At 40.1% G+C, this 71,118-nt stretch overlaps 6 protein-coding genes, 2 long non-coding RNA genes and 1 pseudogene across 8 annotated transcripts; 5 read left to right on the top strand and 4 right to left on the bottom strand.

Annotated features, from left to right (window-relative positions):
- The first annotated feature begins 292 nt into the window (after positions 1-292).
- Positions 293-2,004, top strand: LOC144703481 (delta(8)-fatty-acid desaturase pseudogene; annotated as a pseudogene).
- Positions 2,005-9,848: 7,844 nt separating this feature from the next.
- On the top strand, positions 9,849-11,302 carry LOC144703479 (putative membrane-associated kinase regulator 2). Its single transcript, XM_078575649.1, has 2 exons — positions 9,849-11,037; positions 11,108-11,302. The coding sequence occupies exons 1-2, from the start codon at positions 10,137-10,139 to the stop codon at positions 11,158-11,160; spliced, it is 954 nt and encodes a 317-aa protein (XP_078431775.1). The 5' UTR covers positions 9,849-10,136; the 3' UTR covers positions 11,161-11,302.
- Positions 11,303-11,807: 505 nt separating this feature from the next.
- LOC144703480 (uncharacterized) lies at positions 11,808-14,674 on the bottom strand. Its single transcript, XR_013581537.1, has 3 exons — positions 13,719-14,674; positions 12,382-12,411; positions 11,808-12,293 (listed from the first exon to the last, which is right to left on the bottom strand). It is a non-coding gene; the product is annotated as an uncharacterized LOC144703480 (long non-coding RNA).
- Positions 14,675-37,575: 22,901 nt separating this feature from the next.
- On the bottom strand, positions 37,576-38,590 carry LOC144703477 (late embryogenesis abundant protein At1g64065-like). The gene has a single exon (XM_078575646.1). The coding sequence runs from the start codon at positions 38,567-38,569 to the stop codon at positions 37,694-37,696; it is 876 nt and encodes a 291-aa protein (XP_078431772.1). The 5' UTR covers positions 38,570-38,590; the 3' UTR covers positions 37,576-37,693.
- A 5,163-nt stretch (positions 38,591-43,753) lies between these two features.
- Positions 43,754-47,860, top strand: LOC144703475 (protein SGT1 homolog). The gene is made up of 10 exons (XM_078575644.1): positions 43,754-43,991; positions 45,205-45,274; positions 45,477-45,601; positions 45,829-45,970; positions 46,556-46,652; positions 46,757-46,822; positions 46,924-47,062; positions 47,296-47,384; positions 47,446-47,550; positions 47,636-47,860. The coding sequence occupies exons 1-10, from the start codon at positions 43,832-43,834 to the stop codon at positions 47,741-47,743; spliced, it is 1,101 nt and encodes a 366-aa protein (XP_078431770.1). The 5' UTR covers positions 43,754-43,831; the 3' UTR covers positions 47,744-47,860.
- Positions 47,253-54,248, bottom strand: LOC144703473 (E4 SUMO-protein ligase PIAL2-like). Its single transcript, XM_078575643.1, has 18 exons — positions 53,152-54,248; positions 52,285-52,357; positions 52,149-52,214; positions 51,458-51,523; positions 51,299-51,378; positions 50,802-50,853; positions 50,615-50,680; positions 50,173-50,243; positions 50,052-50,100; positions 49,906-49,990; positions 49,716-49,817; positions 49,222-49,276; positions 48,927-48,978; positions 48,726-48,842; positions 48,103-48,654; positions 47,864-48,034; positions 47,653-47,776; positions 47,253-47,565 (listed from the first exon to the last, which is right to left on the bottom strand). Exons 1-16 carry the CDS (start codon positions 53,319-53,321, stop codon positions 47,864-47,866), a joined length of 1,827 nt encoding a protein of 608 aa, XP_078431769.1. The 5' UTR covers positions 53,322-54,248; the 3' UTR covers positions 47,253-47,565; positions 47,653-47,776.
- LOC144703478 (late embryogenesis abundant protein Lea14-A-like) lies at positions 54,243-54,938 on the top strand. The gene is made up of 2 exons (XM_078575648.1): positions 54,243-54,488; positions 54,552-54,938. The coding sequence occupies exons 1-2, from the start codon at positions 54,283-54,285 to the stop codon at positions 54,799-54,801; spliced, it is 456 nt and encodes a 151-aa protein (XP_078431774.1). The 5' UTR covers positions 54,243-54,282; the 3' UTR covers positions 54,802-54,938.
- Positions 54,785-57,767, bottom strand: LOC144703476 (serine/threonine-protein phosphatase PP1-like). The gene is made up of 4 exons (XM_078575645.1): positions 57,341-57,767; positions 55,838-56,397; positions 54,960-55,172; positions 54,785-54,885 (listed from the first exon to the last, which is right to left on the bottom strand). The coding sequence occupies exons 1-4, from the start codon at positions 57,522-57,524 to the stop codon at positions 54,871-54,873; spliced, it is 972 nt and encodes a 323-aa protein (XP_078431771.1). The 5' UTR covers positions 57,525-57,767; the 3' UTR covers positions 54,785-54,870.
- Positions 57,768-57,941: 174 nt separating this feature from the next.
- Positions 57,942-59,945, top strand: LOC144703629 (uncharacterized). The gene is made up of 3 exons (XR_013581585.1): positions 57,942-58,058; positions 59,115-59,703; positions 59,794-59,945. It is a non-coding gene; the product is annotated as an uncharacterized LOC144703629 (long non-coding RNA).
- The last annotated feature ends 11,173 nt before the right edge of the window (positions 59,946-71,118 follow it).

The following is a 71,118-nucleotide window of genomic DNA, read 5'->3' as shown; positions in this document are numbered from 1 at the left end:
TTATTCTTTATGCCTATTGGAATTCGCAAATAGGCGCTTCGCCTCAACAAGAAAAATATCTTTATGGGGTAGCGGGTAGTCCGGAGAAACATGGTAATTAGTGAGTTGTCTTGTATATATTGTATACTACGCAATTAAACACTAAAAACATAACAACTTTGTCATTCACGGAGCGTCTGTAAATTTTGATTTCTTCTCCTGAAAGAGCTGGAATATTTATATTAGAATTCAGGTAATAATTATTATCGTTTATTATCGGCACGAGTAAGCCAATCGGGATAATTTGAGAGGATCTATTTATGGGAGCATGAACCAAACCGACGACTCGCCTTCCAGGAACACGACACGTCACCCGATCAACGGGGACGCGATACTTTGCTGTCATTACAGAGATCTTCTATCGAAGACTCGCAGCGAGAAGAAAGCATATAAATTCTCAGACCATGAAGGCTACGGTGTAGAAGGTTTTCGACGCAAAGATAATTTTGCAATGGCGCCGGCGCCTAAGGAGAAGCAATTCACGTTGGAAGAACTTCGTCGCCACAACTCAAGATCAGATCTGTGGATCTCGATACAGGGCAAAGTATACGACGTCACGAGTTGGGTGAAGGATCATCCCGGGGGGGATATCCCTCTCTTGCATGTCGCAGGCCAGGATGTCACCGACGCGTTCATCGCTTGCCATCCTCGCTCGGCATGGGCTCGCCTTGACCAATTCCTCGTGGGCCGGCTCTCTGATTATCAAGTCTCTGATCTCTCCAGAGATTATCGTCGCCTGGCGGCCGAGTTCTCCAAGCAGGGCCTCTTTGAAAAGAGGGGTCACGTTGCTCTGTACACGCTGACCTCTATCGCTTTGCTCTTATTTGCCGCCGTTTTGGGGGTGCTCAAGTCCGAGAGCGTCCTGATTCATTTGCTCTCGGGGGCTCTGATCGGCGTCCTCTGGTCGCAGGCATCGTTTCTCGGGCACGACCTCGGCCATCACCCTTTCATGAAGACGCCATGGCTAAACAATCTCGCTAAGATTATTATCGCAAACTGCGTGACCGGCATCAGCATTGGGTGGTGGAAATGGACCCACAACGCGCACCACATCGCCTGCAATAGCCTTGATTTCGATCCGGATCTCCAGCTCATGCCGGTTTTCGCAGTCTCCTCCAAGCAATTCGAATCCTTGATGTCCTACTTCTATGACAGGAAGATGAATTTCGACGCCTTGGCTAGGCTGCTCGTCAGCTACCAGCACTGGACCTTCTACCCGGTAATGTTCGGCGCCCGCATCAATCTCTTCTTGCAATCCATGCTCGCGATTGTGCAGAAGAGGGTGCCGAATAGAAAACAGGAATTGCTGGGGATCGCGCTGTTCTGGTTATGGTATTCTCTCCTCGTCTCTCAGTTGCCCAACTGGGGAGAGAGGGTGATGTTCGCTTTCTGCAGCTTTGCGGTCTCCGGAATCCAACATATTCAGATATGCATGAGCCACTTCTCTTCCAACGTCTACGTTGGGCCTCCCACCGCCAACGACTGGTTTGAAATTCAGACGATGGGCACGCTCAACGTCACCTGCTCTCCTTGGATGGACTGGTTTCATGGCGGATTGCAGTTTCAGGTGGAGCACCATCTCTTCCCTCGCCTTCCTCGATGCAACTTGAGGAAAATCTCTCCGCTGGTGAGAGAGCTCTGCAAGAAGCACAAACTGAAGTACTCGACCTTATCTTTCTTGGACGCGAACGTGAGGACTATCCAAACATTAAGGGCTGCAGCGCTGCAGGCCAGGGACGTGGGCAACCCTGCGCCGCTGAACCTGGTCTGGGAGGCAGTAAACACGCATGGCTGAAGACCCAAGTTTTATACCTCTCTGTTCAATAAAATTGTCTTCCTCATTTCCATAGTATCAGGTTGTCTTTCACTCTCACATCGAGCTCGCAGAGTAGGCATGGTAAGACTGATTTTTCAGATACTTCTTCTGATTCATCTTCAATAAGATTATCTTCCTCCTTGCTTTAACACCGGGCTGTCTTTCACTCTCTTCTCAAGCTCGCACGGTAGGCATCGTAAAACTCATTTTTTCACAGATTTCTTGCGGTTACTTCTTCTGATTCATCTTCAATAAGACTGTCTTCCTCCTTTCTTTTGTATCAGGCTGTCTTTCACTCTCCTCTCAAGCTCGCATAGTGGGCATGATAAAACTCTTTTTTCAGATATTTCTTACTTCTTCTGATTCATCTTTGTCGTCGTCGACTTCGTAACCTGAACATTAAGCTGAATATTGGTTCTGTTCCTAGACCTCGCAAAATATTCCTCACCTCATTAATATTGATATAGTTTATTTAAATCGAAAGTATTTTATAACGCTACAGTTATTATTAAAAATCAGTTATTATCTGCTGTTCCGCAAAAACTTTACCTTTCTAAGTTCACACGTGGCCCGAGGTACCCACTTTCCTATTACGATTTTCCATTGTAAAATATTGTTATAAAACAGATCGGTGGTATTTTTCTTCCTCAGGTTATGGCACGCATGTGATTTTTCATTGCCCTAAATGAACAGATCAAACCTTCTCTCCGTAGCTTAACGAAAATCAAGGCGTGAAAGATATAATGCTGATATATGTAAACCATCCAAGGACATCATACGTTGTACATAAAACAATTGAACGTTACATAATAAGGTAGAAATCAATATATTGGTTATTATAGTGGTATTTACTATGAACAGAATGATCTTTTTTTCAAATCAGCGCCCATATATTTCATAACTATAAGGTAGAAAAGTAGTATAGATCCAAAATAACTATATGATTCAACAATTTAAATGTGATAAAAATGTCTGTCTGGTAATTTCCATCGAGGTGTCTTCCATAATGAATAAATTTAACTGCAAGACACAATAAATTGAAAAAGAAAGAGCCTATCGATATGTTAACAATATTTATTTCATACTTAATGCAGTTAGCCATGTACTCTTTTAATAAACATATACCTGGCTCAATGAATCTGGGTTATATTGAATGACCAGAAAAGTTCAATTCTATAAGAAAATCCTGTAATCTAGATGTTATTAGAAATTGATGTTGAGCAAACATCCTGGTAACATGAAAATAAGCATGATAATTCATGCTAAAGTCATGGATGCTAGAGCATAATTGGGCTGTTATAATGCATGGTATAGTGAATTTCAGGTAATTTCACGAAAAGCAGATAAGTTCACTATATTCTAAGGTTTCTATGAAGTAAGTCGAAAATATATTTTTCTAAAAAAATGAATTGGGAAATTTTCACCTCAAAAAGAGTTATAAATTGGAAGATAGTTAATTTTGAATTCTCAGATTTTTTCTTGAATTTATTGGATATTTTCTAAGCATTTTGAGGTCAACAAGGGGCCCATTTCCACCGGGCTGCCATGGCACGTCTGCTAGGAAGACACCATTAAGTGGTGCATACCAAAGAGTCACTGACTAGGCACACACATGGAACATAAGTGCACAGGAATGTGTGCATAAGAGAAGACAAATGGGATCATGTGTGCACAATTTAAAATCTAGGCTCTAGTTTTAGGGATAAGTTTGACTTGAATTTAGTCCAAGTAAAATTAAATTCTTTGCTTCTGGGGAGCACGCCTGTCATCATCCAGATTGCATGATCGTGATAAATGAAGAGATGAGCTTACCGAGTCACTTTTTTCATTTTGTGCTGGGAGTAGATATGGGGAGATGTGACAAAATCTGGCATGGTGGACCTCAACTCAATCACATCTGATGGTTGCAAATTCACCCGATTGGATTGTAGGCGAACAGTCAGTGGAGGATGGCGCTCCATCAGATACGGTCAAATGGCCATAAATATTTCTGAAGAAAGTCCGGAAAAAATCAAAAAATTGAAGTGGGAGTCTCTAATATCATAAAATGGAGAGCTACCGTAAAGAAGCTGCACAAAAGAGATAGATTGGACTTTTCTTATTTTGTCATTCTTTAATTAGGAGACATTATGACAAAAAGGCTTGTGAGTGACAATTTTTAGGGTTTGAGCTTCTTTCAAACGTGAGTTCCTTCCCTCTCTTTATCAATCTTTTTGTTCCCTACAACACTCCGAACTCCAATTCTAATACACGTGCTCATGTCGGTGGATTAATGCTTAGAAGCATAATTAAAGGATGTAAGACCTAGACACTTAATTAAGGTTTCCATTCCATTTCTTACCATCTTCCCACAGTTTAAATGTGCTTACATCATTTCTTATCTCTGTTATAAGCTATTAATTCTTATGAATAGGAATTAAAAACTTATACATCTTTTTCTAATTAGGGTTTTCATCTGAAATCTCTGCCTAAAGTTTATTCATGATAATCTGTACACTTCTTTCATCTTCTTTTCATTCTACGGTTAAACAAGGCCCAATAGCCATATTCTTTCTTATATCTCTCTTAGGTGATTAGTCCCACATGGGTTATTTTAAGCACCCTAATCTCACCTGCCTGGCATACATCTTAAACAGACACAATAGTGCATCATGGGTGTCCTACTTTGAGCATCTCCTCACCTCCCATAGTTTGCTTCATCACTTGATCGATGATCCTCCTATGGTCACATTTCCTACTTTTGCCTAGTGGATTTTGCTTGACTCAGCTATCTTGACATGGATGCTATAGAGCATCTAGCAAAGTATTGTCAAGCCCCTTGTACGCATAAAGCCTGCACATCAGCTATGGACAACACTAGAGTACATGTACACTTGAGAATGGACCAATATCTGTGAATATATTTGAGTCCATTCTCACTTGTAAGCAAGGGGACTCCGCTCTTTAGACTCATTTTGAGACGCTCCAACCTTTAATGCAGGAGTTAGATATCTATTAGCCCTTGACAACTAATCTGCACATGTTAGAGCATTATTATCAGGAGTTTATCACTTGCGTCCACCTAGTCGGACTTCGTCCATCTATTTTTTCTAATATCTTGCGTACCATCCTCTCGGGTAAATGGGTACTTGACCTTTATCATATATTCTCTATTTCTCTTAATATGACTATATGCACATCACACTCCTCATCGAGAACTACTCATGCCAAGTTTACAATGGCGGTCACAGATCCTTCCACATTCATAGCCGACAACTGCACTCCACCACGAGGAAAAGGAAAGAAATTGTTCCCTCCTTACATATATTGCAGTTGGCAGAATTATCATTCCAAAAAGTGTTTGAAGCAGTTCGAGAAACATAATTTTGCACAACCAACTGTTACGAATGCACCTCTTGTGCCTCCAACCTTACTAACTCTATCGAGTGTCCCACTAACAACATTCAATATCTTCTGTAGATAGGTGACACTATCTGCTGTAGATGAATCCCTTTGTCATTCAGATGGTCTCGTAGGATATTCCTCTCTAGAAACATCATCTGCTTAAGCCACGTCAGTTACGCACACTCTCCTTAAATCTTCATCATCATATTTTATAGTTGACTCATGGGTGTCCACACACATGACCAGCACATCCAACCTTCTCTCCTCATACCAATCATCACCTCCGTCCCCATCTGTTACCATTGCCAATGGTTGGACTTGTTCAATCATATGACATGTCAATACAACCGCCACTTCCCATATTCCCTTTATACAATTTCTCCGCATTCCGGGATTTCCCGCAAACCTTCTCTCCATTAATGCCATAACCACTTGCAATAGTTCTCGGTAACATGTTTTCCCTTATCTTGCATATTCAGGATCTGCATAGGAATCAGAGGATTGGTTTGGGGCGTGAGAATGGCTGGGATATCTACCAGCTGATCTCCGATGAGAACGTCTTAGGCCTTTAGGCATTTATTTCTTCATCTTCATCAAACGCATCCATTCTTTTTTTTCTAGGCCTTCCTTGTTTATAAAATTACAAAAAACATTACCTTCACTTTATTTATCTCCTTTTGTGTGATACCCAGGTCAACTAGGAAACACAACAGTTCATTATATTCACACCAAAATGACCTTCATTCATCTGCCCCATTCAACCTAGTCCATTGTGACATCTGGGGTCGCTCCCGCACTCCCTCCAATTTCGGCTTTGTTATTACAACATCTTTGTGGACAATCACTCTAAAGTGAACTAGACCTATCTCCTCCATGATCCAACTGAAGTTACCTTTACAATTATCCATTTGCTCGATGAGGTGACCACTCAGTAATCCACTACTCCGAAAGCATTACATATTGTTAATGCCTTGGAGATAGTACACACCTCAGTCTAAGCCCTTTAATCAGATCACGACAGCATCCATCAAACCTCCTGCCGACAAACCTTAAACAATGATGTCCTAAACAATTTTTTTTTACCTACTTGACATTGCTTGCACACTCCTAATCAAGATGAGCATCACTCACTATCTCTGTTCTGATGTTATCCTCGTAGCCAACTTCCTCCACAGCCATCATCCCTCTACGTCCCTCAATGACAATGTTCCACTTCATTGTCTTCATCCTCAATGCCCCCATTTCCCTTACCTCTTAAGGGTTTGGATTACTGTCTTTGTCCAAGATCAATATCTCTCTCACTCTTTAAACTCTCCCCGGGTGCCCCAAAAAAGTGGTATTTATCAGCTACTCTCATACACAAGAAGGATGTAGCATCTACTTCCCGAGTACCCGATCGTCCCTCATCTCAGCCGATGTGACATTCCATGAGGAGTCGCCCTTATTTCCTCTAGAAAGCCTAGTGGTGTTACATCTAAACCGATGTCACACCACTAGGCTTTTTTCCTCTGTTGGATGTTGTGAATTTCTCTCATTCTCTTCTTAGCTTTCCAGAATCTTACATATCGGCTCCCATGGATCCCCCATTGGTCTCACCTACATCATCAACTCAGGAGGCAAATCCACCTACCTCCATTGCTGCCTCGCCACCTGCTTCTCTTGCCGCTCTCTGATGTAACACGATTGTCGGGATCGAGCGGCTTGTGTCACACCACAGGAGACGAACGAGTATGCTTGATACAATGAGATCAATTGATGCGTATGCGTAGTAATCTCAATGAGAAGTGCAACGAAAAGACAAGTTTTAAGTAGTGTCAGTTATTTTAATAAAAATTGTCGGTTAAGTCTAAATTATGACAATGACATAAAACCCCTACATTTGGACTTATTAGTACCTCAGGGAAAAATTGTTCTACACTTCACATGCTTATTGGGATAGTGTTTTGAAGCTATTAACATGTCAGGCTTCCCAAAATATCCGTGAACCATGGGCTCACGGATGTCCACTTCTTCTCAAACTCTTTGTTAACACTTTTTGAATCTGCTCACCTTTGAGTCTCTCTTTTTGGTGTGAAGAGAAAATGGAAAGGAAGAAAGGGCTTGGGGGCGAGAGAGGGAGAGGGCAACCATCCTTAACTTGCCTAGGTGCCTAAAATAGGTACCGCCTAATTTATAAATTATTGAATTTTATTTAACTCTTTAATACATTATATGCAGCAGTTGCTTTTAAACTTATGTCTACATACTTCTAGGTTCATATATGATGGAGCACATCAGCCGAAGTCCACAGAGATGTATTCCAAGACACCCTCACCGTCATCAACGCCTCCGCCGGTTTGCGTTCAGCCCAACTGCCGCCCCAAGGCGACTGTGAAGACACGAGGGTTCAAATACCCCGAGTGACAGCATGCTTGGGATCGTTCGTTTTTCAGTTTTACCTCGTTTGTGTGTTCATTCCATCGTGTTTGTATCAGTGCATGTCGTGTCATTCGCGTCATCTTCATGTCAAGGATTGTGGTTTTGTTCGTGGCGTTATTCTCAGTTTTGCATCTTCTCTTCTGCTCCTTTGGGATTCCATGTTTTGGTTTTTGATATTATAAGGGGGTCCTATGTGTGGAACCCCCTTAATGGACCTCTCATGGGCCCATCTTGACCCCCTTATATAACGGAAGAAGAGGCGACCTAGGAAGCTAGACCAGGAAATATCATCTTGTTGAAGTGTTCAACGTCTTGGTCTCGTGGAGAGGAGAATAGCAAAGAAAGAAGACGAGGAAACAGGGGGTGGAGGAAACAGAAGCAAAAAAGGGCGAAGAAGGTGGTCGCCGTTTCCCATCGCTCCTTGACTACCTCGGATTCATAGTCAGAGCTGCGAGACTCACACGCCTGGCTCATCGACTTTCACGTCGCGCGAGACGGGCAATGGCATCATATCTCCTCTTCTGATGAAAGTTACGTAGTGCACACTTCAATGAAATGTTGGTGTATTATCAGGGTCATCCTTATCAATGACATTTGGAACAAATAAAAGTGGTCATTTTCGTTCAGTTCATTGTCTATTGACCTACATATTGGGACATCTAAGATTAGTACATTCAAAAGAAGCATGCCATTTAGTAAGTACAAGCATGCAAACAAATAAGAAGAAAATATATACTCAATAAGTATTTAAAAGTACTATTTTAAATAATATTTTCACAACATATCTATTAAAGCAATTTATTAAGGGGAATGGTTTACGACACGTCAGAAAGACATCATCCAATGTAAGACGACATCCAGTTATGGTACTTCTCGTATTTTACGCCGAAGAGATATTTTTACTTTCCTAGAAAACCTTTTGAGTTTTTCTCATCTGTGGCTTGTATAAACTCTGAATGTGTCTCGAATTGTATGGTGTAACGGAACTACTTCAAGGGTTTTTTCTAATGTTTTCCCTTTACTTAAATACTGCAGAGTGGATTCGGATTTATTCATTTGATTTATTGACAGGGTTGTGTTATCAGGTCAGATACTAGTTTTTTATATGCAAGTAAAACTTGGACTCAAAGGTTAATGTGGTACAAGAAATTAAAAATGATGTTCGAATCATTCTTATACTTTGGTGCTTGGGTATCCGCTTCACACTGGCGGCAAACTGTGCGGTGACGTGTAACTATTCAATAACAGGTGTACAGCGATTAAAAGAAAAGAGTTCTGTAGATTTGGCAGCCACCGAATGAATTGGGATAGGTTCATGGTCAATGCGACGTAAACCCTTTTCTCCGAGTAGTCATATCAATAAAAATATGATCTAGACATATTACCATCGTATCGCCAAAAGCTTCTTGCGGGTCGCATGAATCGTCAATAGGACTATAAGCGGCTGATCACGGTCCAAGGTAGTAGGTGTCTGGCTATGATTTGACGGGACCAGGTCGACCGCGGGTACGCGTGGAGTCTTCCTCGGGTCAAGCCAAAATGAGACATATTCAATGAAAGCTCCTTTCCGGGGCATTGAGACTTTAAGAGTATCATATCCGATAGAAGCTCTTCAGCTTTCTTAAAGACAAGTTAAAGTCATTGAATCTACAGGCAATGCGTAGAAGCTGCAAGCGCTTGCAGCTCGGGGCTACCATGGGCCATTACTGACGCTAAGCCAAGGAAAATGAAAATTTAGAAAAGAAAACACAGAATCAAAGAACTTGAATAAGAAGAGCATAGTGTAAAGTGAGGGCTGTTAAGTTAATTCAATGGTGTCTAATCGGTGGAGTTAGTGGGCGTTAAGAAGCCTACTGTATAGAGAGATACGCCGCCTTCTCTAATGGGTTTCCTCATAATCAAGGGTGGAACCATCTTCAATGATTTCGGAGTCATTCATATTGGCATTCACTGAGAGCTCATAGTTGACTGAATAACAGAGAGAGAACGATAAAGAGATAGAAAATAAAGAGAGCTAGAGAGAGAAGACAGGACCACGTAGTCTCTGCAACAGTAGGCCGCAGTTCAGCTGCCACCCTGCTGAATTCTTTTCTCTGAGGGATAATCACCCTTTTCGGCCTTCTTTACGGACATTTCTTCTAATGAGGGCCGACAAGCTGAGAGCGTAGGCGCCACGTTTTGCGGGCTTTCTTACTCTAAGGCACGTGACTTGCGCTGCACAGCCATTAAGGTATATTAAAAGAACAGAGGGTAGGGAGAGTCTAAGATAAAAGCAGTCGTCTTCAAGCTCCGGTTTTCCTCGCCCGAGTATCTGCTCAAGAGGGATTGTTTCTTAGGAGGATCTCTGGCGCACTGTCACGCCGTTTGCATATTTCTTTCTCGTTCGTTCTCCCTCCCAAGCTACGTACTGAGCAGAATCACAGATCTGAAAGATCTCTGAGTAGGTTTTTGTTTTGATACTTTTCTTGCTCTCCCCACCATGGAAGCTCTGGGCTTGCTAAAGTACTGGCGTGGAGTTGGAGTGGGGTCTTCTGGATCCTTCATCTCTGCCAAAGCAGCGCCACCAACGAAAGAGACGGAGGACGATCCCAGCGACGACGATGGCCCCTTCTTCGACCTTGAATTTGAAGTCCCGGACAACGAAAACGAATCCCACCGTCCCGAGAACTACGTCATCCGGATTGTTCAAGCGGAGCAAAGGGACGAGCCTGGAGAAGAAATTTCCAAGCTTTCGGAGTCCGCGTCTAAAACCCAGATGCTCCCCGTCTCAATACTAAGGACGAAGTTACGCGTCTTCATGCTCAGTCTGAAGAAGCAAAAGAACCCTGCCGAAGATTCAGCGGCAGAAGAACCCGTTTCTCAGCCTAAGGAAAAAGTATTAAGGGTGAAGTTCAACCTCGAGGAGGAAACTACAACCCCACCCTTGAAAAGGGACTACAGCGCGAGGTATGGCCCTGGAATCAATGAAGCAGAGGAGAAGAAGCCGCCCAAGGAATTCGTTCAAAAGTACCTCGGCAAGATGAAACCGCAGTATGTACGTCTATCTAAGCGCTATGAGGAGAAAGCGAGGCTCTCAGGACAGATGAGCCCGGAGGATGTGGTCTTAAAGGAGAAGGATAGAAGAGATAGAGAACTCGGCTCTTTTACGGCTGGTGATTTTCCTAGCAGCCCCAAGGCTGTTCAGAGGCTAACCAGGTCTGGAGGGCTTCGTGTGGTGTATAACCACTTGGGAAAGAGCAAGTCTGCGTCAGCTGCCGTCGCCGCCGCGCCGTCGCCGCCTCCGTCGGCGCACAGTCGGCGGGACGACTCGCTCTTGCAGGCGCAAGATGGAATTCAAAGCGCCATTGCCCACTGCAAGATGTCCCTCGGCGTTACCAAAGGTGGGTTCTTTCTCTTGCTTTCTTTGTCGTTATTCTGTTTGAATCAAGTTTTCTTCTCTGTTATTTTCAGAGCCGGACGCCCTCGCAGACGGCAGGGAGAAGGCGCGCGAGTTAACTGTGTAGATGTTTGTAAATTTCCTTGTGGGCTTGTATATCTCTCTTGCCCGTATTTACGGGCTCTGAAAAACATGAGCACCGATCTCCGGCGCTCTTTCTACCCGGTTCAAAATCTTTTCTTTTGCCCGACCACCGTGGCTTCCTCGCAGCGTTTTGTCTTTTTCTTTTTTTGTCTTTCTATCCTCAGAGATAAAGGGTAAAAGGGGTATAGCGAGTTTCTTCTGGGTTGTCGGCTACTAGTTATCGCGAGGCAGGGAAGGAATCGAATCGAATGTCTGTGGCTTGTTCTCACCGACTTTCGGCAGTCTTTTTTACTATCAGTCAACGAAGCTTCTTCCTAGTTGCCTCCATGTAAGGTTTTTGTTATGAATATTGAGTAAGAATCTCGACTGTCGAAGATATTCAACCTTCCATAAAATACTGTTATGACTTATGACGTATGAAATAAGAAAAAACTTCGAGCTAAATGTGGAAGAGACTGCTGATCGGTGAGAGTATACAAGTTACGTTTTACTTACCCGCGGTCGGTACCGGAAATTAAGCCCCATCAGGATCTGGGAGAAATGACAAGAACTTCCCGCATCAAGAGAAGGATATTCAAGAGCGTGAATAGAGGGGTTTTTAATTTATTAGTCCCCCGAGATGGCCCCAAATAACTATTTCAACATTTTCATTTTTATTTCTCAAAATAAGATATTAAAAATACAAATTTTATTTCAAGAATATTCTTCTTCTACACAATCCCACTAAAGTAAACTGCCGCGATTCTTCAACCCAAGCCTGCAGATGAAATTAATAAATGGAACTCTTACTGGCCCTTTGGTGAAGAGGTGACAACAATTTTCAGTTGATCTGATGTATGGAGTACAAATGGTGCCTTCTTATATTCTTTCTTAATGAAATGCAGACCAATCTCTACTTGATTCCGGAAAGGATTATGGCTGAATTTTCGTCACCGTTCAGTCTTTCAGGGGCCTCCGCTAAATTTATAACACCTCTAATCCATTTTGCTTTGCCTGCTCCAGTTGATATTGCCCTCAGTTTAACATTTTTAGTGCCAGAAGCGGCACTTTCTTATGCGTTTCCGCTTTTCCATGACATAATATTATACCTTCCGCGTCTGCAAGCCTCTGATTTTCCTGTAGTTTACAAAAGAGTTGGAAATATATGGCATTAGCGTAAGTCATAAAATATAAAGAATCATACTTTTTAAATCGAAGTCCATACCCCATAGCACCTTCAAATTATTTCAGCACTCTGCAAGCAGTTTTCGTATGATTAATACTGGTGTCAAGTGCAGATGAAATAAATGGTCTATTATAAAATAGATGGATTAATTTTCTAGGTAACCTCCGATATTCACCAGGATCAGCTGCCTATGTTTGTTTATGATCAAATAATGATGATAACGACCGTGAATAAGTATCCATGCTTAAATGAAGTTAAGTATCAGAAAATCCTTATGATGGCATGTGAATTGTTAATAACTACCTCATAAATCATGATTTACTTAAATTTGAATCCATATGTTACTTTTCACAATTTCTTTTGATTATGGAGATCATTGGACAAACCCCACTTGACCTTCACAAATTAAAATGCAAATCTTCTTATGTTTTCTGTAGTTATATTAAGTGCAACGGATGGATGAAGGAGAGCAAAATTGTTCCCAGAGTGATGTGGCCCAATCAAAACTCTGCAAGGAAGGATTGCACAATTATCCTGACAGTGATGTGGCCAATCAAACTCTACAAGCAAGGAGAACGCAACATCCAAAGAGTGATGTGGCCCAATTAAACTCTACAAGCAAGGAGAGCACAAACATCCCACCAGTGATGTGGCGCAATCAATCTCTACAGACAAGGAGAGCACAATTATCCCTAAAGTGATGTGGCCCAATCAAACTCCACAAGCATGAAGACCCAAATAGTGATTACAGAGTGTTAAAGAAACTAGCCATTGGGTGTTTCATATTGGGCCATCTATGTTTCCGGCCGACTAATCTCTATATAGAATCTGTGCCCTAAAAGAATGAAGTGAGGTGTCTATTTTTTTTTCTCGACTTCTATCTTCTTGTCTCATCTTCTCCACCACCTGGTTCTTGACCCGAAGTTCTCTGATGCAGGACCACGTCCGAGACGTCACCAAGGGTTCGTACTCAGTGACGATGGGGCGTCGGTGCGCGACGAGTGCCGGGATTCGTCGGGCACGGGAGTCCTACGAAGACAAGCTAGAATGACAATGGTAGGGAAGGGGTGTGGTACATGCAGCTGCCGACGAACAAAGAGAGGCCGACGACCGGGCTCGACGGGATCGCCCAGGGACGGAAGGGGACCTTCCGACCCTCGTCCAGCTGGACGAGGTTGCTAGGTCGCCGAACGGGAATGTCCCGCCGGAGATAGCCCGCACGCGACGGGCGAGCTGACTCGTTCCCAAACCAGGTGGGACTCTCAATAATGCGCCGTGACGTTCGCCTGTCTCGCTCACCTATGGCTAACCCGAGCGCGGTGGAGGCAAACGAAAAGTACACTGCAAGAAATAAGAGACGAGAGGGGACGGCGTACCTGATGGTCGGCGCGGGCCTCGTCTCGGTGGTTCACTAGGAAAGCCGGGGAAGGGCGGCAGCGGCAGGCGCGGACCGTCCAGAGTCGTCGGGGGGCTCGTCGGTGGCAGGCGGCACGCGGGGAGGAAGTCCTGGCCTAGTGCGATGAAGGGATGCTCGAGAGCGAGCCGTCAACGCTGAGACCGGTGAGTGAAAGTAGTGCCTGGATAGACCAACCGACCAAGAGCGACAGCTCGTCGGCTGTCGGCAGACAGTCCTCTCGCGAGACCGTTGCACACAGCCGGTGCCGAAACGGGTCGCGCAAAACACAGCGGTCGAGGGGAAATCTGCGTTGGCGGGACGTGGAGCACTGGAGGCAGCGGGTAGCGTCCAGGAAGTATCGACCGTCCAAGGTCGTAGGTTGGATGCCATAGTTCTGGAGCTTCGAGCGTGGACGAACTAGAGGACCTGCTGGGCGAAACCACTAGGACAGAGAATCACCAAGACCGGCGGGCAGTTCTCGGGAGCGGACGAGCCGACGGGCGTAGAAACGGGCGCCGGCTTAGCAGTGCGACGGCGCCAAGATGGATGGGCGATGACTCAGTTCGTCAACTATGAGGAGCGCACCAGGAGCCGGGGTTGTCCAGCGACGCAGACTACTGTCACTGGGAGTCAGGGGAAATGTTCGGCGGGGAGGCGAGCGGGAGCAGGCAGCGCGGGCGTGCTCGCGGTGCAATCGCGCGCTCGCGGTACAACCGCGCGCAGCGGAGCGGCCGGCGCGCGGCCGCGCGGGCTCGCGAGTGGGATCTCCAGGCGGTGCGAGGGCGCTCAGCAGTCCCTTCTTCCGTCTCCGTAAGATCCTCCTTTGCCCAGGCGTCTCCTTCCTCAGCAACCTTCTTCTTCAACCTGTAACTCTAGGGCTCCAGGAACAGGCTCACGAAGGCTCTCAAAACCCAACGAGGGGGGAAAATACTTCTTTCATCAAAACAACGTGAGTCTCTTTAGGGCAACTCTCTTCCCTTATATAGGGGAGGGAGAAGGTTGGCCCATTAAGTCCAAAACACAAAACAGGTGAAACTAAGAAAACATAACGGACTAATCCTAGGACCTTGACGAAACAGAACCGACGATGAGCGAAGGTGGGGAAAGGGAGGCCCTTATAGGATGAACCTCCTTCCACTACATGCGATCATGACGCGCCGGTAAACTACGTAAAGAAACAAAGACGTAAAGAAACAAAGACGAGTAAAGAAACAAAGACGTAAAATATAACGATACGGTGTCCATTACCCGGAATACTTGAATCCGGGCGTGCGTACCGACGCCTTGGCTTGCCGGGCGGGCTGAACGCGGACGGCCGGCGCTGTCGAGGGCGGCGGTGACGTCTCCGAAGACGTATCCAGGGCTGGAGCAGGTGCTGTCGGGGACGACGGTGACGACTCTGACGGCGTGTCCGGGCCTGCGCCATCATTCTCTATACTATAGATGGTATCAGATCCTCGGTTAAGACGAGCAAGACTACCAAGCTGAGCAGGACGGTCCCATTTCGTCCAAACCTACATTGGTGACTCTTGGTTCATTAGCGACTCTGCTGGGGATATCTTTCTCGATCGATCTAAAGCAAGACCAGCACGGGTCGTCTTCGTCCTCGACTTCAATGCCGTTGTCTTCCTCGTCTTCTGTTACACTGTACCAGCACGAGTAGGGGCTACTGTCTCGGTTCTTCAGCGATACCGGCAGAGGCTGACTATTCCCCGAACGGTCACTTCTCTTGTCAGAGCACAGAATTTTGCTTACGTGACTTCTGAGAGAAGATTGCAAGGGGGCCTTTAGCTACTTCACTCTCTTAGAAGAGTCTCCCAACTAAATGGGAGGACACGGTTGGAAGCATCTCCTTTCTTCAACTATCTTACTTCTGCAACTATCACGTGCATTTGTTCCATCTTTACTCACTAATTGTGGTACTACTTCCGTTGTCGTTACATCTTTAACTATGGCTAAAGAAGAACATGTATCCACATCTGGGGTAGATCTGGGTGTGTCACTTGGTTGCATAGGGGACAAATGGTATACTCAATTGCTTCAAACAGCTCAATGGAATCTGCTCACTGGTCATAGCTTGTACCGATGGATGAAATACATCAATCACACACTCTGAACAAGAGGTCAGAATCACCACTTGACCAATGAGCCACCTTAGGAAATAGATCCAAAGTATCTAAAGTGGAGATGTGAGGAGGACATTCTCTTCTCCTGGATTTTAGATTCCATGATCCTTGAAGTTAGTGACTCCTATACAGATTATGACATTGTTAAGGAAATTTGGGATCTCACTCAACAACGACACCCTATGAGAGATGATGAATCACATATATCAGATCTTGTAGATTACTCGATGACATTTCTCTAGGAAAATCAGACAGCTTTATTCAAGCTGTCTGATTTTCTATCGACCACTACAACTAATTTTGTAGATCCTCAATATGCGTTACATGATAGGGTTTACCAGTACCTAAAGAGGCTTGGGTCTGAATTTGAACCAGTTCGCGCACAACTGTTCAATTATGAACACAAGCTTAACTTTGAAGAAGTTGTCAAACAGATTTGTAAAGAGGAACATCGTCTCGAGCAGGGATCTGATCGCAACATGACAACACCTCAACTTCAAAGCTCAGCTTGCAGCATAAAGCAGTCATATCCTAGAAATGTATCTCAACAAGCTACATCTACTACAAAATTACCAACAAATGTCAATCCATTAGCACAGAAAAAAACAACCTATGGATCATGTGGGGATGATAAAGATAACTTGTGGTAAAGCCACTGCTGACGACCTAGACACACTAAAGAGACCTGTTGGAAACTTCATGGCCACCCTGCCTGGGCTAATAAGATCATCTGTAAAGGTAACTTTGTGATACAAACTGCCACTAAAGGAATTGATGCTACTCAACAGCACATTGATAATCCCAAATTTAGGGGTTTTAATTCATCGTTGGTAATTGAGATTATTCAATCAAAATATATTTAACCTTACTTACTTAAAAATATTTAGTTAGTGATGAGTCAGATCATCTCCACATGGAACGGTGATTAAGGATTTAATTCTCTTACTATAGTGATTATCCGTATGATGAGAGATAAATACAAAACTAGAATTAATGAGATAGTGATACTGAAGAAATATAAGTAGAATTACACACAGTGTTACGAGAATAAGGTAGAACACGTGATGGATATGATAGTGCACAAATGGTATGATGGAAAAGATAGAGAAGAGATAATGGGGACGTAAGGAAGTGAAATGATACAAAAAAAGATGATAACAAATTATAATTATGATAACGATATTGTCGGGAGAGAAACAACGTAAGACGAGGGCACTTACCTTAGATCCTTATGTTCCACCATGATCACGATGTTGTGAGTGTCGATAAGCTCTCCCTCTTCTCTAATGCTTCATCCCACACACCCAAGCCACCAAGAAGACCCTTGATGGATCTCAAAACTCACTATCTTTCAATCACCCAACACAAGTAGGAAGCAAGTTCAAGATGAATTTCACAATGATCCAGGCCTCTATTTATAGATCAGAGACAAAGCAATGCAAAAAATTTCAGCTCAATCAGAGTTGTAGATCAAAAGTTATGGCCGTTTGAAGTTGAGCCAATCCTAGCCCTTGATTTTCTTCTCTCTCCTTGTCAAGGTCCTCGTTTTCTGTTTTTGTTAAACGGTTAAATTGATTGAGATTCTGGCCTTTTATTCTTCCGCGCGTGCGCTTTTTGAAGTCACCATGTACACCTGAAAAAAGGACTAGAAAGAGCGACATAATAAAAAAAGGGAGAAAGATTCTCCCTTTTATTCTCAAGGCTGACATGGCAGAGCGCAAGCGCATGCCACATCGCCTTTTTTTCCTTTGTTTTATTCATCAACAGGGGATATCAGCACGCCACGTGTACATGTGCGGGCCAAGTGTACACGTGCGGCAACATCGCCCGTCGTTAGGAGAAAAAGAAAATAAAAAAGAAAACAAAAGCAGATTTTTGTCATTTTCTGCATCGGCCTACGCGCGCATTTATTGCAAAAAAAGCCTTATTTTTTATTTGTTCATGTCATCCGCACAGAAAAAAAAATCCGATGTATCAGTCATTAATGCAATCATTGCTTCACAAATCACAAAGCAATCATTGCCTAGCTAATGATTGGATGCCACCAATCATCAGCAGTCATTATGATTTGTTGCTGTTTGACAAATCAAATGGTGACACGTGGTGGCGTGAATTAAAGGGCTAAAAATATATTAAAATTTCATATGAATTAAAAGAAAATCCCAAAAATACACATAAATATATTTTTTGACTTAGAAACATCATATCTTCCAAATTTTAATGTAAAAAATTCCAGGAAACTCGTATTCTATCTCAAAATTTATATTCTTTTATAATCTATTTTAAGAAAATTTCCACAAAATACACAAAATGTAGGAAATTCATAAAATCATTCTAAAGATAGATTTAATTGTTTTAAGCTTGATAACATACAAATATGAGTGATTTAATGCAAATAGAAATGTAAATATGATCATATTAAAGTACTAAGTATGCATGTTATCATACACCTCAGTTAAGGACATTGAACGACTCAGAGAGGAAATACATCAGCTTCAAAGCAAGCTCAAGGCAATTGAAATACTTGGGTGAACCTCGATGGCTTCTTTAGGTAAATCACTTTGCTTCATAACTGTAAGTAACGTACCTCAAAATTCTGATAATCCGGACTTTAGACTATGGCGCAACTGATCATATGACTCACTTGAGTTCATTTTTTAAAACCTGTGAAATGTTTCATCACTCTAAGAAAGTACAAACAGCAGATGACATGCTACTTATTGCAGCTGGCATAGGGAGTATAGACCTAGACCCAATCAGTACCCTCAACAATGTTTTACATGTAACAAAACTCTGTGTTAACTTAATATTTGTTTAAATATTAGCCCAAAACTCCTCTTATAAGTTGATTTTTACAGAGTTAATGCGTTCCTATGTGATAAGGTCAAGGGCCTGAAGCATGGGCTAGCTAAAATCAAGGACGGTTTGTACTACTTGCACTCTTCCAATCCGGACAACACGTGCTTGGTACCAGCTGTAGGGGAGGCTCTTACATCCAACACCGTATCATTATCTCCTAAGGAAGATCAAGTCGGGATGCTGCATTGACAGTTGGGTTACCTGTCATTTCATCTCTTAAATACTTTCTTTCCAAAAACTTGTCAAGGGTTATGCGTGGATCATTTTGTGTGTGATGTGTGTCAACTTGCTACACACAAAAGAATTACTTATCATTTAACTGATTCTTCTGCCACTTCCCTTTTTGAATTGATACAATGTGATGTGTGGGACCAGTTCCTTTCACTAATCTTCATGGATTTCAATTGTTTATTGTTCTAACAGAGGATGTTAGTTGTTTCTCCTAGATTCACTTAAGGAAACAAAAATCAGATGTATCCCTTATTATTAAAGGATTTGTTTCTATGATACAATGACAATATGGTACTCTAATTAAGCAATTTCGAACAGAAAATGACATAGAATTCATGAACCTTGAGAGTTTTACCTTGTTGAAAAACCAAGGCATTATTCATGAAACATCATGACTACAGACACCTCAACAGAATGGAAGGGCAGAGCGCAAACTTGGACACAATTTATATAAAACCCGGGCTCTACTTATATAGAGTAGTAGTCCTAACACACTTTGGGTAGAAGCAGCTATGTTATCCACTTACTCGACAAATCGTCTTCCCCCCCTTCTTAAAAGACAAACCCCTCTTGACGTAGTAAGGGCAGAGCGCAAACTTGGACACAATTTATATAAAACCCGGGCTCTACTTATATAGAGTAGTAGTCCTAACACACTTTGGGTAGAAGCAGCTATGTTATCCACTTACTCGACAAATCGTCTTCCCCCCCTTCTTAAAAGACAAACCCCTCTTGACGTAGTAAAAAACTCCTATCCAATAGCTAACCATAGTGATTTGGAACTTAGAATATTTGGATGTGAATGTTATGAACATTTACATCCCCATCAAGCACATAAGTTGGCCCCACGTGCTCTACCCGACACATCTTTATCTCTAAACATGTTACATTCAATGAGCTTAAATTTTATTTTTTAAGTCTTCTCTAGGGGATGTCAGTTATTTCCCCAGCAGATCTATACCGTTACTCATGCCTCATAACACTCATTCCTCTTCAGATCCTTCTTCAGATCAGAGGTCATCCTCAGATGTCCCCAACTACGAAGAAAATGAGTCCCAGGAAAGTCTGGAGAACAATCCTGCTGGACCTTCATCATGTATTCTCTCTCCATATACTCGATGTTTTGTTAGGACATGCCTTCGCACTCCAACAGTGGCCTCATCATATGATGTTGAACAAATGAATCAATCTATGGTTGAAAAAATGACTCCCACTGAACAAATCCTGGTTAATAATCCTATGGACTCAGAAACCAACCTTACAACCAATATCAGTACAACACCGTTTCTGTTAAGTAACATTTAAAATATCACTGTGTCTCACCTACACATGAAAACTTCTCAATTCATATTTAATAGATTAAAATACCTAAGTCTGTTCAGGAGGCACTTGCACAACCCCAGTGGAGAGAAGCAATGGATTCTGAAATGGAGGCATTGTTTAAGAACCACACCTGGGAGTTAACATCTCTACCACCAGGTAAGAGTCCAATTGGTAGCAGATGGGTCTACAGTGTAAAATATCGTGCCAACGGTCAAATTGACTGCTATAAAGCATGACTTGTTGCTCAAGGTTACACCCAAAAATACGGGGTTGATTACATGGAAACATTTTCTCTAGTGGAAAAAATGAACACAATAAGGATTCTAATATCTTTGGTTTCACTTCATCATGGTCCCTTTTTCAATTTGATGTTAAAAATGCCTTCTGTCATGGACACCTCAATGAAGAGGTGTACATGAAACTATCTCAGGGTTACAATCTCTCCCATGGACAAGTGTGTCATCTCAGGAAAGCTCTAAATGGCGTAAAACAATCTCCTCGTGCCTGGTTTGAACATTTCACTCAAGCTATGAGGCATCTTGACTACCAACAAACTAATGGTGATCATACTCTATTTTATCATCGCTCCACTCCTAGCACTTTCGTTATTCTAATAGTGTATGTAGATGATATAATTATTAGAGGAAATGATTCCATTGGTATTACAAATTTAAGTTACCAACTAAGCCCACAATTTGACATTAAGAGCTTGGGAGAACTTACCTATTTCTTAGGCATTGAAGTCGCTCATTCCTCCAGTGGTATTACTCTATCCCAACATAAATACATATGTGATCTACTGGATGAAACTGGGTATCTCCGATGTCAACCTTTATTCACTCCCATGGAATTAAATCTTAAACTTAAACTAGATAACAATGAACATGATACAGAACCATTGGTTTATCAGCGTTTAGTTGGTAAGCTTATACATCTAGCCCATACAAGACCTGACATCTCATATTCTGTGAATGTCCTGAGTCAGTTTATGCATCACCCAAAAGTTTCTCACTTGCAGGCTGCCTATTGTGTACTTCGGTACTTAAAAGGGACCATTGGCCTAAGCCTCACATTTTCTCGAGGTAAGTCACATTTTCTTGAGATTTATACTGACTCTGATTATGTTGGTTTCCAGGTTGACCACAAGTCTACCACTTGGTACTGTTCCTTCCTTGGTGGGAATCTGATTGCATGGCGTAGTAAGAGGTAACAAGTAGTGTCCCTCTCCAGCACCGAAGCTGAATTTTATGCTCTCACTAAGGGAATTTGCGAAGGGTATTGGATTCAAGGAATTCTCAGCAAATTGGGATTTCGTAAAACTCAACCAAAAAATCTGCGATCAGTCTCACCCATGACCCGGTCCAACATGACCTGAACAAACATGTGGAGATCGATTGTCACTTCATCGAAGACAAATTGGAGTTCAAGACTATTGAAATCAACCATGTCTCCACCAACCAACAACTTGCTGATCTCATGACGAAGGGTCTCTCCCGAGCCCATCATGATTATTTGGTCTCCAAGCTGGGAATGCAAGACATTCATTCCTCAGCTTCAAAGAAACTAACCATTGTGTGTTTTGTATTGGGCCATCTATGCTTTCGACCCACTAATTTGTATATATAATCTGTGCTCTAAAAGGATGAAGTGAGGTGTCTATTTTTTGTTCTCGACATCTTCTCATCTTCTTGTCTCATCTTCTCCACCACCTGGTTCTTGACCTGGAGTTCTCTATACTTAACATAGAGAAATCACACCCATTCATAAAACAAATGGCCCAATGCCCAGTAATGTTGCTGAACTCATCTAGTTTTTTGAAATATCCAAGATGTGCCAGAACATGTATTTAACCTTTTCGATCATCCTGACCATTCATTTATGGGGGTGACAAAACGGAGGCATATACATTCGACTTATAATGTATATACCTCAGCTTGGTTTATTAACTAAAATCAAAATTTCCCCAGAAGTGGCTAGCTGAAAGAACATAATTGGTGAATTATTTTTTGCTATGTTTTGGATAAGAACCTATGAGGTTTTTAAAGGGATTCTGGAGTGGAGCAATCACTCAACCAAGGATTGGGATTAGAGAATGTGTGTCTTCTCCCTCAGCATTTACATCGTTCTACCTCCATAGGTTGAATAAGAACCCAACCCTTTTCATTCACTCCAAAGTTCACCATCAACTCATAGTTCAAGCATGCTTCAACCTCTCAAAACCACTATCACACTACCTTCCACACTGATCATTGTCATGCTGATCAGACACTGTCACACTACCTTCCAGTTCTTTTGTGACCCTTGGAACTACCCTCCAGCTGCCTAGTTACTTGCCAGACTGGTGTGCCTTCAACAAATCATGCCATTGCCAGCCAACCCACTGGTTCATTGACTTTCTGCATTTTTGAATTGTGTATATTTCCTCGTGTTAGTCAGCCAACTTACCACAATTTTTCTATTGCCTCCATTTCATTTTTCCCACTCACATCTCTGAAGCACCAAACTGGAAGTTTCCTCTCCATGATTCTGAATGCCGATGAGGCAAATATGTTCCTCCGGTGTTCTTCCTTATTAATAAGTGATAAGCTCAAATACGTGTTTATATGTCATTATTTAGGGAGTTTTTTGGACTTAATCACTAAATTTATATATCCCTTAGTGCTTGAGTAAGGGGCCGAACCCTAGGGAGGCGATAGTAAATATTCAATTTTCTTTGTAATTAGGGTTTTGAATTCGAAACCTAAATGAAATGATGTTTTAATTTCCTATTTAAATGCTAATACTTTCAAATTTTAACTAACATTCCATCCTTTTGAACTTAAATGATTTTAATGATTCTCTATTTAAATGCTAATACTTGCAAATTTTAACTAACATTCCATCCTTTTGAACTTAAATGATTTTAATGATTCTCTATTATTAAATAACAGAGATATAAAATCATTTAAGTTTATCTTTGTATTTGATTTAAGATCTTAAATTGTTTTGAATTATATAATTTTTTGTGCTTTTTAATGAATTTGAAATCGATTTTAAAAATAGATTTAACTCTAATTTTGTGTATTTCTTTAATTTGTTTCACTATTTTTATCAGAAGACGTTTACTATTTTTAAAGAATAAAGAACCTAATTTTTATGCTATTTTTACAGCATTATTATTGTATTTTTATTTTTAATTAATTCAAAATTATAAATATGTCCAAAGTAGCAAATCGTGGAATACAATTCACGATTTGCTCACTTAACAAGAGGTCGTGAATGAGATTTATGATTTTTATGAGAATTAAGGGACAGCTAGGATTCGATGTAGGAGTTTGATAACCAACCTACACTGACTGATTTAAAATCAAACTAAAATCAATGAATTAAGACGATTAAAATCAAAAATGAAAACAAATGGCCCAATGCCCAGTAATGTTGCTGAACTCATCTAGTTTTTGAAATATCCAAGATGTGCCAGAACATGTATTTAACCTTTTCGATCATCCTGACCATTCATTTATGGGGGTGACAAACGGAGGCATATATACATTCGACTTATAATGTATATACTCTCAGCTTGGTTTATTAACTAAAATCAAAATTTCCCCAGAAGTGGCAAGCTGAAAGAACATAATTGGTGAATTATTTTTTGCTATGTTTTGGATAAGAACCTATGAGGTTTTTAAAGGGATTCTGGAGTGGAGCAATCACTCAACCAAGGATTGGGATTAGAGAATGTGTGTCTTCTCCCTCAGCATTTACATCGTTCTACCTCCATAGGTTGAATAAGAACCCAACCCTTTTCATTCACTCCAAAGATCACCATCAACTCATAGTTCAAGCATGCTTCAACCTCTCAAAACCACTATCACACTACCTTCCACACTGATCATTGTCATGCTGATCAGACACTGTCACACTACCTTCCAGTTCTTTTGTGACCCTTGGAACTACCCTCCAGCTGCCTAGTTACTTGCCAGACTGGTGTGCCTTCAACAAATCATGCCATTGCCAGCCAACCCACTGGTTCATTGACTTTCTGCATTTTTGAATTGTGTATATTTCCTCGTGTTAGTCAGCCAACTTACCACAATTTTTCTATTGCCTCCATTTCATTTTTCCCACTCACATCTCTGAAGCACCAAACTGGAAGTTTCCTCTCCATGATTCTGAATGCCGATGAGGCAAATATGTTCCTCCGGTGTTCTTCCTTATTAATAAGTGATAAGCTCGAAAATACGTGTTTATATGTCATTATTTAGGGAGTTTTTTGGACTTAATCACTAAATTTATATATCCCTTAGTGCTTGAGTAAGGGGCCGAACCCTAGGGAGGCGATAGGAAATATTCAATTTTCTTTGTAATTAGGGTTTTGAATTCGAAACCTAAATGAAATGATGTTTTAATTTCCTATTTAAATGCTAATACTTTCAAATTTTAACTAACATTCCATCCTTTTGAACTTAAATGATTTTAATGATTCTCTATTTAAATGCTAATACTTGCAAATTTTAACTAACATTCCATCCTTTTGAACTTAAATGATTTTAATGATTCTCTATTATTAAATAACAGAGATATAAAATCATTTAAGTTTATCTTTGTATTTGATTTAAGATCTTAAATTGTTTTGAATTATATAATTTTTTGTGCTTTTTAATGAATTTGAAATCGATTTTTAAAATAGATTTAACTCTAATTTTGTGTATTTCTTTAATTTGTTTCACTATTTTTATCAGAAGACGTTTACTATTTTTAAAGAATAAAAGAACCTAATTTTTATGCTATTTTTTACAGCATTATTATTGTATTTTTATTTTTTTAATTAATTCAAAATTATAAATATGTCCGAAAGTAGCAAATCGTGAATACAATTCACGATTTGCTCACTTAACAAGAACGAGGTCGTGAATGAGATTTATGATTTTTATGAGAATTAAGGGACAGCTAGGATTCGATGTAGGAGTTTGATAACCAACCTACACTGACTGATTTAAAATCAAACTAAAATCAATGAATTAAGACGATTAAAATCAAAAATGAAAAAAAACAACGGCGAGCATAAACGGAATGCGAATTTGAAACAATCAAGTTAGAAATAAGGTGTAAAAATCAAACAGAAATAGCCTAGAGGTTCCAAGAAGGATTTCGACTCAACTGGAAAAAATCCCGTGTGACGAACAATGAATTTCCTTTGATTTTGTGCTTCACTTTGGGGGACGAATAGGCGACGGATCTGCGCAATTCAAGCCCAGTTTGAACTCCAAATCTTTCCAGGTGGTTTCTTGAGTCTTCGAGAAGGGTAGGCACTCACTCCTCGAGCTTGAAAAATTAAGAGCCTCCGAATAATCTCCTCTCTTCACTTTTTATCGCCGCGGAATCGGAAGAACAGCTTCTTCCGATTCCATTAATTTTTTTATCTTTTTCGTGTTGTACGCTGAGCGTACAATGCGATGTGATTGCTTGTAGTGCCTCTTCGTGTCTCCATTCCATGCGCAACATGCACGAAATCGAGTGCGTGCATGTCATGCACCGACGGCCCGAACTCTTCTCCTAGGCTTATGCGGTGCTGCATGCGGACCGCGTCCTTCATGAGCCCTGTGCCACTTGCAGATAGGTGAGTGCTATAACTGTCCCAATAAGGGCTAGTCTTTTTTAAAATGGAAAAAAACCTAAAATAAATCCTAAATGATACCAAAAAATGATTTTATTATTTCTAAAGTTCGTTTATTTACTTCTTTTCTTTTTATTTATAGAAATAGGTCAATTAATCATTTAATTTCATTTAAAATTCATTTTATCAACATTTAAAGTGTAAAAATTGACCCAAATATTGATTAAAAGTATTATTTAACTTTTTATTCAAGGAATTTATTATTTTAACCTAAAATGATGATAACATGCGTTAAAAATCCATGTTTTATGCATTAAAAGCCCAAAAATATGACAAAATTAATACTTATTTAGCTCCTATTTGCATGTTATCAATAAGAATGTAGTCATAATACAATATATACCTGTATGTAATCTGTCTAACATTAAAAATACTTATTAAAATATTTTAATATCTTATTTTCATTAATTTTCTCTATTAATCAATTCCATGAACTGAATACCCTTCCAACGTATGGATTCAACCCTCTCTATCATTGTACTAAGGAAAATAAATCCATTTTTTGCAAGAACTCAATATCCTTACTGGCTGACTGATCCCTAAATATTGTTTATCAATCAGGATCATTGATGGGAAGAAAGGTATCAAAAACAGTTAGTAGTGCTGATTTCCTTTTATTTTCATATTCTTCTCTCTATTTCTATTTTTTTCTGATTGGAAAATTGTATAAGTTGAATACTTCCTTAGGTATAAATTACTTTTTAAAAGTATTTTTTATGAGCATGAAATTAATCTTAGTGACCAGGGTTAACAGATTTTAGATCTTGAGAAGTTATTTATTTTTAGGGCATTATTAAGAAAATTGATTTAGAGATAGACTGATGTAACACGTCCTCGCCAGGATCGGTCGGTGCGTGTTACAACACAGGAATTAGGAAAATTAATCACAAGAGAATATGGATGTGTTTTGTAAAATAGCTCTTGTTGAAGGAATAAGGCAATTGACGATCCAGAAAAGCACGATTCACTTAAATCTCCGGGATGATAAATTAATCATGATTACACTCTCAATGACCGTAAATTATCTAGTTGCCTATGACGTGAGGAGCTTTGGCAGCCCAGTAGCGTCCAAAACTTTTGTTATCAAGCAATCAATCTTCTACCCCAAAAAATGTCCTACACTCAATGACGGTGAATATCCTACGTGCAGAACTTTCAAACTTGGCAGTGGAACATATAGTCGATGACGTCATTGAAGAAAGTAACAATACTGACTAGGAAGGGGAGACGAGATGAACCTGGCGTGGGGCGTGTGCTACCCTGGTGCACAGATTGGCAACGAGACAATGGCACCCTCGGCGTGCGTGTGGAGCAGCGAGGCAGGACAAGAAACATGGGTGCAGTCAATTGCGTGGCCCGAACAAGGTGGATGATACGTGATGGTGGCTGCAGACCCGTGCGATGCCAATCGGAGGCGCGGGCACGAAGTATGGCGGTGCGCCTGTTGACGGGAGATCAAACACATAATGGCAAATGGTGGATGGGAACGACGGCAGCAGACGCGCGAAGCAAAGGAAAGGGAAGATGAACGTTGCAGTGGTGATGTGGGAACGCGCGTTGGTGTGGAGGAAAATTGCGCGGGTGCAGGCGCACTGCAGATGACTTGGGGCGCTGGCCGCACGGAGGCGTGGCAGAGTCGACGGCACGGTAGGTTTGTGTTGACATCGATAGCGGTGTAGGCAATGATAAAGTGGACAACGTGTGAAGAGGAGTTTTACTCGCTCCGCAATCAGCCGAGTCAAGCTGTGGATTTGGTTGCCAATTCTGTCTGTTTGATCTTGTGGGGTGCTGACTCCTTGTGAATTCTTGGCATTCCCTTGCTCGGTGACCGAATTTGGAGCAAAGTTGGCATCTTGGAAGGAACCTGTTGGGTCTTCCTCTTCCCCTTCCACGATTCTGATTTGATCCTCTTGAGTAGTAGTTTTTCTAGGAATTCTGACTTGAGGAAGAGCTTCCAACCTGACTATTGTTAGCCACAGGAGAAAACATGCTAGCATTTGCCCTTTGCTGATAGGAAATATAAATCTCTTGCGACTTGAGATTAGATACTATATCCTCAAACTTCATGTTATGAAGGTTAGCATTCATGACTAAAACAAATTGGCTATATTCTGTACCTAGCCCCCGCAGAAATGTGTAGTTTCGTGTATCATCATCAATTACAGATCCAGTGGCTTCCAGGGATTCAATGATAAATAGAAAATTTCTAACATACTCATCAATGGTCAGGGTACCTTTTGTGATGGTATGAAATTGGCGGTGAAGATCCATTACCCTTGCCCTGTTTCTGCTAGAGAAGATGTTTTCGAGCAGGTTCCACGCCTCTTTTGTAGTCTTGGCACCATTGATGCGTGGAATAACAGATTCTGACAAGGTTGTGTAAAGAAACGCCAACACCTTCTGGTCGTTCTTCCACCATTGCCAGAAGTCTTGATTCTCAACAGAATTTCCTTGAGAATCTTGAACAGAGATTGGGGGAGGATCATTTTGAACAAAAAACATTAACTCGTACCCATTGAGTACGGGAAGAATTGAGCTCTTCCAAGTCTGATAATTCTCGTCGTTGAGCTTCACCAGCACGGTGGCTCCTGGCGGGATATTCACCGGGACTTGTCCTGCGGTGATAGCATTCCTCATGAGAGCTTGGGATGCTGAAGTTGTAGTTCCGTCGTTCGCTTCTTCAGGCTTGACGCGGAATGGCTCTGATACCATGTTAAGTTTTCTTGGCTGTTGCACAAGAAAAGAAAGAAATAAGAGTGGAGAAAGAAGAGAAAGGAAAGAAGGAAGAAGAGAAGACTCAGGCAAATTTAGTATGAAGAAATCATTGTATTTCCCGCACTTTGATTCTTACAGTTCGTGTTTATTTATATTACATATATTGCTAAAAATAGTTGATCGTCCAACGGCTATATCCGTTGGAACGTCTCTAACGTAAAACTGAAATTTGAAATGTAGTTTTATCCTGTCTGTTATAACGTCAGGGGTGCACCGATCACGACCGTTGATCGGTGCGGTGTACCCATATTTTATAACGTCTATACGGTTTAATCCTGACCGTTATAATGACAAGGGTGCACCGATCATAGCCATTCGATCGGTGCGGAGATCTCTCAAGTGGTGAGATCTAATCCTAGCCATTATAACTCTCTACGGTTTGATCCTAACCGTCTATATTTGAACCTATTTTAGGTTTAATCCTTTACTATCTTTGAACTTATATTTCATCCTATCTTCTATCCTCTAACGAGTATATCGTACATAATTCCATTTTACTAACTAATCTTTATTAGTTCCTATCATTGCCGAGTTGACTCCACAGCTTGACTCGGCTGATTGCGGAGCGAGTAAAACTCCTCTTCAACAATGTTGGTGCAACATACTTGGCCGTCAATCCTGTGTTTCATGCTAGAACGAAACACATAGAAATTGACTATCATTTTGTTCATGAACGAGTCGCATCCAAATTGTTAAAAGTTCAATTTGTTAACATCAATGGTCAACTCGCTGACTCACCAACCAAACCTCTTGCAAAGAATCATTTTTTGTTTCTCAGGAACAAGATCAACGTCGTCTGCGACGGCGATGATCTTCCGGGGGGGTGTGAGTAGGAGGAGTTTTACTCGCTCCGCAATCAGCCGAGTCAAGAACTCAACTTCTTGATGAATTCCAAGAACCCAAGAACGGAGGAGGGGCGTTGTTGATGGCGATTATTTCCACGGAGTGATCTCGACTTGGGAGACAAGCGCATGTGGCGAGGGATCCACGATCTCCATCCGTCGTAGATCTACAGCTGTTGCTACACTCTCTAAAATGAAGCACTACTCTAAAGAAGAAATAAACTTTTCCAATTTTCAAAATGACAACCTAAAGACATCCTTGGACATACCATCCCTTTATATAGGGAGGGAGGATGCCCAAGTGTCCAACAACGGGGGAAAACCATTGCGTGACGATATTCCCCTTAAATGTTCATTAAAAAGAGATGAAAAGAACAAGGGACGAGGCCCAAAACAGTGGCCCAAGCCGAATCAGTCATGGGAAATGAAAATATAAAGAAAAAAAGCACACTACTTATGAGTAAGAAATACGCCGGATACTTGAAGTTGGGATCACGAACATCAGCTCGAGCAGCGCAGTGCGGTTGAACTCATTGATAACACCCTAATTTCGGTCTTTATTTCATGTTATTAGCATGATTTATGCATTTAAAAGGCTTAAATTTGGGTTGTTATCATATATTTACACAAAAATAATGCTTCCAAGTAATTTCTGATTTTCCCCTAATTTTATGTTAATTATATGAATTTTTAAGGATTTATTGAAGCTCGAAATAATTATTTTTGGATGAAAATGGCACATTAAAAAGTTTATTTCGACATTTATCAACATGGGAATTAATCATGGAATTTTCTAGAATTTTTTACGAATTTTTAGGAATTTTCTGGGATTTATTTCAAGAAGAAATGCATTTATTCTATGGAAAAAGGGCATATTTATAAGAGAAAAAAATGTATTTATGCAATTTCTAGACTTTTCGGGGCCTTTTTGCAACGTTTCGTTGCAAAAGACCCTGAAAACAGCTCTCGGTCGCCACGGCAGGCGTAAAGATCCTATTTAAAATTATTCAGGGTTTTATTGCAATTTTTAATATATATTTTTAATGTTTTAGGAGAAATCGGAGGAGAGAGAGTGCGCCAGGGGCATATACGCAATTACTTTTGGGCGGCGTCCAAAAGCAATTCCAGGCTTTTTAAGGACTTTTCTGCAAAAAAGAGGATTCAAAATGCGCCAGCCAATGAGAGAGCGACACGTCATTGCGTGTTTAAAAACGAAACTAATAAATAAATCAATTTTAAATCCAATGGATTAAATTGGTTTAAAATTGATTTATTAATAACTTTTGATCCTGAAGTCCGATTGAGATGATTTTTTTATGGATTTGTTCGTCTTGATCCCCTCTTTATATCTGTATGGTTATATCATTCAGATCTAGCCTACATATATAGATAAATATTAAGTACTAAATGGGGGTAAAATGGTGATTTTTACCCTATAACCTAAGTATAAAAGCTGAATTTCGAGAGGGGGAGCTCATTCTGGATGGTGCTCTATCACAGCTGCATGACAGGGAGGAGCTCTAGCTTGGATCAAGTTATCTGGTACTTTTTTTCCTTGATTGTATTTGAACTTTTATGCATTTTGAATGAATTAGGTTAAGTTGTTTGTTTCTTCATCTCTATTCTGATCTGAACTTCTAAATCGCTTGGCTTGAGCGGCATGTACAAGCCCTGATTAGGATTGAGAGGAGAAATTGAGGATTTACCTTGGCATTCAATTGCATTCCAAAAGAAAACTCTAAAAATTTAGTTTTAATTCTTAGAGATTAAGATTTCCCTTTTATTTCTGATTTAGCAAATTCTCAAAACCAACCAAAACTTAAATCAAAAATTTCTTCCAACCTCTCTAATTGAATTCTTTGATCCATCCAATTGGATCAATTAATTCAATCTAGAGCCCACATTTCTTCTTTTCATCTCATCTCTTCTACCCCCTCTCTAAATTCTCACCTAATTAGGGTGACTTGATCCTCATTGAAGATCAAATTCACTCTAATTAGGATCTAAAACACCAAAAATAAAATCAAATTGAAATTCCTACTTGCCTCCCTTGGACGACACTCATACTTATCACTATACATATTAAGTAGAGTTTTATAAATTTTATTGCATAAGCCAAAAATTCACAACGACAAGGGCTAAAAACTTTGCATAATTTTCACCCCTATTTTTGGCTTATCACTCATCCTGTGTCGATGCAGTCGTGATGGTCCCCCATCATCCTCCCGGGGTGGGAAGAACTCGACTCAAGCCAATTGAAGCCGATGATGTCGTCGATGGGCTGGACTAGCTTCAGTCGGAGTCGGCGAAGATCCTCTTCGGCAATCTAGGTCTCGTCTGATGAAGGCCGTTCCTACCAATGCACTAAGAAGGTGCGGTCCAACCGCTCCGCTGCAGTGTGAATTACCTCCTGTAGTACCGTTTCTCTGTTCTTGCCATACAAGTGTTGGGATGGGAAGTGGTAATTGGTTACACTCACTCTCATGACTATCAATAGTCAAGTGGCTGTGAGGCTCATTTATAGGTGGCATGGGTTGGTATCAGACTAAATAACTGACATTGAAAGTTGGACAGATCCCCCAATCAGGTGGGATACTCACGACATAGGCATTGTCGTTAATTGTACGGGCAATTGGGAAAGGCCTGGCACTACGAGCATGAAGCTTCGTAGCGACCCCTCGAGAATGTTTCTCACGCCTCAATCTAACCATGACTAAATATCTTTTCAAAGATGAAATGGACCATCATCCTAAATTAGCAGCTGCCTTATACTTTTCGTTAAGAGTTCCAATGCGAGAATGAATATGTTGATGCATGCTCCTAATATGCTCTGCAAAATCATATACATCTTATGAAATTCTAGCATGAGGTTCTAGTGGTATGAGATCTAGTGTCTACGCGGTAGTTGACCATACACAATTTCGAACAATGCCTTTCTGGTAGTACGGTTCACCGAGGACTTGAAGGCGAACTCTGCGCGAGGTAACACCTGATCCCAAGTAGAAATACTTTCACCAACTATTGATCTTAACAAGTTGCCAAGACTGCGGTTGACAACTTATTTTTGACCATTTGTCTTAGGATGGTAAGCCATGGAAAACTTCAATTGGGTTTCCATAGGGACCCAAAGAGTTTTCCAAAAGTAGCTCGTAAATCGTAAAATCCGAGATGATAGTTTTGGGTACTCCTTTTAATTTGACGATCTTGTCGAAGAAGTACCATGCTACTCGTGATGCATCAGCCATCTTGGAGCAAGGCACAAAGTGTGCCAGTTTAGTGAATCTATCAACCACGACCATAATTGAATCATGATTGTGTGAAGTCTTGGGAAGACCTAAGACAAAATTGATACTAATGTTGTCCCAAGGTTGAATAGGAATAGGTAGGGGCATATATAGTCCCGTGTTCTGCTTGGTTAACTTAGCATGTGAGCATGTAAGGCATCGTGAGACAATCTTTCCTATGTCTCATTTTAGGGAAGGCCAATAGAACTGATACTCCAATGATTGTATGGTTTTATTAATTCCAAAATGTCCACTAAGGCCTCCGGTGTGTATTTCCCAAATTAGGAAATCACAGAGTAAAGTATGAGGAATGCATAGTCATTTACCATTGAAGAGATGGCCCTCGAATATGTAGTAATCACGAAGCTCGGCGCTCATTTTGCTCGCAATGGCTTGGATTATCTTCCCGAAGTCGGGGCAATCATGGTAGTCTTCTCATAGCTTCTCAAACCCGAGGACTTGGGTCCTCATCATATTTAGAACTACTGGTCGTCCACTCAGTGCATCGGCCATGGCATCATCCTTTCCTTTTTGTGGCGGATGACAAAAGTAAAGTCTTGTACGTAAGCTATCCAACGAACATGTCTATCGCTTACTTTCTTCTGATCATGTAAGTGACGTAACGCACTACGATCAAAGTACAGAACCAACTCTTTAGGTAGGAGGTAGTGGCGCTAGTGGCGCAATGATTGCACTAAGGCATAAAATTCTCTATCGTAATTGTCATATCGCCTTCGTGTATCGTTCAGTTTTTCACTGAAATATTCAATGGGATGTCCTTCTTGGATAAGGGCTCCACCAATCCCGACGCCAGAAGCGTCACAAGCTACCTCAAAAACCTTTGAAAAGTCGAGTAGTTTTAGAAAATTTTAATTTGAAATTAATATTGTTTATCAGTTGTTGAATCTGATCGGGAAATCATGGGTAGCGGCGAATGTTTGATGTAAGCTCTTATTACATGAGAAAATGTGTATAAAAAATATGACTCACAAATGAATTTGATATCTACTATTTCCATGAGAAAATGTGTATAAAAAAGAAAAAAGAATGATTTTCAGTCACAATGAATGTCAACGATGCGCTGGATATATGCCGCATGAATATGAATTATCGATTTAGCTTGTATTTAATTCACCAGTACACATATCAAAATGCTACTTGGCAGCAGGAAAAGGACACTCAACATGCTGAAGTACCTTTTTTATTTCCTTTCCATATCCATATGGACGAATGGAATTGTAAGGAAACCATAAAATATTCATTTTAACACAAATGACTCAAGAGTTTTTTCACCAATTCAAGTACAAGTGTCAGATCCTAGTTAAATATGTGTAATTTTGTGTCAATTATTAGCTCTTTTAGGCAAAATCACTGGCATATATACAACCATGAATGAAACTTATTTTGAAATCCAGTTTTTGAAATAAAATTTTTGTGCAGTTTGAGGATTCTGTGCCATGATCATGATTTGTAATGTGGAATTGAGGAAGAGAAATAAATCTTCCACTGCCTATAATTCTTCCATAATGGTTTTTGGGCTGAGTTTGAAGATATTTTTGTCTTTTTCTCCTCTGTCCACCCATGGTCTCTGATCTATAAATAGACCGCCATCCTTATAGAAAATATACCCTTGGATATTCTTTTGTGAAGCAATTCACTTATTCAAAATGTTATTTGGGCCATTTTGTAATTTTAAGAGCAAAGGATTGAAGGAGTACATATTTGATAAATATTTCTGAAGAAAAACACCACTCAGAACCTTTTGGGCATCTGATGATCAAAGATATCCAAAATATTTCCATCATCATCTGTTTCACATAAAAATACAGAAGCATGTACCATCTGATCAATATCAATAGAGAAAATTTCTCCGCATTAAAAAAATATTTACCCTACGGATGATCTATCCCATCAGCTAACTTTATTTGACACAACATAAATGATGGACGCAGAGCTCATGGAGCAAATGAAGGGAATGATGATGGAAAATCATAATATGAAATCACCACTCAGGAGGGTTGAGACCTCTCATGCATAAAGTTGAGAGAAAATTTTTAACATTTGAAAATGAAAAAAAGGTCATGTTTTTCAACCAGATACAAACCCTAGGAACATTCTGACATCAGAAGGCCCCACACTGAAATTCATATACACATAAAATAAAATAAAAATGGTGAATCTTATGAATACACAAAAAAATCCCTAGAGTCTCCAGTAGAAGAAAACAAAACTACCATCATCATTTCTAATGGAATGGTACTTGAGAATTTTAAAAAACAATTTAAAGACACTACATGAAAATGATGGGACTAGAATGCTGACATGCCGACATGATACTTTCATGAGAATGATCCCATGGTCAAAGGAAACAAATATGGGTAACCACATCCATAATGGAAACTTAAAATATGGTGTCATGTAAATCTATAGGGATTCCTTCATCAATCATTGTGCAGATCGTTTAATCTCTCATGAACATGTTTACATCTGGCTGAAGATGTAAAAAAACATTTTTTATTGTTTGGGAGACAACCCAAAGCCTATTCTTGAGTTTTTCTAGATAAGGTAATCCTCACTCAGATAACTATCACTTTCCTTCTATTATTTTCTTTTCATTGTCTGCTTCATTCTAGGGAAAAGGTATTGACCTTCATGATGGAACAACCACATGATATTTCTGCTGAGAGGACTAAAAAAAACTTAGTTTTTAGTCGCTTACTCTCACCTTACACCTACTACATACATCATATGTAATATTATACTATCTTCATTATCCTTCCTGTGCATCATGGATGGCAATCATAAAGAAAACATGAAGGGTGCGAAAATATTCAAATGAAGGGTGAGAAAATATTTGTCTAAAATATTTTCTAGGTTTGGATGTCATAAAGAAAACACGAACTTTTAAGTGATTGTAGTCTTTCTTTCAAAGTAATAATCAGTAAGCCTATATACTGAAAATATATGGCGTGAATCACACGATGACCGCACCCTACAATCCTCAAACTAAAGGGCATGTCAAAATTTGTAACAGATTGTGGGCTTCTAGCCACTACCAATGATCTGATTCACACATGGAGATAAAATGAATTAAATCAGATATTTAAAAAAATGAGATGATCAAATGACCATGAACACAGAGTTGAATCAAATATGATTTTTGTTTGGTGAATGAATAGAAGAGAAGGTGATTCAGCATGCAAACTCTGTGGATATGTCTCATCTCTACGAAACACTTCCACAACAATGATATGATTCATTCTGGTTGACAGCTATGGATAATGCCTTCTAGGGATTTAGATATATGGATCCACAAAATGGTTTTCAAAAGAGTGTCCACTCCCTCTCCTAAGTGTCCATATGTAAATGGTTACATGAACAACCATTCTCATTATATGAGCAAGAGCATTACAATGCAATTCTATCAATATATTTTGATGACCATCTCGAATATTATGTATACATGGATGTTTCAAATATATTTTTAGTGATAAGCGATCACCATCCTATCATTTCATCATAACTCAGTTATCATTTTTCATATTCTTGCACTTTATTATAAACTCTACATATTAGTTACAATGAATATTATTTGTATTATTTTTTGAAAAAATGTAGATTTGCAAATGGCTTGTATGCCATATAATTTCATCACATTCCTATTCTTTAACTCTCAGATCCAAAGTCAAATTTTTGGAGGATTTAGCATGTTAACTCTCTCAATAAAATAAAGATACTAAGTACTAACTCTGTCCATTATAATTTAATTGAGTTTTAGTTTCAATGATTGACTTCTATAGATAGCCCAAAGTTGTTTTCTTGACTGACCAATTTTAAGTTTCCCTATGGAACCAAGGTTTGACCAATCTATTTAGGACCTTAGGCATTTTTAATATTTATAAAACAAAGTTATTTTCAATCGAGTTGCTTTAATCAATCTTGAAAAAATATGTGTGTGTAATCCTTGAGTCCATTTGGTCAAACATCATTATTACAGAGAGAAACTATCTTAGTTGAAAGTAGTCAAAATGTGTGAAATATGTAAAGATGTATGTTAGTATGGGCTATATCTAGAAAGTAAAAGCACAAATAATAGATATTGTAGTTAATATAAGCAATTATTAAATGAGAATAGTAAAGTTATTTTAACCATTCTCCTGTACATTACATCAATATATATTAGATACAATCCTCATCTTAATATTGATAATCCCAATTGACTGACTCACACTCTGAAAGGTTGCTTAACAGTTGGCATCTTTAATAATATATTTGCAGAATGGAAGTGTTGTGGCATGGTTAGATTGATTTTAACATTTACTTGTGACGTCAGATCTATTAACCCAGTTCAGATATACTGAAATTATGCCAGATAGCTATTCAAAATTATAAATCTTGAAAATGAACCTAGCCGGAATCTGACAGCAAACTCAACAAATTTTTTGAATCTCAGGCCTCACACCAAAATTTGAAAAGATAAGCTAAACGGAAGACACTATATAATTCATTGTTACAATAGTGGAAGTACATTTATTAGGTGAAGTTGACAGGTGAAAGGGGTTATTGAGAAATGGAGTACAGGGCCAAAATTTCAACGCTCTCTAATCAATGGCTTGGTTCTGGAACGCCGATTTAGAAGTGGTCAAAGAGTTCTGGTCGTAGATCGACGCGGTTTTGAACGCAGGATGACGTTTTCCGATGACAATTTTCATTTCGATGAAACGACTAAAATCACCGGAACTCGATCAATCTGAACAGGGTTCATTTCTATCATACAAATCATAAAGCAAATAGAAGCAAAATCAGGATGAACAAACAAATGTATAGTTATTTCCGCTAACTCTTACAGACCCAAGTTTCTAGCTGACCACAGCCTTGCAATCTTTCTCTTTAATCCCCTGTTTGCCCAGCGATGCCTCCAAAGTGATGGTGCAGTTCATCTTAACCTCCAAGTTCTTCTTGTACAAGCCCCACAAATTTACTCGTCCGCTGACAGCCGAGCTGCTAGTAATATTGAAATTCAGGCTGCTCCCAGTTAGAATCCCCAACGTCTGATTCAGATTAGCCACCGCTATGGCGGCAACTCTCTCCACAAACAGATCGACAGTGGCGTTGAATCTGGTCGTTCGATGAGGCCTCGCGTTACCGTTCGGAACGTTAACAACGCCCACCTTCGTCTCGTTGAAGAAGAACATGGTCGTGCTGTTCTGGAAGCGGAACGATGCAGCGTTAGGGTTCTTGATAGAGATATCAGCGATCATGGTGGCGTTGACGGACAGGAAGCTCTCCGGTCGACTGAACGCGCCGAGGTCGAACTTGGAGAGCGTCAGACCGTTGATATCCAGCCGAGGGCTCTTGACTTTGAAAACTGTGAGAGCGAGGACGAGAATAACGATGCCGATAATCACGACGGAGATACCGCAGCATGCAAAGCATCGGACGGCCAGGCGACGTCGGCCGCTAGACTGTCTTTGGATGACCTCCGCGTGTCTATTTTGATCGGAATCGGTGATGATCTCTGGCAGAGGTTCGCCCTTGAGGGGCTTCTCCATCTTCGATATGAGAGAGAACGATAGTGGACGATAGAGAAGGAAAGAACGAGAAGAAGTAGGAGACCCGTGAAGTAGAAGCGGGGAAATTGATTTATAAACCAAGAGAAGGGAAGAAAATCTTAGCCGAATTAAGCCTGATGCAGGCCGTCGGGATTCCGCGAGATGAAGTGTGCCATGTAACATGGGTTTTCTGTGTCGTCTCTGTTTGCGGTGTAGTTAATGACTACCCATCCATTCAGGCCGGCAGCCGCCGTACGTGAATGAACTTTGGTCAATGTTACTCGGTTTTCAGACTGTAGTCAAGCTACGGTAAACTCCAGTTGGGCTAGTGGTACAGGGCATCTGGGTTCGGATCTAATTTAATGTGTCCATCGATTTTGATTTGGTGACATATCGAAAAAATCAAAGAGATAGGGAAGGGGGCATATAAATGACTACCTGCAATAAAACGACTAAACTATGATAATAATTCCTTTTTCCTCTGCCCTTTTTATGTGTATGTATTTCAACTCAAGTCTTTCAGATAATTAACAAGTCTAATCAGACAAGATTCATCAGATCAGAGTTTAATCTGGATTTTTTATCAAAAAAGTATTTGATCCATTCAACTACATCGAAAAGTTCAAAATAAAACATAAATTTGTAAAAATAGGAAATGCATTTTGAAAGATGAAGGTACGAATTTGGAAGAGAGAATTATAAAGCACCCATTAATCATAATGCGTACTTATAAAGATGAAATAAAGTTTCAATATCAATATTTATACTTGATATTTGAATTTTATAATGAAGCCCAACTGCACCGACCCATATGTGATGTGTCCGACTGAGGCGACGCTATCAACGTTACCTATCAATGACATCCCGGACAAATCCAATGGACGGATGTCACTAACCAAGACGACATGGCCAACATCGTCGATGGAACACATGACCGAGTGAGTGGATGTGCCAGATATCACCTATCAATGATGTCACTGACGTAAGTGATCAGCGAGGGCGCGGACCAAGCGGATGATAACACCAATTGTGACAGGACAACTTGACCATGAGGTCCATGAAGTCGCTGATGTAACTGATGGACAATGTTACAAACCAAAACGATGCCATTAACATCATAAACTGTGATGATGTTATGTGATCGAGTCAGAGGGCATCATCGATGTCATCTATCGACAATATGACGCTTATCACGAGTAGATGATGTCACTCTTTGAAATGTTGTCATTGATGTCATCAACCAATATGATACGACTAACATTGCAGATTGACAATGTTACCGAGTGAGAGGATGTCTATACTCTCATCTATCCAGGATGTCACCGACGTAAGTGGTGGATGACGTCATGGACCAAGACAACATTATTTGCATCACTGGTCGTGGTGTGATGAATTCATTGAGTGAGAGGTTGCAAAGGATGCCACCTATCAATGACATCCCTGACATAAGTGATGTATGACATCACGGACTGAGACAGCATCATGGACGTCACCAGCTGTCACTAGATGATGTGATGGAGTGAGAGGGCATCTTGGTCCTCACCTATCAGTGATGTCATCCTCATCATCAATTGATGATTTAACTGTTTGAAACAACGCCATTGAGATCACCGGCCAAGGCGTTGTCTCCATCTCTGACAAACTTGGTAACCAAGTGACAAGAGGTCCCATACATTGTCAATTGTTGACTCCATCGATTGATGATGTATGGATCCATAGATAAACTCCACTTGGCTAGGGAACTGGGTTTGGAATGAATTTAATGCATCTATCACTTTTGATGTGGTGATCTATAGAAAAAATCAAAGAGAAATGGACAGGATAAATCTGTAATAAAATGACTAAACTAGTATAATAATTATTTTTTTGTGTGCCCTTTTATGTCTATTTAATGCAACTCAAGTCTTTCAGACTATTAACAAGTCTAAGAAGACTAGACTCATCATATTAGACTTCGATCAAGATTTTTGATCGATTCAACTTGTTTGATCAAAATCAATGCAGGCCTGCATTCATGTTTGTCTTTTCTCTACTTGAAGCATGTAAGTCCTGAAAACACATAACTAGATTACACAACCCTTAAGTTCACAAGGGGGTTGTGCTTGAGTCTACAAGCAATGAAGCACTCTCTAGGATAGAGAACACTTAAAGGGAGAAATATGAGTTTTACAAACAACATTATACTTCAATAATGATACATCAAGGGTACTTGGGGTCCTTATATATTCCACAATAGGTTCGGGGTTTTTCATAATGACAATACCCATGAAAAGACAAGCCAAAATAGGAGCAGAATACAGTTTGCTTTTGACTTCTTAAAAACTCATCTCTGCTTCTTCATCCCATGAAATTATTCCTTTTGTCCTGCATTCATGTTTGGAGTCATGATGGCGCTAAAATTTTGAATGCTTTTTGGATAAAATGTGGCAAGTCCATGGAAACTCTACACGTGATGGATGCTGATAATAGCCATAGAATCCTAAATTGGTATGACCTTATCTTCATAAACTTGTACTCCATCTACATTAACAACATATCCAAGAAATACTACTTCTAGTTATAAAGCAACTCTTTATTGGAATTTATGTATAGTTTGTTCCTTTGAAGCACATTTAATACTTCACATAGATGCACCAAGTGTTCAACCTTTGTGGTCCTATAGATTAACATGTCATTGAAGTAAAAATCATAAATTTTCCAATAAAGGGTTGTAGTACCTGATTCTTCATTCTCATAAATGTTCTTGGAGCATTTGAAAAGGCCAAATGGCATTACTAGCCACTCATATAGTCATGTCTTTGTCGTAAATGCAATATTCTACTCATCCCCTTTGCGGATCAAATTCTGATGGTATCCACTCTTCAAACTGATCTTGGAGAACACTTTGGAGCCACACAACATGTGCAACATATCATCAAGTCGTGAAAAGGGAAAATGATATGTTATTGTGCTCTTGTTGATTGCTTGAGTATCAATGCACATTACATAGCTCCCATCCTTGTTTGGAACTAACAATGCAGGAAAAACACAAGGGCTCATACTTTCTCTTATGAGTCTGTTCTGCAGAAGTTATTCAGATTGATCCTGCAAAAATTGATTATCCTTGGGGGTCATTCTATAATGGGGTAAAGGTTGGAAAATTTGCTCTTGGGATGAGTTTGATGCAGTTTTGTATGTCCCTCATCAGATGGTGTGTACTGAATCATTGAAAACTCAAGTAAGAGCTTCTACACATGTTTAGGGACTACTTGAGAGCGACATGGGTTAAGATCAATTTTCTGAACAACAAGGAAAACATCATAATTCTAATAAATGATAGAAAATAGCTCCTTTGTGTCAACCAACATCATCTCTTACTTTTTTTGGCTAGGAGTAGGCCTGCTCGTCATGGGGTTAAACATAAATTTTTGACCACCTTTAAAGAAGGTAAAGAAATTTTCGCTACCTATATAGGTTGCATCGTGGTCAGATTACCATGGATTCCCAAGGACGATGTGACATGCATTCAAGTCAACAACATCATATTGCACTTCATCCACATATCTCGCGCCAATTGTAAACTTCACTGAACAAGTTTCATTGACTTTGGTTCCAGTATCGTTATGTACCCATCCAATCTCATAAGGTTGCACATGGGCCTTTGTCTTCAGGCTAGTCTCTTCACCATATTAACAGAATCAATATTTTGAATACTGCCCCCATCAATAATGACATCGCATACCTTATTGCTGATGGTGCATCGAGTGCGAAAAATGCCTCACATACTGTATTGATGATGATGTACCGAGTGTGAAAAATGTTTCAACAATGAGGGTGCTCCTCTTTTTGGGATATACATGAGCCTCCTCACCACCAGGGATAGAGATGAATGGAGGTAATGACGGAGAGAGAGATAAATAATGAGGGAGATAAAGAGACTAAAAGATACATTGAGAGGGGAAAGAATAAATGGTGCACGAGGATAGGTAACATAGATAGATAAATAGAGGGAGAGAATAAATAAGTAAAGAGAAGATAACTTTTCAGGAAAAGTTTATTCGGCTTTTTAGTATGGGAGACGTCAGAAACATTCAAAACATGAGATAATCCTAGATGCTCTTAAGCAATGGTCGAAGAATCCATGTTTATGCATATTTTAATTTCAGAGATATAGTTTTACATTGATTCTATGTCAGTAGCTTGAAGTTGAGAGGATGATAATACTCTAGTATTACAATCTAAAAAATGACAAGCATGAATCAAATAACAATCATGTTTTGGATAAAAGGCTTTTCTTTGAAATTACAACATTATTTCTAAAAAAAATAGTAAATAAACAAAAAAGGACAAAGAGTCAATATTGTCGCCCTAAATAAAATGAACTGTCTAAAGCGTAGTTTGGTATGAAGGTGTGTATCATGTTTCGTGGAGTGCCTTTTGAAGGTTAGTGGATAAAAATTATTTAAAGTGTCGTTTAAAGCTTCCAACACATCAAATGACACTGAAAAAATTCCTCATGTAGCATAAGTTACTGCATTTTAGTCCACTACTCGGTGGTGCCCAAATCTGCCCACCTAACGGAGCACCATTTCCTGCAAATTGTGGCCAAAGGTTCTCTTTTACCTCAAATGTTGTTTCTTGCCCTAAAGACCCAAATTTTTCTTTAAAATCACATTAAATTATTGGAATTTATTAGAAATACATAAATATTTATTTCATTTATTTAAAATAGTTTTGCTTGGTTTTCCTTCATTTCATTAATGTGCTCTTTAGAAAATAATTAAAAATCTAGAAACATATAAAATAATTTAAAATATTATTTAAGTTATATTTGAATCACAATTTACTCTCCCATTACCTACTCCTTGTCGACGTTAGCCTATTGTAAGCAAAGAAAATTTTATAAATATTATTGCATAAATCATAGCCTTAAAACAACTTATTCAACCCAAATTCGGGTATATCGAGGAGACTTAGAACAGGTCAAATCCAGAGTTCAACAAAGCCTAAAAAATCATTAACCGTGTAAAATTAGAATTCAAATCTCTAGTTGATGCTAAATATTTTATATGATTGAAGGAATCACATTACAGGAAAAAAAATCACAAATAGAGTTCAGTTAACAAAGGGCAAACCAATCTACAATTCTTGTGGGTTTCCTTTCTGGTTTAGCCAATTAGTAAACTCACATCTAGAACAGATTTCGTCCATCAATTTTTATAATCTCAAGCCTCATATACAAATTATCAGCATGTACAGTTGTGACTTTGCTGAAATTTCCTAGCAAGGAAACTTAGGCTTCACAATTTCAGGCTTAACAAGGAAACTTACGCCAATTAAGCAAATTGGCGGCTTGATCGGGTATAAATTCTTTAATTGTAGACGTTTCCAGAAGCCAAGGAATAGCAAGCGACTGTGCGAAGCGTTTGCTTTTCGAGGCGAGTGAGAAATCTTCGCACTGGAAGTATGGCGTCCGATCTGAAGCTGAGAGCGAACGCTGCGTTTGTCGACGATAATTTCGAGCTCGCGGCTGAGATTTATACGCAGGGTTTGGACATGAACCCCAATGACGCTGAGTTATACGCCGACCGCGCTCAGGCCAACATCAAGCTCATGAACTACACCGGTACTTGTTTTAAGCTTCTAATTTGTTCCTTACGACTTGTAATGAACGTTTTGGTTTCTGATTTCTGCCTTTTTGTTATACCGGTACTTGTTAGCATCATTTTTTAGCTTCTATTTTATTCCTTAGCGCTTGTAATTGGCGTTGTGGGCTCTGATTTCTTCTTCTTTGTTATCACGACTTTCTAATAGCGGTACTTGTTTTCATCGTTTCTTAGCTTCCAGTTTATTCCTTAGTACTTTGAATTGGCGTTGTTGGTTCTGCTTTCTCTTATTTGTTATCACGACTTTCTTATAGCGGTACATGTTATCATCATTTTTTAGCGTCTAGTTTATTCCTTAGAACTTGTAATTGGCGTCTTGGTTACTGATTTCTTCCTCTTTGTTATCACGGCTTTCTAATAGCGGTACTTGTTTTCATCGTTTTTTAGCTTCCAGTTATTTCCTTGGTACTTTTAATTGGCGTCGTGGGTTCTGATTTCTTCTTCTTTGTTATCACGACTTTCTAATATCGGTACTTGTTTTCATCGTTTTTTAGCTTCCAGTTATTTCCTTAGTACTTTTAATTGGCGTTGTTGGTTCTGATTTCTTCTTCTTTGTTATCACGACTTTCTTATAGCGGTTCTTGTAATCATCGTTTTTTAGCTTCTAGTTTATTCCTTAGCTCTTGTAATTGGCGTTGTGGGTTCTGATTTCTTCTTTGTTATCACGACTTTCTTGTACCGGTGCATGTTATCATCATTTTTTAGCGTCTACTTTATTCCTTAGAATTTGTAATTGGCGTTTTGGTTACTGATTTCTTCCTCTTCATTATCTTCACTTTTTTATACCGGTACCATCATTTTTTAGCTTCTAGGTTATTCCTTACAGACTTGTGATTAGCGTTGTGGTTTCTTATTTCTTCCTCTTTGCTATGACCACTTTTTTTACCGGTATACACTATCATCCTTTTTTAACTTCTAGTTTATTTCTTCCTCTTTTGTCATCGGGACTAGGAAGATTTTTCTCGTAAATTAAGGAACTACTTTTCTTTCTGCAGTCGTTTTGACTGTATTCAACTTTCTTTTCTCCTTACGTTAAATTCTTTTTGTCATTTCCGGCGTCTATAAATCGTTAATAGTGAGTGTTTTCACAAAGTCTGAAAACTTTGTTTAATTTGTGTTTAATTTAATTGTTAATTTGTGTGCTTCTAACTCTTAACTTTGTACGGTTTGCAGAGGCTGTTTCTGATGCCAATAGGGCAATTGAGTTGGATCGTTCCCTTTCAAAGGCATACTTGCGTAAGGGGTTAGTGATTTCTGACATCATTTATTTACGAAGATATAGTTGGGGATGCTAGTTTTGTCTACAACTTTATCTAGCCTTCGGGTTCATGATTTAGTGTTTTTACTCTTCTTGCAGAACATCAAAGAGCCCTTCATTGATTCAACAAAATTCCCTTTATTTTTCTATCATCAGTCCTTGTTAAATTCATCTCTTTTCTTGACAGTATTGCATGCATGAAGCTGGAAGAATTCCAGACTGCAAAAGCTGCCCTGGAGGCTGGCTTTGCTTTGTCGCCGGGAGAATCAAGGTTTGCCAAACTGATCAAAGAATGCGACGTTCGAATTGCAGGTAAAACCAGGTCTTCCCGAGAGCACATTATGTAATTCTCCATTGTTTTGACGTGAAATCATCTGTTTTGTTCCTTCTTCTCTACTTCTCTGCTCTTTTTATATCAAAACTCAGGGATCTGTGCGTAGCTCCTAACTAAGTTTTTAAGAGAATCATTATCTCATTAGAAAAATTACTTTTTAAATGAAAATTATATTTTGGCTTCTAATATATAACTTTTTCCACAGAGGAAATGAATGCTTTATCGTCCACGAATAAGTCACCTACTTGCGCACCTGAACTCGTTGCTCCTGTACCTGAGAAGACATGTGAAAGTGGACGGAATGAGGAAAAGCCACTGCCAAAAACTCCAACTGGTCCTAGATTCAGGTGACATAACAACTATATTTTCTGTCAATTTTTTTGTTCGTTTTTTTAGAAAAGATTTCTGTGGAATGATGTGGTCAAAATAGGTCGTACCTGAACTTTGATCGGATCAAAGTTCAATCTAATTTATTCTTTCAGCTCATGATTTAATCGTTGATCAATCAAATCGGCTTTTGCATTAGTTGGGCACAAGTTGGGGGCTTTTCGATCGTTTTGCTGAAATTGTGCCACGTCACCTACTTGCTGGCCTTCCCCTGAAGTATAATACATTTTTCTTTCCATAATCGATCAAATAGATCAATCTCATGGAACAACGAGGATTAATGGATGAAGATTGTGTAATGAACAACCAATTATTCGATCCGAACCCATGCATGGTTCATGATCATTTCATCCATGTGGAAATAAAGTAATGGGGGCCCATATTTTTGGCGACCTTTATATAGTGGCCCCATGTTTCTTGTCGATTGCTATGTCCGGTGGACAAAAATTCAAGAGCATTAGCATTGAATTATGGTGGCTTTTCTGAATTAGGATCCTTTAATTTGTCACTGGGTGTAATTTGTTCTTGTCATTTTATTGATACAGGCATGACTTTTACAACACAACAACGGAAATAGTTCTTTCGATATACGCGAAGGGCATTCCGGAAGTACATATTGCAGTCGAGTTTGGTGAACAAATTGTATGCTATTTTACTTGCCCTTTTCTTTATTTGTGTACTTGCATTGGAAATTCTTCTATCTAACTTCTAAGACAATTTTGTGATTTAAAATTTCAAAATTTCAGCTTAGTGTCTCGATTGAAGTTCCTGGTGAAGAACCGTATCATTTTCAGCCGCGTCTTTTTGGGAAGGTAGTTAATATTCCATAGCGTGGGAGCTGTGGAATTTTTTAATCATAAGTTCAGCAGGATTTGATTTTGGTCTTAATTTTGGGTTTTGAACTCCTAAACAGATTGTTCCCAGCAATTCCAGATACAAAGTATTGGGTTCCAAAATTGAAATCCGTCTTTCTAAGGTTGAACCCATCACATGGACGTCTCTTGAGTTTTCTCGGGACAAGTCTATTGTGCAAAGAGTGAACATTCCATCAGGTATATTCATCAGTTCCAAATTATTATGTTATATTTCTAAATTTTAATCTGCAAATACTTTATTATTTCAAATCCCATTGCAAGTTGAACTGCAAAAATAGAAGCTATATATCTGGTTCTTCATTAGTATAGGATCTTCAATTTATTGCAAATTGGTTTGTTATGATGAAAGATTTAGCTCCTGGTTGAATTTTCTGGGTAATAGAGATTAAAAGAGTGCTCTTACTTGGCAGGGTCATCGACGGCCCCAAAGCCATCTTATCCATCATCGAAGCCAAAGAAGACAGACTGGGACAAACTGGAGGCTCAAGTAAAGAAAGAGGTGAAACCTTCCCCTGCTGAAACCTCATCCTTCTTCTTCTTATCACATTACTTGTCTGCAGGAGAAGGACGAGAAACTTGACGGCGACGCAGCGTTGAACAAGCTCTTCCAGGACATATTCCGGGATGCCGACGACGACATGAGACGAGCGATGCAGAAATCCTACGTAAGCATCATAAAACTCCATAGAAAAAAAAAACCCAATTCACTTACCGCCCACTAATGCATCTGAAAATAACAAAAAAAAATAGGTGGAATCGAATGGTACGGTGCTGTCGACCAACTGGAAAGAAGTGGGCGCAAAGACGGTGACCGGGTCGCCACCCGACAGCATGGAGATGAAGAAATGGGAGTATTGAGGAACAAAAATCCACCCTTTCCCCCCTGCGCGCCTGGACCCAGAGACATGAAAATTATGTGAAAGATGTGCGAAACTTTGTTGGGTTTTGGCAATAGAGGAAATGAGTTTTCGGCCACACTTAGGATCCTCTGGGCCAAATGGAGTTTTGCGGGGTGCCGAAGTTGAAGAACAGCTGGCTAGCGCTGCTGGGCAAGACTGGAAGCTGGTCCATTGCCAGCTGCGTCGGCAAGAAGCTGGTGTTTTGAGGTTGCTGGTTGAGAAACGACCCTGCAAACATGCCCTCTGGCGTCTGTCCAAGAAACTCAGTTCCCCACGGAGACGGCCAAAGTAGAAAACCAAACAAGAGTACAAAAAAACCTGAGCTACGGAGTGACTTGGCAATGGCATCCCGCCGCTTGAGAATGTGTCCCTTAGTCCATGGGCGTGCACGTCTCTTGGTGCCGGCTGAGGTGGCATTGCCCACTGAAGTTGCGCCAGAAAGCCATCCGAGAACTGCCTTGCCGGTGGCATAAACAGGGAGTCTAGGGAGCCAAGAGTTGGAGAAACGGCTTCGGACATCACAGGATCCGGCGCTATGCCAGGTGGAAGGGACCAGATTCTGAGGTTTGGGTCGACCCTCTGTTGACTTTGACTTTGACTTTGACCAGGTTGGATGGTTTCTGTTCGTGTAGACATGCCGGTTCCGTAAGACGGAACAGGGGCAGAGTGGAAGTCTTCTTCTGGCTCGTTGGTCAGGTCAACCAGGTGTGACAGCCCAATTGAAGGGTCACGGAGCTTCGAGTTTGAGGATTCATCCTGCCCAATGCCACCTTCCGCGTTCTCGGCATTACCTCGCCATTCTAAAACCTTCCACGACCCATTAGAGGCAATGGCTACATGGGTGGCGTCCTCACCTGCCTCTGCCAAAATCTGGGAAGAGAATTATGTCACCTACAGGCTATCAAAATCAATGTGGGGCAAATGCCAGTTAAAGAGATAACCTTCACCATCTGGCGGTCAACTCTTAGGTCAGCGAAGCTGACAGCTTGGTTACAGAGCGGGCATCGCCAGGCCGGTCTCTTGACGTTCATCGCCATGTAGTTTTCATAACAAAAGCACTGGGAAAGTGAATTACAAAGGAAATGTTAATTTGCAAAATCCTCGGAACAGGGATGAAGTTTATCAAAAGAAAGAGTTCCCGCCTGATGATGTTTACAGAGGTGACCTTTGACAGGGGTTTTGATGCGCCTGAAGCTGTGGTAATCCCCACGAGGAAATCGGCCCGATGATTCAGAGACCCAGGAAAAAGAAAATTAATGTGTGCGATAATACAATAGTCTAAGGCAGAGTATCCCAGTGAAAACAGTAGTTCGAAAAAAAATCCATTCGCTGATATTACATGGCTTACAAACACTGAAATAAAATAAATTTCAGTTAATGGTGATTCTGGAAATGTTAGAGATAAAAAAATACACTTCTGAGACTGCAAAATGTTACCTTAGAGGACAGAGAAGGGAAATCTTCGATAGGCCTTCAATTAAATCATCATCTTCTGAAGTTTCCAAAATACAAGTGGAATAAGATAAACAGGCACAAAAAAGTAATAAAAACAACTGACATCCAGATGAAAACCATGTGACATGAAAGCATTTTTTTCACCAAGGAGGCAAAAAATGTAAAAGGTGAGCAGGAACAAACAAAGGTCAACACGACATATTTACCAAAAATTTTCAGTATCTAACGCATGTGACACACGTCAGTGATATGACTTGTGGACACATCCCGTACTTCAAGAAGACTCGGTCACGCTTAAGAAAAACCTGTCCTAGTCGATGGACATCTCAAACGTGTAGAAATCTAATTTGGTACCTTGCTAAATTTTCAAGTGACTTAATTTATTTATCTTCTACATGGGTTTTCTACACCCACCTCCCTCGTCACGACGCCATAAAATATGACTTTCCATGAATAATCAGATAACGAACGATCACCTTGATGTTCTGTCCCAACACCAAGCGATGTGTAATCCTGTGGCAAAGGAATTGTAGACAACTGTACATTCTCCATCGAAGCTACAGCAATGATATATTCCCCTGGTTCTCAAAAGAAATATCAGCGGCAAAAAGAGATGTTATTAAAGGAAAACTGACCATAAAGTTAATTCAAGAACATCAAACCTACCACTAAAAAGGCCAACCACTTGAATAAGATTGGTTCCATACTTGAGAAATCTTGTAATATTCGTTGGATATTGTGGTCCAACATCCTAAAAAGACATTTTAGGAATGATTGAGGAAAAATTATAAAACTCAATTAAATTGACTAACCGAGAAACCACTGGATCTCCTTTCAACTCCTCTTCCATTGACCAGAAAGCTGAAATTTTATTGACAAAACCTGTCTCATTTTTTCAAAACATATCACAGCACGGATTAAATTTGACCATACTTGACATCAAGTGGACTTATGAGGCAAGAAGATGTCTCCATGTTCTCATCGGTTCGAACCACAAGTAGTCTCTGCAAAGATGTTGAAACACAGCGTCAAAAGTAATTGTTCAAAATAGAGTTAAATAAAATATCACGATGATGATCCATACCAGCCTTGGAAATTTACGGTATTTGCTACTTTGAAAAGTATGAAAATCATTGATTGTCAGAACACTAATGAAGGTTCATAAAATAAATCGCTCGTCAAGCCTTCTTCAAAGAAAATTCGGGACTGTTCATGAACTTTGAAAGTTAAGTATCAAAACATTCCAATAAGTACAGGGATTATTTGATGAATCCAATGGTGGAAGGAATTTATCTCAGAAAGAAAACCCACGCTTGCATCTTGTGTCATCTTGCAAGTAAGAATGTTGAAACAAAAGAAACATGGGCCTTCTTACAATTAAACTTCTAGGAAGTCCGTTCCATGGGATTGCAAAATCAACAACCAAAGCGTTATACCCAGCCTACAATGAAGGAAAACAAGATTCAGTTAATAAGCCAGAAATTGAATTTCACAGGAACCACCCTCGCAAATTAGGCGGAAAGGAAACCAGTAAACAATTCACTCTTTAAATGTCGGTCAACCTTAGCTCCAAATGAAACGATAAGCTTCCCAAACTTCAGATGAGGGCAAAACCTGAAATTGAAGTACATAGAGCCCGTTTGTCAACCCACATTGTAGGCATGACCAAATACAAAAGATTATCCAATCAAATGAAAGGCCTTATCGACCTAAAAGGACACTCCCCTGTATAATCATGAGACAAGAAGCATCGAGATCTTTAAGGATCTAACAAAATGCAGAAACGAAGAACCAAAATATGAACGATATTTAGACAATTTTAAACAAAAAAAATACACTTGAGACAGCGTTAGGATTCTTCACGGTCATTTGAATGATTAAATAGCTTTAAGCAATTACAAGTGAGGCAAAGGGCAGAAAGAAAGATAAGAAAAATGTAATTGGAAAACCATTTTTTCCCCTTAGTTTCTACACTACTCTCTTTTGAACAAAAATGGAAGATCTAAAATTAATATAGGCCTATCTTCAGACGATATATAATAATGAGTGTCATACAAACCTCTTAATAACCGTAGAGATAGCAGACAATGCTTTACTTTCGTCAAAGAAGGAGCTCCCAACACAAAAGTTGCTCAACATCTAAAAATCATGGCATTTGGCGTTATATCAGTCACATACATGTACGAAACCATATTAATTTAGATAAGAGATGCAAGACCTCTTTTTCCATGGCAATTAGTTCCTTCGCATCAGCTTCAGAGAACCAGCCCTGCCGACAAGCAGTCTAAGAAAAACATGCAATCGTCAGTAAAAATGTAAAATCCATGAGAATATACAAGGCTTCGGTAAAACAATTGACCCAAAATGAATATTAATGCGGAGAGTCCTTATCCACCATAAGTCTAAGTCAAGAAGAGAGTATTGACTGACTAATAACTCTATGCCAGAACAGTCATATATTTAATAATTCAAGAAAGATGTTAAGCTCATTATGACTAAAGCACGTCTATGAACAAAAATAAATGATACTTGGAAGATTTTATTTAAAAAAGTAATCGAACTTGATCCTGCTAAGCACACTTTAAGAACATATTCCCCTAAAGAATCTAATCGGCTTCAGACCAAAATATATAGAAATATAGATTAGACTCCGATATTTCAATAGCTCGATACCAGAGTTCTGCGACCAAAGAGATAAAAGAGTGATGAAGAATGAACATTGGGAATGATCAAGTAACATTATAATTTTCTTTAAGGGCATAAAAGAAAATGCATAATTTGACTCAAATAAGTATCAGACCAAACAAAACAATAAAGTGAAGATGGACACGGCAAAGTGAACGAATTTATTTTATCTTTATAAAGAGAAAGAGGAAGCGGACGTGCTACATTTTGGGTGGAAGAAATACCTTGGCAGAAAGCAGCAACAACAATATTGCAGGTTGAATGGAGGGCTCGTTCTTAAATTTGTACACCTGCCATAGCGAGGCAAAACGGAACTAAGAATGATAATAAGGTGAAAATGGAAAAGACGTAACCACTTGCCTGCTTAATAATCACCGGCAAATCATGAGCAGTAGGGTAAACTTCACGAACAGTGACGGAGAAATCAATGCCTCTGTTTCACGAAAAAATTGGTCACCAAAAATGTTCTATCTTTGAACGACCGCTCTCATTGATCCATTACTTAAATGAAAAGAAAATATCTATAACTCAATGAAGTCATCTATGATGCCTCAAAAAAGATATAATTCACGCGAACAAATATATAGCAAATCGGTGATCACCAAACAGACAAAGACACTAAAAGTTGACTACCAACAAACGTTTATCACGAGTGACAACGGACATCAGAGAACACGCGAATTAAAATTGATTTATCCGTCACAGGTCGTGAAGTTAACCCTACTGCTCAAGATATCTTCAGAAAGTAAGCAAATTACGCTCCATATTACTCAATCCTCTTGGCGGATTCTATAGATGAGAGTTAATAACACTCGAATCTGTTTTCCTTCCTGTCTAATTATTAAAAACATTCTTTGAAAATAAGCACGCATATAAGACGTTACGAAATGGTTTACACTATGCCAGTTTCAGACACTCAATGTCACACGTTGCCGCAAATATATATAATTAAATGACACTCCCGTTGAATGTACACCAGACATTAATCTGTAGAACGCAACCTCAAACATGCCACCACATTAAATTTCACAAAATACAAATAAACACGCAGGTTTTCAATGATCCACTTGTTTCTCCAAGATCGTCACAAGTTCGTTGGCCAAAAACTCGCAGACGCGAGACAGAAAAGTAAATTTGACAAGATTCAATCAGGTAATTTCAATAAAAACAGAACTGAAGAGAAAAGAATACAAGGAAGAGCTAGAGGCAGCAGTTTTTGAGGAAAACCTAGCGAGCGAGTGGCAAAGTTGCACCAAACTGCTCAGCTCCTTCCGATTAGGGCATCTCATCCACCTATTAATGCGATCCACAACGTAGGACACGCGCCGAACGATATCCTCCCTCGTCATAGTAGGCGAAGAAGACATTCCCGCCATCGCCGCCGTGGAAGACGCCATCGCTGCTCGCCACTGCCACCCCGCAACAGAAACCAGACGCCGGCAGCGAACAGAGCTCGCCCTTAAATATCATTCCGAGTTGTCGTAACTGCCCCCCCACACGTGTTATTTTTTTGAACAATTGAATTCCTACGCCTCCTTGCCACGTTTGACGGATGACGGATGACGTTTCGGAAGGACGGAACGGAACTTAACGGACTTCCGTTCTGTCCAAAATATTTCAGTCCATCTGTTTCGTCGTCGTCTACGTTTCATCATCGTCACATCTCCGTCTTCCGTCATTGTCATTCGTCTTGGTCGCCATCCCTCAGCAACGGTGGTCGTCGTTCCCATACTCCACTATTGTCGTTCCCATCATCATTTTCTGTCATCCGCAGTCAACCTTCCCGCGGTCTTCATCCCTGTCATTGTCCCTGTCCTCAATGGTCAATTGTCCATATCCTCACTACTCATCATCGTTCCTTGTCCCCGTGCTCAGGCTCGTTACCCCCATCTACCGATGCTCTAAATATTTCTTAATATCTATGATTTAAATGTAAATTTCTTCACATTTCAGTCATCCCTAAACGTCATCAGTCATCCTCGACATCCATCCATTCCATCATTTCCGTCATCAATCATCTGTCATCTGTGATGGATGACTGATGACAGACGACTCAGATGATGGCTCGTCATCCGTCCAACACGCCTAGTTTGTGGCCAGATGACAATCTGCATCCGTTTCGTCTCTTACAGTCTCCAAATATCACTTCTTCCAAATATCTGGATTTATGTATATATCCTTATCACATGTGTCATGCTCAGAAGGGCTGCCCCATCTACTTGACATGTGTACAGTGGTGCATGCCACGTGTACAGCAAAGGTAAGTTGAAAACCAGGATATAAAGGGGAGACAACCCTGTCCAGAAGGAGGTATCATCTTCAATCCTTGGTTTATATCTCTCTGTGTAGCACAGTCTCATGGCTCATCTTCTGAACAAGGCCAAGGAAGTAGTGGTGGACAAATTGGCTCACATCAAGAAGCCAGAGGCGAAGGTGGCTGACGTCGGGTTCGGCCACGTCAGCCGCGACTCGGCCACCCTCCTCAGCAAGCTCGAGGTGACCAACCCTTACGACCACGCCATCCCGGTGTGCGAGATATCATACACCTTCAGAAGCGGCAATAGGTCAACCTCAAAACTCGGCCCGTAGACCCTCAACCCTCTGCCTAACGTTCCTTTGTTGAACAGGGTCGTCGCTTCTGGGAAGATGCCGGACCCCGGTTCGTTGACCGCCAACGGTCAAACCCGGCTAGAGGTGCCAGTGAAGGTCCCGTATGACTTCCTCCTCAGCATCGCCAAGGACATCGGCAAGGACTGGGACATTGACTACGAGCTTGAGCTCGGTCTGACCGTTGACCTCCCGATCTTCGGGAATTTCACCATCCCGTTGACCAAGAGGGGGGAGACCAAGCTGCCCACACTGTCCAACATCTTCTGAGTAAATAAATGAACAGCAGTGAGCTATACATAACAGGTTCAACAAAAGAAAGCTGCCGCGAGTAAGAGACTACTCCTTCCCACCCTGTAAAGAAAGAAAAAAACTTCTCAATAAAAGGAATGGGATTTATCTATAAATCATGAACAGAAAGGAGGTACCTTTCGAGGTGGTGTGCCCGGTCTCATTGCGCCGTTGCCGAACCCAATCTTCCCTTTCCGTTCCAACGGTTTGAGAATTTGGAAAGAGCATGTTAAGGTGTCGTCCACGCTCATCATGGCGCCCGCATTGTCGAATTCTCCGCAATAGTTCGGAGCAGAGAAAATAGTCACCAGTTGACGTTTGGCGAAGAACTCGTACCCGTCTTCCACGACCTGTTTTGAAGCATTCAACCTTCAATCAATCTTCTGAACCTCTTATCATGAGTATCAAACCGCTGTCAAGTTAAATCTTGTTCATTCATAAAGGTTTTTTTTGAAGAAAATGTTAATTCGTAAAGTTGTCAAATTACATGTACGTTTTCTACAAAAAACCGATCAAAAGCACACATTTGCTCTGCTCTAGTCCCTCCGTCAACGTCAGTTGTTGACTTCGAACAAATCTAATTGAAAGTGCCAAATGCCCATCAATAGCAAAAGCCCATTTCTTTCAATGGTCCACGAAGACGACTAGAGGTTGACGAATTTTAGGGTAGTTGACAATAGCATTGACAAAATTGTCATAGACAATTGACACTGACTATAAATGCATATCACAAACTATTGACTCCCAACGTCACTCGTCTACTTAGTAGAAATCTGATTTATAATGGTCAACCATCATAACGTCAATGGACAGTTGACGTAGATGGCTTGCAAAAGCGGGTACCACGAGTTAAGATTTCTGAAGTTAAGCTTGCTCTGGAAGTTTGTCAACAAGACTCCAATGGGCCAAAGAAGTTTTAAAAAAAAAGATAGATCACGCGATGTATTAATACCATATCAAAATGAATATCTTTAAGAAACCCGGAGATATTATAAAACAGTTGATGAGGACTTACTTGGTGCGCTCTGCAGATCAGATCCAGATCAAGGGTTTCAAGAAATTCCTTCACTGTTTCAGCACTAAAAGTGTAAGACACTCCCCTGTCATTCATTCCCCAGCCATCCGCTTCAACATCAGGGTCAGACCATAGTAAATCACAGAGAAGACCATGGTCAGGCACATCAATTGGGCGAGGAATAGAACGAATCTGATCAAAATTTTTGAGATCTGGGGACAACCCGCCATGCATGCAAATGATCTTTTCATCGATCAATGCAGCAACCGGAAGGCATCGGAAGCAGTCGGTGAACGCCTTCCACAGACGCACATTGAACTTTCTTTTGCACTCGTCGTAGAAACCGTAAATCCGATTGATGGAAGCACACTCATGGTTGCCCCTGAGAAGGAAAAAATTCTCTGGGTACTTAACTTTGTAGGCAAGAAGCAGACATATCGTCTCCACGCTCTGCTTTCCACGGTCAACGTAGTCTCCGAGGAAAAGGTAGTTGGCTGCCGGAGGGAAGCCTCCGTACTCAAATAAACGAAGAAGGTCAGAGAATTGGCCGTGAATATCTCCTGTAAATAAATAGTAATTTAGAATTTTCACAGACAGATAAGTAATCACCCCAGTTTCTTTAGACTTATGAAGCGATATACTGTTTAAGCTATAAGTTATGACTTATGAAGCATATCAACACGAAGGATATTTAAATATCATGCAAATGTATTGAATTCAGGTTTGAATTAAAGGGACAGCTGAACCAGAAGTGATTTACTGATGAGTTAACAGCAAGATGAAAAGATAAATTGGGAGTTAAAAAAGCGATGCCTAAGCCTTGGCTAAGGTTTCTCTACATTTTGTGACTGAAATTAATAATGCTGAAATCTAAAACGTTAACATCGCAGAGTCTCTAGAGCTCCTGGTAAAGCTTGTCGGAAAACTCGTTGGCTTATTAATATCCCTCTTCGTTGTTTAAGAAGATGGGTTTCATTTTTGTAATTTTCTAATGCTTCCAAATTCCCATAAGTCACCTGAATCAAAATTTATTTTTCTCGTTTCCACTTTACGTAAGCTTGCCCAGGCATTTTCAAGCTGCTCAATACAGATGAGATTGATTAGCAGGACTACAGGATTAATTATGAGTCAAAAAAATTGGTTTCTCACCCTCGGTTAAGGTTTCGGTAAATTATTAACCACATAAATTCATAATGCTGAAAAATAAAACATTAACTGGCACTCTGAGAGCGCAAATAATCATCGCTGACTTACAAGTTTCGCAATTAGGATGAGACACACATTTAATTTCTAGTTTTCCATAAAATCAGGGAACGCAAATTGAATTCAACAGGTCTAAGAGCAACGCCCAAAAGGAAGAATTATAGAAAGCTCGCTACACAGCTGTGTATGCGAACCAAGAACAAAAAACATTAGATGAGCCAGTAAGAGCAATAAATTTTCTTTGAAAGATAATAAGAGCGATAATTGTTCCAAGATTTTTAAAGGGAATGCCCGATTTACCGCAAATTTTCAACGGCGCTTCAAGCTCCAACAGATTCGGCTGACTCAGGAAAATATCCTTGGCGTCGAGGCACAGTTGCCGGATTTCCGCTTCCGTCAACGGGGCCTGCTTCGCGTTTCGTCCACTTTTAGTTGCTCGTAGTCTGTCGATAATATCATCAAGCAAAGCGCCGTCCATAGGCATTTCAAGAAGCCTTGGATCAAACCCGTTTCAAAGATCAACCAACTGAACCTAACACGATCGCGCTCGACGCGCAAGAAACAATCTTAAACCGACGAAGCAGGACTCTCAGATTGTGATGATCAACAACCGACAGAAAACGGAGTACTATGAATCTGTGATCCCGATCCGATTATCGCCTGTTCTTCATCATCCACGTCGTTCTTGATCCGATTTGGCCACCGCCCGTGATAATCTAAGCCCAGTTCGTCATGTGGCTTTAGTCTTTATCAACCCTAAAGAGACGTCATTTTCCAGCGCAAGAGTCCCGGTCAACGAAAACAGTTGACTAACCCGAGTAGTCAATTTTTAAACCGGCTGGCCCAGTAGGAAAGTGGGCCGGCCTTATTTAAGCCCACATAACAGTTGTTCCGGATCGTCCCGGACGTGGACGATGGACGAGACAGGACAAATTTTGTACCGTCCGACGTCCGAAGATCATTTTTCAACCGGATCACGCGTTACATCTCACAGATCATTTTTCCATCGTCAATTCCCGTGAGTTTCTACCTCGATTCATTTTAATTTCTTGTTATGCTATCTAATCTAGACTACTATATAATTCGAACGCGAGATTTATCGCTCGAAATTTGCTTTTGTTGGTTGTGATTTAGATCGCCGGCTTCCCGCGGTTCACATCTTACAGATGTTGTTTCCGTGACCAACTCATGTGATTTTCTGCCTCAATGGCCCTCCAAATTCGCCCGCGTTGCATCTTACAGATCATGTTTTTAAGAATTTTCAGTCAAATTATGGTGTTTGAATTAGCGGTATTTCGATGCCATCCTCTCGTCCTACGCTTGTCTTCTCTCTTAGAATGCCGGATGAGCGTCTGGCTATCAACAAGTGGGAATACAAAATTATGATTTGGATGTGAACTATATTTGAGAAAAAATATTGTCAATTCACCATATTTAAAAAATATATATGGTCAATTCATCTTTTACTCCGAAGTCTCTCGATTTCTTTTTCGGTTTACTTTCAAGGTACTGCGGTTGTCAATTTCCATCCAATCTTGACCAACTCTGAGGAATTCTATTGTATTGGCTACACCTAGGCCTATTATATGTTTTCCCCCTTGATTACTTAGTGGTTCATGTCAATTATTTTATAACTATGTTACCTTATGATTTCCCCTAATTCGTTCACTATTTTGGGGACGGATCTTAGATTGAGAAGTGCATGATCAATTTCCGTGTTACTTTCAATAAATATAAACTTTATCTTTGAAGAGCTGATCAGCTTTTTTCCTCCTCCCTCCAAGACAATCTTCATGATTCTCTATCATATTTAGTTGCTACGTTGGTTGCACGATCATCAATCTAATTCGATTTATTTTTCTTTTGCTTGTCGCGTGGAGAAAGCTTACAGGGTCCTGAAATTCAATTACTTCAAAATGACCAGTAGATACTCTTTCCTGCTCACAGGCTGATACTAAATCCATGTATTGCATGAACTGAAAAGTTGATTTGATCTCAAGTTTATTCAATTGTAGCTCAAATTGATTTGATAATTTATTGGTTATGTCAAATATACTGATACGAGCCAAATTAGGCATTATAAACGGAAAAGACAGAGAGGAAGCAAGATATAGCAAGGATTCCAAATTCTGGCAGGTTCGTTGAAGTTAAATAAGGAGGGAGGCACCCTTAAGTGAAGGCGAGAAGTTGGGAGATTTTGACAGCAGAGGAGATCCTCCGAAGCTGTAGAGAGAAGCCGATCCAGCCGATCTCTGGTGGGCGACCAGCTGATCCAGCCTCGCTAGAGTTCCTTTACTATTCCTTGTCTTTTCGAGTCAGTTATTTGTCTTTTTGGATCTTTTCCAGTAATTCCATCGTTCCCTCTGTCTGGAGCGAGCTGTCGGAACTATTAAGGAGTCAATCACTTGTTTCTATGGATTTTACGGGTGGCTTATTCATATACATATTGCTTACTGTGGTGATACAAGGAGAGGGGCGTATCATATACCTTTTATCTCATTTGACTGTATAAGAACTCTTTCCCTTATATTAATTTTTAAGCTAATGGGTACCATGTTAGCATAACATGACCATATATAATTATCTCCCATGTCTTTCATGCTTGAGACATCTCGATCAAGGAGCCGAATGATAACAGACCTGATTCCCTGCAGGAAGATCGGGTCATTTAAGTTTTTTTCCTTTTTAATTTGTCCATTTTGATTCATTTTTTCTGTTGTGCAAATCTAATCTTGGGCTGTTGTTCATGGCAGGATTTAACACTCCTCGCACCATGTGATGGCCTCTCCCAACCACACCTCGCCTTGTCCCTCTCCCTTGTTCAAAGTTTTTCCCCTATGGTGATGCTGTTTTGTGCAACTTTTACACATGCAAACAAAAGTGATGCTGTTTTTCCCCTATTGTTTTTTCACCCATGCAGTTATTCTCACATCCTTGTTTTTATACAACATTCTTGCTCTTCTTCTAAGTTACACAAAATTCGTCCTGTTGACTTTCAGAGAAGTTAGCCACCATCTCTCCTTCTTCTGCTTTTGATGCCCTTATCTTCTCATTACAAGCCACAGATTATACTATTGCTTTGATTACTGACACCCTAGCTGTGAACTATTTGATATTTTCGGCTCCAATGGTGATGAATATGAGCTAATATTTAGATAATTTGAAGCTTCTTTCTCATGGAGGCTGATAAACCTGATGGAGCAAGCATTCTGGGCAGAAAAAAAAACTCTCTTATGCCCAATTATTTCAACTGTGCACCATACTTTTGCTGTACTGCTGTCACATCTCTTGTTCTACAACACCTCTGCTAACCGGTGGTGGAAACTGAAGGAGTGCGGACGAAGGAAACAGCTCAATATTTGATTTTATCGTTCCCTCAATCTTTCTTTCTGAATCTAACTCTGTCTCTCTTCCTCTCTCTTACTGTCCCACCCTTAATCTTTCTTTTTATCTCCCTCAACCTTTCTTTCTGTATCTAAAGAGAGACAGATCTTCCTCTCTCTTACCGTCCCACTCCCATAATCTAATCTTTCTTTCTGAATCTAACTCTGTCTCTCTACCTCTCTCTTAACCTCCCACTCCCTTAATATTTCTTTTTTATCTCCCTCAATCTTTCTTTGTGAATCTAACTCTGTCTCCCTGCCTCTCTCTTGCCATCCCACTCCCTTAATCTTTCATTTTATCTCCATCAATCTTTCTTTCTGAATCTAACTCTGTCTCCCTTCCTCTCTCTTACCCTCCCACTCCCTTACTCTTTTATTTCATCTCCCCAATCTTTCTTTCTGAATCTAACTCTGTCTCTCTTCCTCTCTTACCCTCCCACTACCTTAATCTTTCATTTTATCTCCCGCAATCTTTCGTCCCGAATCTAACTCTGTCTCTCTTCCTCTTTCTTACCCCCCCACTCCTTTCATCTTTCCTTTTTTCTCTTACAATCTTTCTTTCTGAATCAATGTCTCTCTTCCTCTCTCTTACTGTACAACTCCCCTAATCTTTCTTTCCCTTCCTCTCTCTTACCGTCCCACTCCCTTAATCTTTCATTTTGTCTGTCTCTCTTCCTATTGCCCCATCGATACATGCACACATATGGAAGGATATTGGAGAGAATAATTAAATTTTATTTAAGGAAGATTATAATAATTAAATAGCAAAATGACTCAATTCTAATAAAAATAATATTATACTTCTAGGGATTAAGTGATGACATTTTTGCATTTCTCTATAATTTTATTGCATTTTTTGGGAATTCTATCCAAATAAAAATGGTATTCTGCAAAATTTAATTTACTCTAAAAATTTGTTGAATTATTAATTTCACGCAATTAATTTAAAAATGAAGATAATATAATAAGATGATAATGGCATGTGCTCTTATGGCCCTTATGAATGAAAAACACTACTGTGCATTTTGCTCGTGCTCTCGATGCCAGAACCTTTTTTCTTAAAAACTCTGTGAATATGTTTGTTAGATACATCATCTCTAGAGAAGATGGGAGTATTGATTTACTATTTGGTTGTGGTGAGTTAATCTTTCTAATCCCAATATCTGCATATATAGAATTCTACATTCTAATTCTTATTCAAAATTCAAAACGGAATATTTGATGATCTAGAAGTAATGTGTGGCTGAAATTTTAACGATAGTTTTGCCTTTCCGTCTATCCATCCATGGTATCGGGCTGAAATATTTTCCCATTTTTTAAAATTTTACCCTTAATAGATTTTGTTCTTAATTATGATTAGAAAATTGAGTTTCACATTAAAAAATTATTTTGGTTCTATTCTGGAGTTTTGAGTACAAAGGGTTGAAATAGTGATGATCTGATTAAGACTCATCAAGAGAAAATACCGCTTGTCTCATTGGGCACATAACCATTAGGTTGGCGTAATTTACTCATTTCTTTGTCATTTCCTAGGTAATCACTGTCGAGGATAACCTAGCTTTTTACCATCCTGCACGCGATCATCAACTATGCCGCTCGCTAGGGCATGACCATATGCATATACACTATGATATTGTATGATAATAAAAGTGATAACATGCAAAGAAGAGCTAAAGTGCTATTTTTATAATATTTTTGGGTTTTTAATGGTTAAAAATATTAATTTTTAACGCATGTTATCATGATTATAGGTTAAAATAAGAATTTTCTTAAATTTCAAGTCAAACGCCACTTTGGAGAAATAATTAGGTCAATTTATACATGCCAAACATTTTTAAAATGACGTTCATAAGAAACTAAATGTTTTAATTGACCTATTTCGATAAATAAAAATAAATTAAACAATGAAATGGATTTTAGAAATTAATAAAGTAGTTTCTAGGCATTAATAAACATTTCTTATGATTTGTTTCAATTATTTTTAGATAAAAGTATTTTTTCATCAAATTATTGGGCCAGTTTAAGTGCTAATTGGGTGCTAAATGCGCATGAAACGTTTCAAGGAGCGCGCGGGCCAATCAGGAGAGAGGAAAATGCATTCAGTGTGTGACACACAGGTACACATTAGGTGTGTATAGCACAGCACACGAAGTGATGCAACACGCTCAGCCGGGATGGGCGGCTCGCGTTGCAACACAGGGCGAAGGAACGAACAACACGTATTAATTCAATGGATGATGAAAGACGATACAAGTTCGTGAAAACAATGAGAAGCACAATCCACAACCAAATAAGACGACTGTCCTGGTAGTGATCCATACGTGCCACATACGATCAGACTTCCAATGACCCGATAGATCACGACAAACACCGACGGTGCGGGTATCCTCGATCGGACTGTATATTCCCGGTGCTAGGAATGAGATGGAGCGGGCAAGGTGGAACTCTCCCCAACCCCACCGGACAGGTAAGTTAAAACGACTAATCTTCAGCGGTAGAGCACGCGAGGAAATATTGGAAGTAGTAATAATACTCAAAGGGGTGAAGTTAGTTGACCTGCGGGACCGAGGTCCAATAGATCGCGGTGGATCGAAGCCGTGTTGGTCGGCGTGAGATAAACCGTGACGGCGGCAACGAGTGGTCAGACTGGGACGTGCGGTTGGGAGATGACATGACCGGTGGGGTCGTCCTTGAGGGGTGCCGACGTATGCAGGCACGGGCACTAAGCTCACGCGATGACGTCAATTCCTGCCGGAAGGGTCCCCAATTCGGGAGCGTCGATGGCAGCTCGGGGGCAGAGGGCGGCTCTGCGAATGGGCGCCTAGGCGGGCGCTGGGGCGTCAGCCGGAGGTGTTCAGGACGGGCGTTGAGGCGGGCGAGCACTGATGGCGTCAGCCGGCGGCGAACGGGAGTGGGCGTCGGGGCGATTCGGCAGGTGGCGCCCTGGCGAATGCAATGGCGTCCGGGGCGGGGTTTGAGGGGGGCGCGGGCCTGACGAGGCAGCGCACAGGTCAGGCGGCAGCGGTGGCCCGTGGCGGACGTTCAAGGCGAGCGGCCGCCTAGGCGCGTGTGGCGGCGGTTGAGGGGCGCGGACTTGGCGAGGCGATGCGCATGTCAGGCGGCAGCGGCGGCCTGCGGCGGGCGCTCAGGGCGAGCGGGCACCCAGGCGCGTGCGGCGGCGATTGAGGGGCGAGACCTGACAGGGGCGTAGACTTCGCGAGGCGACGCGCAAGTCAGGCGGCAGCGGCGGCCTACGGCAGGCGCTCAGGGCGAGCGGGCATCCAGGCGCGTGTGGCGGCGATTGAGGGGCGTGGCCTGACAGGGGCGCAGGCCTGGCGAGACAGCGAGCGGGTCAGGCAGCAGCGGTGGTCTGTGGCGAGCGCTCAAGGCGGGCGAGTGCCCAGGCACGTGCGGCGACGATCGAGGAGCGGGGTCTGAGAGGGGTGATAGCTTGGCTAGTCAGCGCGCGGATCACGCAGCAGCGGGCAGCCTGCCGGCGAGCGATCAAGGCGAGCGTCGACTGGTGGTCTGTTGGGCGACCGGATTTGGACGCCGGCAGAGGTTGCTGGGCGGCGGCGGCGGAGGAAGGGCTTCTCGGCGGCACCCTCTTCTTCCCCGAGGAATCTCCCTCCCCCCTTTTCTCTCTAGGTGGTCTTCTCCTCCCGAGAAGCAAAAGTGCAAAAACAACAAAATACTTCTCATTCTCCTCTAGGGCATCCCTTCTCTTTTTATAGGGGGAGAGTGAAAAACCCTAGGGGTCGGCTCGTAATTAGGGAGAAAACCCCTAATCGAGCCGTAAAAAAATGTGGTTCGAAATGCGACGGAGGGGCCAAAACACAGAAGCCCTCCCAGAAACACAATAAGGAAAATCCAAGAAAATGCAAAGAAAGTGGGACCGGAAAACTCCCTCTTCAAGCTGTATACTTGAACTTTGGATCCTTTGCGTTGGCTTGAGCTACGCGACGTGGCTGCTCGCGTGTTGCAACGGGTCGATCTTGTACTTCGGCTTGCGGATGGTCCCCCATCACGAAACCTCGCGCGAACCAATCCCGTGTGACTTAACTCGCTGCGTGCGACGCAGCAAGTTAAGCTCGAGCACAACATTACGTGTACCAATCAGATTGCAGATCTCAGGCTGACCGTGAAGTCTCGTCCGTGCCAATTGCACGCACAGTGCCGTGCTTATAAAGGATGACGTATATGCGGACCAATTGCGACACTCCGTGCCACCTGCGTACAAAGCGAAAATGACTGAGTTAATAACAGATCAGAAGAACGAGTTATTCCAATCTTAGAGTGCATTCGGAGCTCCCTCTCTGACTCAAGAGCAGCTTGGAGTGCATTTGGAGCTCAATTTGGACAGGATTTTCGGTGATCCGGTGCCGCAATTTGCCCTAAAATAAGCATCAATTCGTGGGAAATTGGATAGCTCGTTGCGCGGAATTCTCCCCAATCGACTCAAAGTTTCTCCTGGTACTTCTTGGTTTATTCTGAATTTTACTCTTGATTTCATACTTAATTTTAGCAATTTTATAGTTCGTTCATGTTCGCCATTTTTTCCTAAATTCTGATTTCAATCCTTTTAACTCTGAAATTTACCTTGTTTTCAAATCAATTAATATTCTTTAAGTTTAGATTTAGCCATTTTGAATGACATTTGACCTTTAAATCACTCATTTTAGTCCTTTATTTCTCAAGTTAGCAAATCGTAGTCAAGATTTGCTAATTTAAGATATCTTGGCCATTGGAAAGAAATTAGGATGAAATAAAAATTCCATGAAAACCTACTTATCATTTCAAATCCGTGAGAAGTAAGATTAGGTTTGCATAAATTTTAATGAATCATTTAGGAGTAAGAACTTCCCTAGCCATTTCCAATTCCCTAAATAACCCAAAAACATAATTCAGACTGAACTAAGTCTTTGGGTTTAATAAATGAAGCATGATTAATGGGCAACTTTTGATCTAGATTTTAGTAATGCTAGCACCCTCAAAATCTCAGATCAACTAGACACATAAACAATCTAGTTAGGGGATTAGTTAGTAATTCATATAAAGAATTGATAACTAATTAATTAGGCGGTTGCTGCTGCAGTTGGTGGCCGTAGGTGCAGCTTCGGCCGCGGCTGTGGCTTGGGGCTGTGATTAGTACTGGCGGCCGCGGCTGTGTTGACTACGCTTCCGCCCGTGGCTGCGGTGGATGGCAGTGGCCGTAGTTGGCAACACGGTCTATTGTCGCGGCAGCACGGGCAGCCCAGGGGGCCGCGATTGCAGACAGGAAGGCCAGTAGTGGTGGCGGCCGGAGCGCCGATGGAGATGGCGGCGGCGGCGGCGGCGGTTTCCGGCGGTTAGGGTTTCTGTCACTCAAAATGTTGGTGGCATTTTTGTATTTTTGGAGAAAAGTAAAAAAAAAAACACTAGAAAAAGGGAAAAAATACTTCAGAAATCACATTTTTTCTCAACAATTCTTTTCTCCCTTCTTCCTATGGGTGCTCCCCTCTTATAGGGGTAAATATGGGCCTTCCCCATTAGAAAATAAAGGGGAGAAGGCCCAATAAAAAGTATCTAGGACCCCTAATAGGCGAGATATCCGCTTACATGCCCACACATGGGCTAACACACTCACAAACGTGTAGGTCTGTGAAGCAGCCCAAAACGCTCAAACAAATAAAAACAAACGCATATTCCACATCACACATATACTGATGGAAATATATGTGGCCGGCAAGCCAATCACACATTTCACATTTCATTCCATGTTCATTAATACAATATATTCATTATAGTGCATGTGTGATGCTTATAATGAAGTCCATGAATACATGATCAGACTTAGTGAATTATGATGAGATTGTAATACGAAGATCACTAGTCTTTAAGCATGTGTTCTAAACATTTCTATTCGAAGGATACACGAGAAGGACATTGAAGTATCTGGATAGAATAGCACTATCAAGCCTCACTCATATGATGAGTATGGCCGATCCCGTAGGCATTAGTGTGAGACACTAAAGATAGATCGTGGGTGCTCTTTAGTGGAAAGAGCTCACTGAATTGATCCGTACAAATCCCTGAATGTTATTATAACAAACTATCAGTCAGGTTGATTCATGTCATAGTTGTGTAAGTGGTTCTTAGACCTTAGACACCAAAGACATATTGTGGACGAACGATTGTACTTTGGCTATGGCCAATGAGTCTCTGATCATGGGATTGTCAACGGCCTTAGTTTGGGTACATCAAGAAGTTCAGGAAGATGATTGAGTGGTCAAGATGGGATCGTCTACCATCGATCGGTATCAGAGGTGACAACTCAAGGAAGATGATGTGATGAAGTCTTTGGCCAAGGAAATGAAATATTGGATAAGAGTTCTCAGATGATTTATGAATGCATCAGTACTAACTCGGATGACAGATTAGGGTTTGACATTTGACCATACCCTAAGTCTTCCAAAGAGCATCAAGTGGAGGAGGGACTACACATACACAGAAACAGATGACCTACAAGTTCCATGAAGTGAGTTGATACACACTCCTTTATATCTTCTAGAACACGAGGTGTAGTTTGGCAACCCACGCATTGGAGACTCGACCTATCGATTGGGTTAAATCAATCTGACATTAATTAATCTGTATGATGATATAGTTAATTAATTTGGAAGGCCAATAATGGTTTTTGGGGTATTGGAATCATTAACTAGACTGATACATGGGCCTAGAGAGTCACATGCAAATGGTCTTTTGGACATCGGAAGATATATTTAAGTTTGGAAAATACCCACTTAGTATAAATAGGGGAAGGTCCTGAACAAAATTTACCCAAGCCAAAATTGTTCAGGGGCCTTTTCCCTTCTTCTCCACTATCCCCACCCCCCCTCTCCATGCCCGATGCAATCAGAACAGTGTAACGACGATGATGGAGGTAGAACGGGGCTCGTCAACAAGAAGGAGGAGAGCCGACGTGCCGAGTATCGCGTGGATACATCTAGAAGCTGCACACTTGAGCAGCTCGATTCGTCTCTCTCCGGGATCTAAGAAATCACGGATGCATCTGTGCAAAGGTACTTCGTTGCATTATTATATCGATGCCGTTCAATTCCATTCAAGTCTTCCACGACAGAATATTTTGTTTTATTCATCCATATCATGGCCTCTAGGACCCATCATATACAAGGCCTACTAAATAATGAAAATATAAGGAAAAAGGGGGGCTCGTTGACTCGGCCGGTGGATGAGCCCTTGCGCGATGAACTGGTGTAACTGGATATTCAAAGCTGGATGGTCCCCCATCAATCAGCCAGCAATGTAAAAAATTAAGTACGGTAATTTTTCATAATTAATTAATATTTATAGCTATAAAATAACATATAAATCCTAGACTTATTATATTATAATTGAATGTATGGAACTAATATTTTTCTCACCTTCCTACAATTAGTTTCAATTTTTTTGCTAGTGTTTTCAAATTAAATTAGATTTAATTCATAAGATATATCACATACTTATAAAATTATAAATAAAATAAACTTCACTTTTTCAATACTTGCTCAGTGTGGATTTGACCTTCATCGCCTAAGTGCTTATAAGGAAAGTTAACATCTTTTTGTATAACTTCAAAAATTAAACATCATAGTTAAAATTTTTGATAAATTTGGAATAATCAAAGAGGAAACATAATTAATCCTAACTTAGTCCTCCCAAGTTAGTTTGGGAGATTCAATAGAGAAGTAGGTAATTGTGTCCATATTTTTATTTTTACATAAATTTACCAGTACTTAAAATGTGTAGATATTAATTTGAGGAGACCAAATTGTATGACTTGTATCAATATTTTATTTGTGCATGTTATCATTGCTCAAGTATTATGCTGGTTCAGACACAGATGGAAACGTAATGATCAATATTAATAATAGGAGTAATCTGTGTACAGATCAAAAGGCATCTTAAAGATGGTATCCATATTATCAAAATATGTTAATATCATTTATGTTTGGATGTCATAAAAAACCATTATAGTTGTGTAATTTTAATAGGAGGAAGTGACTTGGTAGAAATTTTATGAGACTACACCATATCACAGTATTAGTTAAAGTAGAAGAAAAATAAACAACATAGTGATCTTGATGAAGATCAAATCATGAGAACATGATTAATGTAACTTAAATTACATGCCTTTAATAGTCCATGCTATTAAGAAATAATTTTAATATTCTTGAAATTTGTTAAATACCAAAAATTGCATGTTATGAACATGTTTGACTAACCTTATGTGAATTATATGAAGTCAAGAAGTTTCACTTCTGGTGAATACTCTCTAGTCCATTAAGGGACAATTTTACATTAATTTAATGTGAAAATTGTTAATAAGATAGAGTATTTCTTGTTACCAATCATTATCTGGAATGGAGAATAGGAACTAAATTTAGGTTGAGCTATCAAAGGATAAAATACCTCTTACTAAAGGGAAAAATCAGGAAAATAAGTTCTCAACAAACAAGAAAGATAGGTAAAAATAGCAAGGAAAATTATATAAAGTCATAAAAATTTTATTGGAAATCCTCATTTATGTCTAAAGAGCCTATTTCCCTCTATTTTCACCTCATTATGAATGTGATTTAGTGGAGGATGCACTAAAAAAATCTGATCCTGGAAGAATTTAAGGATCCAGACTAGAGAGGACACATTGAGTGAAGAAAAAAATAATATTTAAGGTTATAGCAACATAGATCCACATTTTCTTCTTCGTTTTATTCATTTCAACATTGATCCTATCATTTTGCACTATATATCTAATAATGTAGTCATCTGTCTAAAAAGCCATCCCAAGCACCAGTTAATATCACTCAAATTCCTACACGAATAAACCATTTCCTAGTCAAAACTCCGTATCCAATAATTTATGTGCTATTTCTTCACTATGTCTTTGTTTTTTCATTATTCTAGTTTATTATGAATAATCTGCCTCTTTATCTATCTAAAATTTTAATTTCATTTTTACAAAACTTTTTGATAGAGATCAGGGGTTCCATGATTTTGGTTGCTGATTTATGCAAGAGCAAGTGGCTTGCGCACTAGTCCACAGGGAAGACCTTCCAAAGAGCCAAAATTTTTAATACTTAGTGCTATATCAAAATTTTTCTAGATTTTGTTTATTTATATTGATTAATCTTACAAGCCAGATAATGATATTTTTAATAACTAACTTGCGAAATTTTCATGAAGAAATTAATTTTGTTTGAGAATTAATTTTTTTCTTTTCTGAAATATTTGAGAAATTATTTTTCAAATAATTCATTAATAAATATCTATTGAAATTCAGAAAAATGCTTTCAGATTTAATACTTTTTACAGAGTTAAATTGCTGCTTTGCGTGTCATTCTCTCGTTCACTGAATAATAATTAATTTCTTTTACATGCGACATGTGGAACTTTTTGAATCCCATCCTTTGTTTTAAATGACCAAAAGGGAATTTTAAAAAAAATGCCCTTTTGGTGAACATAATGAAACTGATGTGTGTACAAACATCTCAAAATCTTGTCCCTTTACTGCATATAATGTGGCACAAGTAACTATAAGATGTCAAACTCTGAAAGGCACATTGCACACTCATGGTGTGTCCACTTTGTTCTTCAGTGCAGAGTAGAGCAGTTTGGTAGATCACAAGGCTCATAACCTTGAGGTCATGGGTTAAAATGCTGACCAAAAGTTGCTGAGTCAGACTCCGATAAAGGATTCTTGTTGTTCCAAATAATCCAGCTACAGCAGAATCAGGAACGGATAATTCTCCCCTTTTTTCTACTTGACTCTTTGGTTTTAAAAGTGAGTGAACCCTTCTTGGACCCTTAGTGCCCAATGAGAGAGCGGACAGATAATGAGTTGCAATCTATATCGTAAAGGCGATTGACTTTTACTATCATATTGGATTTCTTTTGTGGTTTCTGAAATTTTGGAGCATGGAAATTCAATCAAAAAGGAATATTTTTATTTAACAGTCAGTTATTTCTTCTCAAAGGTGTGGGGACACATGCATTCATGTATTTGTGTTGATATATCTAAGGAACATGTGATTGTATGAATAATTTTGTGATCTTCTGTTGGATGAATTACAAGAGGCTAAAAAAATAGATAAAAAATGAAGAAAGCTTGGCTCAGCCGTAGTTGACCTATAAAAGCACAGAAACTTATGGAGGTCAAATAATTATTTTCTCCTTGAATAAATATATTAAGTTTCTTCGTAATCAATATATCTGATTTCCTTCTTGAAAAATTCCAAAATGGCTTTACATGGTGAAATACACTTACACTTGGAAGATTCTTTGGGTTTAAGAGCACCACATTTCATGCAAGATTAAGGCAAATGCACAAAACAATGTTTCTATCATGTTTATGATCTCTATTCACATATTATATTCCCACATAGATCTCAAATACCTTTTCAAAATTCAATTTTCTCATATTTTCTCTAATTTATCTCTAGATTGATTTCCCCATTCTCATCTAAAATCCAATTCCATGTATGTCATATATCTTCCCAAATTTTCATCAAGAATCCTTTCATATTACCCTTCAATAAAGATTTATTTAAATCTCTAAAGTTGAAACATCTGTAAAATAGCACTAATAAATATTTATCTATGTCTTCATTTTATTTTAAATATTTAATAAAAACTTGACTCATTTTTGGGGGAACCTAC

Source organism: Wolffia australiana, chromosome 5 (assembly GCF_029677425.1).
Source record: "Wolffia australiana isolate 7733 chromosome 5, ASM2967742v1".
Lineage (NCBI taxonomy): Eukaryota > Viridiplantae > Streptophyta > Magnoliopsida > Alismatales > Araceae > Wolffia > Wolffia australiana.
This window is presented reverse-complemented; position numbering and strand designations above follow the sequence as displayed.

Bases quoted from the DNA above. Each gene is read 5' to 3' on its own strand.
- LOC144703479 (XM_078575649.1), top strand. From the start codon at position 10,137: ATGGAAGCTCTGGGCTTGCTAAAGTACTGGCGTGGAGTTGGAGTGGGG. The intron at 11,038-11,107 runs GTGGGTTCTTTC...TGTTATTTTCAG, and splicing joins GTCCCTCGGCGTTACCAAAG to AGCCGGACGCCCTCGCAGAC.
- LOC144703477 (XM_078575646.1), bottom strand. From the start codon at position 38,569: ATGTTACATGGCACACTTCATCTCGCGGAATCCCGACGGCCTGCATCA.
- LOC144703475 (XM_078575644.1), top strand. From the start codon at position 43,832: ATGGCGTCCGATCTGAAGCTGAGAGCGAACGCTGCGTTTGTCGACGAT. The intron at 43,992-45,204 runs GTACTTGTTTTA...TACGGTTTGCAG, and splicing joins CAAGCTCATGAACTACACCG to AGGCTGTTTCTGATGCCAAT. The intron at 46,653-46,756 runs GTATGCTATTTT...TCAAAATTTCAG, and splicing joins TCGAGTTTGGTGAACAAATT to CTTAGTGTCTCGATTGAAGT.
- LOC144703473 (XM_078575643.1), bottom strand. From the start codon at position 53,321: ATGGCGTCTTCCACGGCGGCGATGGCGGGAATGTCTTCTTCGCCTACT. The intron at 51,524-52,148 runs GTATTTCTTCCA...TGTTTTTCTTAG, and splicing joins TGTTGCTGCTTTCTGCCAAG to ACTGCTTGTCGGCAGGGCTG. The intron at 50,244-50,614 runs GTAAGAAGGCCC...ACATCTTTGCAG, and splicing joins GACTTCCTAGAAGTTTAATT to AGACTACTTGTGGTTCGAAC.
- LOC144703478 (XM_078575648.1), top strand. From the start codon at position 54,283: ATGGCTCATCTTCTGAACAAGGCCAAGGAAGTAGTGGTGGACAAATTG. The intron at 54,489-54,551 runs GTCAACCTCAAA...TTTGTTGAACAG, and splicing joins ACCTTCAGAAGCGGCAATAG to GGTCGTCGCTTCTGGGAAGA.
- LOC144703476 (XM_078575645.1), bottom strand. From the start codon at position 57,524: ATGCCTATGGACGGCGCTTTGCTTGATGATATTATCGACAGACTACGA. The intron at 56,398-57,340 runs GTAAATCGGGCA...ATTTATTTACAG, and splicing joins AGCGCCGTTGAAAATTTGCG to GAGATATTCACGGCCAATTC. The intron at 55,173-55,837 runs GTAAGTCCTCAT...GCTTCAAAACAG, and splicing joins TGATCTGCAGAGCGCACCAA to GTCGTGGAAGACGGGTACGA.